Source organism: Poeciliopsis prolifica, unplaced genomic scaffold (genome assembly GCF_027474105.1).
Source record: "Poeciliopsis prolifica strain line A6 unplaced genomic scaffold, Auburn_PproV2 SCAFFOLD002, whole genome shotgun sequence".
Lineage (NCBI taxonomy): Eukaryota > Metazoa > Chordata > Actinopteri > Cyprinodontiformes > Poeciliidae > Poeciliopsis > Poeciliopsis prolifica.
This window is the reverse complement of record NW_026562377.1, coordinates 2,735,786-2,787,352: the sequence shown is the minus strand read 5'-3', so window position 1 is coordinate 2,787,352 and position 51,567 is coordinate 2,735,786. Positions and strand designations below refer to the sequence as shown.

Sequence of the window (51,567 nt, the reverse complement as noted above, 5' to 3'; positions counted from 1 at the left end):
ATCTCCTTTCCAGATTGATCTCAAAATTTGAGTTAATTGCTAGGTAACAGGGCTGGGCTCTGCCGGGGTTGCTAGGTAACAGGGCTGGGCTCTGCCGGGGTTGCTAGGTAACGGAATGTGTTTTTGAAACATCCCATTTACCAAAAAACATTAACTTATTGCCAAAAACTAAAATTGTCTAGCTATTAGTAGTATTATTATAATAACTATTATTATTATTACTACTGTTTTAAGTTCTTCAGCTATTTTTAGAAGCAGTTAAAACCCAAATCAAAGTACAAAAAAATGCAAAATGTTAACTTTGCATAACAGTCCCCTTATAATTGTTTCTCCTTTTTGCAGAGTTGGAGATAAACTTTAGATAATTATTCCTATTTTACGTTTCTGTTGGTTTAAGATGTGTAAATGGAACTTGCATAACTAACATTTTGAAATAAATTCTCAGCTGAAGAGAAACTTCAGGAGAAGTCATTTTCACGGTTGCCTCTCTTCTAACAGCTCCACCTTATTATTGCACCGCCTGATGTGAACATGATAAATACTCTTTTAAGCCACATTAACTGCAAGATTTCATGTGGGTTGACTCAAAGTTGCATATATCTTATGTTAATGGGCTCATAAGCTCTCATACAATATTCATAAGGTCGTCTCACATCCAAGCAGCATTGTCAAAATACTCTGAGCAACGTTTTACATCTAGTGTTTTTTCTTTGTTGAAGTTTTCTTTTCTGGGCGGTTAAAATTTAAGGCTGTTTCTCCTCCTGATAGTCTAGTAAACTCAGTTCGATTGGAGACCAAGATTGCAACATTTGCTACATTTTTAGCTGCTGTGGTTTTCTTTCACTCTGCAGTGAGTCAAACTAACCTGTTCCCCTCCTCACCTGTGGAGGCGACGCACCGAGAATCACTGGAGAAACGACACAAAATCCTCTGCAGACCCTGAGCGCAACTTCACAAAATCTAAACAAAAATAGTCAATAATTCCATCCATCCATCCATTTTCTGAGCACCTTTCTCCCTAACGGGGTCGGGAGGTGCTGGTGCCTATCTCCAGCTGCGTTCCGGGTGAGAGGCGGGGTCACCTGGACAGGTCGCCAGCCTGCATCAGCCAGGTCAATAATTCCTTAATGTTGATTTTAAAAAGTATTAGTTTCTTTGGAAAATTATTTCACTTTGAACAAAACATTTTTGCCATGATGGAAATTATCTGCTATTGGAACTAGTAGATTTTTATTCATTATTGACTTAAAATAGCTTTAAAAGTTACATGTAAGTTGGTTTTGTCTTATTCATGTGTACTAAGATGTTTACACGAGAAACTACTGCAACAAAAATACTTGGTAAGAGTTAATGTTTTTACGGTACGGTAGTTTTTTTTTGTATTTGTGTTTACTTTTAACTTCATGGCATAGAGTCTTATTTCTTCCACATTTTTTTCAAATAAAATATTACAATAATTTTAATATGAAATCATCTGAGTGATGCCATGGTGGATCATGGTGGCCCGGGGCCCCACGCAGGCTGGGACCGCCCCTGTACAGCCACAAATGTAGAGCAGATTACCATAAAACCCTGTGTTTTTCATTTTAAAGACTGTGGATGCTCCTTTCTTTGCTCTCCTAATTAATTTACAGAATGAATGCCACCTCTGCTGAAGGCAGCATAAAGCATTACTGGATCTCACGGTTCGCTGCCTTACAAGACAAGCGGCGCATCGAGGGGAGGCCTGAACATCGTTTACTGTTGAAGCCAATGTTCTAAAAGCAGCACCCTGAAGAACAGACACTGCAGTAAAACAATAATTTACAGTGAAAAAGAATACCCTGTTGGTTAATGTTTTGGAATAAAAGCTTCAAGGCAAAGGTGAGAACCGTTAGGAAATTAATCTGTGGATTTGCAGACAGCTGCTGAAGTTGAAGGCCTTTCCTTTGAGGAATTATTGCATCTGGTGGCCTTAGTGTCGGCCATCTGGAGCTCAATTAATCAACCGCTTGTGTTTCTGGAGACTACAGTGTAGAGGGAGATTTGTTTTAATTTAACTGCATTGTTAAGAGAAAATTTACACTCTGTCTTTCAGGCATGTTTTCTTAATTATGATTATTTCTGGGCCTTATTTTGTTTTTCAGAATTTGAACTATAATAAAAAATATGTAAAGAATCGAATGCAGAGTGAATTGTGTTACTCTGAGTAATTATAGCATTAGTAAGAAAAACCACATAAACCACACACATTTCAGGTTTTGCTTTGGTTTTTAAAACAATATGTAACTTTCTTTTCTTTTCATATGTGATAAATTGTACAGAATATGACGTCCACCAAAAAAAGGAAAGAAAAACTGATGTAACTTCAAACTGAAGATTATAACTTTTTTTCTCAAAATTATGACTTTTGTTCTCAAAACATCAAAGGCAGAATCTGTAGATCAGTGTCAAAATGCTGAGATTAAAGTCAAAATTCAGAAAAAAAGTGGAATTCTGAGGAAAAAGTAAAAATCTTGAGAAAAAATGTTTGAATTCTGAGATTAAAGCTTTACTTTTGAGTGAAAATATATCTGAAGTCAGAGGAAAAAAAGAATTCTGAAATTGAAGTCAGATTTCTGAGAAAAAATCAAATTTCTGATAAAAAATTTCAGATTTCTGAGAAAAAAAATCCAGATTTCTGAGAAGTATTCTGGGGGGGAAAGTTTGAATGTTGAGATAAGTCAAAATTCTGAAATTGAAGTTTCACTTCTGAGGGGGAAAACGTCATAATTTTTAGATTACAGTCAGAATTCTGAGAGAAAAAAAAGCCAGATTTTTTTTCTTTGGCCCTAATCCTCTTCCATATTGTGATTGTCCTTCTCATAAATTCCCTTGCAGCAAAGTTTAAAATGTAGAAACCCCCTTAATTCCTGAGAAAAGCTCCCAGAAAGTCCCACTTATTTATAATTCAACTTGAACATCACTATTCAATTTAACCAGATAAGTTGGTTTATGCATTTGAGTCTCATGTTTAAAAGCTCAAACATGACATGTATGTCATAAAAAAAGAGATAACATGGCTTCCTGTAAAAGAGGCCAAAATGTCCTAGAAACTAAATAAATATATTACTGGGACAAGGGAATCACATGGGAACAGAGGGACTGTCTTTGTATTGGCTTCATGTTTTTAAATTTCGTGGAGGTTTGCATAATTTAAAGTAAGAACACTGTGCTCAATTAAAAAATTTGTCAGGCATGTGCAATTATCTCCATTGTGTTGCAAGAAAGGCGCAGAGTGTATTTGGAGACACTTCTGCAATAATGTCATGATTATCTCAAAGGACAGAGGTAATGAGCAGAACTTTCTTTATTATAAAGATATTTCAGAGCTGCTGTCTCACAAACAACAGCTGAAAACACTGGATTCAATTGAATCCAGTGATATTTTCTTGACCTTTAATATTTGTTTTTAATTAAATCAAACACCACCCAACTTTAAATGTCATTCCAATTTCCCCCGAAAGTGGAGCTGCTCATGTGTTTGTTATGTATTTTAGGAAAATATTTATGGTGTTAAACATATTTAAATTTTAACTTATGATATTTATGATGCTTGAGGAGTCATAATTTTGCTCTATTGACTAATAAAAACCAATAAAACCAAACCAAAATGTTTTAAACTTGACCTTCCATGCTTCCTTGTTCAGGTTAGGACAGGTCTATGGTCTACACAAAACATTTTCACTACATTTTTTGCACACAATCATTTTTACATAATAAGGTTTTTTTTAACTCTTTGCAAAATGAGATAATTGAGGGGCATTCTGTCACTTTAAATCCAAATAACCCACTGCAGGCTATGCCCCCTAACTCAATGTTTATACTGAAAAAGCCTCAAACAGATGCAGTTATGCAACCAAACATGTTTGAAAAGCAGAAGTAGAGCCTCCTGCCCAACCGACAAGAATGCAGCAAGTGGTTTCTGAATTCTAAGTCATAAGAAATGTAAATTTTGCATATAACCACTTTAAATTTAAATATCTTCTACATATACATGGTGATGTTTGTAGACACAAAAATTAAAAATCTCTTAAAATTGATTTTAAAAAAACCTTTATATAGAGACAATGAATGAAACATTGGTCAGTATCAAACCCACGAGTACAGCTATTTTTCTGACTGGAGCTTCATCAATACACAACTTATCACTTTGTCCACCAGTCCTCTGTATAACCTTGCACATCAGAGCACTATCCTACAAGATAAGGAACAACCCCAAAGCAGAGATAAACATGCTGTAAGTTGGCAGATTAATTATTGACTTCTGCTGGACGCTCTGATAAGCAACAAACAGAGGAGTTTGGGGACTGCAGAGTAACTGGGAAACTCACTGGATAGACAAAGGAGAATTACTCTTAATTTGGTTTCGTTCAGGAATGACAAACGCATTTTCATTTTCATTTTGGGCCTTATCAAGATCAAGCATGTTCCTAAAGAGTCGGTTGTGTCTGAGTGCATTGGTAAAATCCATCAATTAAAAATTTCTAACAATGTTTTGAAACTGATCAGTCTGATCAGAATTTGAAAGTTTGCTACAAAATAACAGAATTTTTTTGATGAATCTCATAAATTTTCTAGGAAAAACTAGAAAATAAACTTTGATTTTTTTTGTTGAAACATTAAAAAATCTGCACAAAAAGATTAATCCCAAAACATTTTATGAAAAAGTTTGGAAATTTTGGAACTCAGATATTTACTAGTTTATTCTAGAAATTCTTTCTGAGTTTTTTTCCCCCAAACTTCTCAACTTTTGGAATTCTAAAATTTCCTTATTTTTTCTAGAAAATTTCTGAGATTATCCTCAGAATTTCCACGTTTTTTGGCAGAATTTTTCTTTTTTGTCAGTCTACAAAATGATACGTCAAAATGACAATATTATTGTTTATTATAATAATTTCTGAGACAATTTGCTAAATTTGTTAATGTGACAGGCCTAATAATGAGCAAACCAAGTTTTTGGGGTCAATACTTATGTCACACTGCTCAAGTCTGATGACGAACTTTTTTTTTCCTTTCTCAAATTAAAGTGGCAAAGAATTAAAATAATGTAACTTTTTAGCCCATTTTAGCATGTTTTCTTGTGCATCTGTAGGAGCAGGAGTGCTGAACAATTACCACCATATAACCAGTGAAACCTGCTGTGTAGCACAATATACTCCATCATTTTTATCTTGCTGTTTAGCCACAGTCTGAGAAATACCCACTTATGGTGAGGATGTCAGAAAAATTTGGAAAGTTAGCGAATTTTAGCGTTCAGGGAAAAAGACATGTGGCTTCCTTCTTCACATGCTCTTATTTGATCTGGCACACACAAAGTTTGGTTTTACTCTCTCAGGGTGTAATTAGAGGTTGGCCTGGTGCACCTTGGAGCTATCGCTACTCTTCATCACACAGCTAGCGCTACCCTGTAGCAGCAGATTGCACTTTCTGGTTGCTGCTGACTAACACGCTGAAATGTTTTCAGACAAAACCTTAAAGCACAAAAACTCTTCCTGAAGCAGATTCCCAGTTTACCCAGCGGATGGGAATGGAACCAGTTCTAATAAGCTGATTCCTGATTGATCCAGTTTATGCAGTACACCCATCATGTAGCAGTTAACATATAGTTTTCATTTTATATATCCCTTTATGTGTATCTCTCATCATTCTGAAGGTATTTTGTACCAATTTCTCTTTACAGAGTTGCTTGGCATAATGCAGTTATTCCCTGTTCCACTGATATTGATGATAAATCATTTGTTAATATTGATGAAAACGTACCAGTTCGTTATATTTCACTTATAACAGCACATTTTCCCAGTGTTGTAATGACATAACCTGCCAGTGGAACTGGAACTTTTTTCATTAATATTAGGGAATTATTTACCTACAACAATCACCTGCAGTTTGCACCAATCTGATGGTTGAATAACAAATTAATCACAGTACATATTCGTCATTTAGCTCATATATCGATTTATTCAATCGTTTAACAGCAAAAAGGTGTTTTGAATTGAAAATGTTGCTTATTTTGTTAATATGTGGTTTTTAATTAAAATGTGAAACATTAACTTAAAGTAATGAACGAAATTTGAATTGAGTCCCACCACTAGTTTTTATAAATTTAAATAAATAGAACATCGTCCCTCGGATGTTGCCATGTTGTTTATGGTGCAATGCATTCTGGGCAGCTTCCTGATGCAGACTGAAGTATCTGAAGCTGTTGACACTCCTCATTCTTTCCTTAAAAGCTGTGAATAAATATATTATATTTGAAAAAATATACTTTTTTTGCTACTCCTCATTTAAAAGTAATTTTATTATGAAGTATTTTTGCTCTTACTTGAATAAAATTTCTGGATTTTCTGCCAACTGAATGAAAAACAAACATGTTTTAACCGGAAATTCACCAGACACACACCTGCAGTTTTTGTTAAACTTTTATAAGTTTTTCATTTAAATAAACTGATTTGGAAACATTTTATTTTTCCTGATTTTGTTGTTTTTTGTTATTGATATGAATTATTGTCATTTTGGTCCTTAAAATACCAAAACTACTACTTAACTTCATATTTTGTTCCAACTGACTGTGATTAATAATTTGAATCTTACTTGAGTCACTTCTTGGACAGCTGATAAAAATATTTTGAAGTAGTTCTACTTTTACTTGAGTACAGGTTTTCGGGTAGTTTGCCCACCTCTGCAGGCAGCATGACTCCGAGTTACATTTAAAGTTTGGGGTTTGCAAGGTGAACAGAAACAGAGCCGGGTTCTTCGGTGTCAGACGGGATCCTCCCTGGTGATGAAGCTGGTCTGACAGGTAATCAGCAACCCAGGAGACACCGGGAGCACAGACACCCATCCGGAGCGGTTTGTCTCCCAGGTAAGAAATCAAATCAAGAAACAAGGCTGACAGCATCAGCCACTAACAACCTATAGAGAGAGAATACAAGGAGAACTGAAGACGTCACCAGTGGGCCAAGTCGACTCGGAACCAAAACCAATCTGTGTGGCATCAGGGCAAAAGGTCTGAAGTGAAGGAGGCCAAAATGTGGTACACTGCAAAAAAGCAAAACTGACCAAGTTGTTTTAAGTCTAGTTTCTAGTGTAAATATCTTAGTAAACTTCAGGTAATTTTTCAGCAAAATGTAAGATCTTGTTTTAATTAAATAACTACCTAATGTTGATAACCAAGATACTAGATCCACTTATTGATCCCTAAAATTTTCACAATGCATTTTAAGAGCCATGCTAAGAAACAAGTATTGCTAGTATTACATTACAATAATAAAATAATATTACATTTACAAGAATAAAACTGCACAAGAATGAAGTTAAAATTGGAGAATAGTGGGGTGCTGTGGTGGCTCAGGGGCAAAGCACGACCCACGTGACGGTGGTCACAGGTTCGATTCCTGGCCTGGCGACATTTGCCACATGTCTCTCATTACCCAGTTTCCTGCCAAACTTCTTTCAAATAAAGGCCACTAGAACCAACACAGCCTTTAAAAAAATAGGAGAATAGTCAGATTATGAAAATAAAGTTGTATTTCAAGAATAAAATTAGAATATTATGAGATTAAAGTCACTATTACAAGAGTGAATTTCAAATAAGGCAAGAATAAAGTCATAATAATATGAGATTAAACTCATCATGAGAATAGTATTATGAGTATTATGAGAGAAAGCCAAACTATCATGTAAAATCATATTAGAAGCATAAAGTCATATTGAGGAAAAAGTCATTTTATTACTAGAATATAGTCGTAAAAGTATGACTTTGTTCTTGTATTTTTTTTTTACTACTCTGCTGTATATTTCCATAATGTGGAAAATGCAGATAAATCACAGAATTTAATTTATAAGGTTTTTGTAAAACTAATGTTCTGTTGGACAACAGAAGAACAACAGAAATTTCTGACATCTAGCTAAATTGACTTTTAACATGAAAAAATGTCTTCTTGTTGTAATGCTGAAAAGTTAGTTGCAGATTATTTTGTATTATTATTTTATTTGAAGTGTACTAAGACATTAGACCAAAACTACTTGGTAAGACCTTTTTTCCATGTTCACAACCATTTCCTTGCTCAGTTTTAGGTCATCAAGCCACAAACTGAGTCACACTCAGCAATTATGATGCCCTAAAAATGCTGTAGGGAACAGAACTTTAATTTAGGTTAAATAAGTCAGAGGAAATGTGCTGGACATAAAGGATAGCCAGTCGAGTTAGTTAAAAAAAAAAATCTGTATTCCAGCAGGTAACTGTATGTCTGACTCTCCACCTTCCTGAAACAAAGAGTTTGAGCAAAATCAAGCCAAGGTTTGCCTTTCTATGAATCTCAATGAGAAAGTCTTGAGAAGTGAGAAGCGGTGGCCAACATGTTGCCTGAGGCGGTAAAGGACAGCAGCCTGCTGCAGCAGCTGCAGCAGCAGCATTTAGCAGCTGCTAAATGGTAAAATTTATGTATCCGCACTGTGCAGAATATTAAACTCTAAAGCGGTGTTCCTTCCTCCACCTGTGGTCCGCGGCCGCCCCCTGGTGGTCCGCCTGGTACTGCATGGAAACGGCCGTTTATTTACCGTGACGTCAGCTCAAATTGCGACGCTGCAGCTTAAGCCCAGTTCACACTACCACAGGCGCTACCACACCTGAATTTAGAGTAAACAAACAAACATAGACAACAACATTGAAGTGGTAACTTTAGTTTGCGGACGTATGTTAACTCAAAAAAGACGTAACCAAAAATCAAAGCTTTGGATTAAGAACTGGAGACATCGTAAGCAAGGATTATATTTGTTGCATCGCAACATGGAGGTAGGGTTTTAACGTGGAGTTTTATTACAGTACGCAGAGAACTAGTGCACCATTAGAGAAGCTCATTGTGCTGATTTATATTAACCACTCATTACAGAAAATTCAACCAACTGGCCCTGGGACGGTCAGGGGGGAAGCTGTTACATTATGACTGCAGAATTAAATCAAATGCGCCATTTCAACCAAAGATTGGAATGCGTTTCTCAACCACATGTACTCTGTGAAATAATTTTATAATTATCTTTCATGTTAAAAAAAAAATAAACGATCCAATAGCGCTTTCTGATTGGCTACTTGTCACATTCAACAGACTTCCTTCTCGCTCCCAGTCGGGGGAACACCACAGACTTTGCAATGAATGAGCCAAGATGATTAAACAATTCAATATCCCCGATTTTAGATCAAAGCGGTCCCAACGTTCCACCGACTGGACCAGATCAGTCGTAACACACCACACACGACAGGATGATCAGTTAAGATGGTCGCTTCCGACAATCTTAACTTCCTGCCATTGCCGATCAACATTCTAAGATTGTCTTAGGGGCAAAATCGGGGCAAAAAATCGTGTAGTGTGAACTGGCATTACTTATAAAGTGCATGGCGGAGTGAGCGGAGTTCTGGAGAGTGTGACGTCATGTGCAAAAGGTCAGTAGTTTGATTGGCAGAACTGATCTGATCGTTTCCATAGCAATGACCAGAAACAAGATCTTGCCTCAGAACTTCAGTGAGGTCACTGATGAGGTCACATACATCAAAGATCAAAGAGGTTCTGAGGTTCTGCTTGTCTCTCAGAACTTCAGTCAGAATTGAATCGTTCAAGTTAGCAGACCACAATGACGAATATGAGAAACGTTCCAGTGAGTGTGATTTTTTCATTAGGGTTTGGTGTTGGATTTTTGGTGGCTATGGCACTGAAAAAATATTTTGACAATGACATAGCCACAGATGCTCGTCCTGCCCTGCCTGCCACTGATGATCAACCTGCCCCTCTTGCCACTGATGCTCATCCTGCCCTGCCTGCCACTGATGATCAACCTGCCCCTCTTGCCACTGATGCTCATCCTGCCCTGCCTGCCACTGATGATCAACCTGCCCCTCTTGCCACTGATGCTCGTCCTGCCCTGCCTGCCACTGATGATCAACCTGCCCCTCTTGCCACTGATGCTCGTCCTGCCCTGCCTGCCACTGATACTCATCCTGCCAAACAGAAAGCAAGATGTGTTTTTTATGATTTATTTTTCTTGGCCATATTATTTTTGATGTCATGGAAAATTGAAATTCTTTATTTTTATTTAGGTAATTTTAGCACAGTTATATTGACCGTGATTTATATAATTTTTTGTTTTATTGACCTAGGGGCAGGTGAGCCGTTCAACCAATATGACATTGATGACATTCTGGCCACTGATGCTTTTCCTGCCCTTCCTACTACTGATGCCCTTCCTACCACTGATGCCCCTCCTGCTACTGCTTTTAGTCCTGCCACTGCCGATCATCCTGCCCCTCTAGCCACTGATGCTCATCCTGACCCTTTTGCCATTAATGCTCATACTGCCTCTCTTGCAGGACGAGCAAGAAAGAGAGAAAGGGCTGCTCTTTGTCCTGCCCTTCCAGCCACAGCTTTTTCTCCTGCCCTTCCTGCCTCTGATGCTCGCCCTGCCCTTCATAAAACCTTTAAGCTCTCCCCCGTGATGCAGGCAATCTGGGAAGCATCCCTTGAGCAACGCTCTAAAAAGCGTTTTTTTCACTTTTAAATTTGAATTCTGCCCCTCTTGCCACTGATGCTCATCCAGCCCCTCTTGCCACTGATGCTCATCCAGCCCCTCTTGCCACTGATGCTCATCCTGCCCCTCTTGCCACTGATGCTCATCCTGCCCCTCTTGCCACTGATGCTCATCCTGCCCCTTTTGCCACTGATGCTCATCCAGCCCCTCTTGCCACTGATGCTCATCCAGCCCCTCTTGCCACTGATGCTCATCCAGCCCCTCTTGCCACTGATGCTCATCCTGCCCCTCTTGCCACTGATGCTCATCCAGCCCCTCTTGCCACTGATGCTCATCCTGCCCCTCTTGCCACTGATGCTCATCCTGCCCCTCTTGCCACTGATGCTCATCCAGCCCCTCTTGCCACTGATGCTCACCCTGTTCCTCTTGCCACTGATGCTCATCCAGCCCCTCTTGCCACTGATGCTCATCCTGCCCCTCTTGCCACTGATGCTCATCCTGCCCCTCTTGCCACTGATGCTCATCCTGCCCCTTTTGCCACTGATGCTCATCCAGCCCCTCTTGCCACTGATGCTCATCCAGCCCCTCTTGCCACTGATGCTCATCCAGCCCCTCTTGCCACTGATGCTCATCCTGCCCCTCTTGCCACTGATGCTCATCCAGCCCATCTTGCCATTGATGCTCATCCTGCCCTCTTGCCACTGATGCTCATCCTGCCCCTCTTGCCACTGATGCTCATCCAGCCCCTCTTGCCACTGATGCTCACCCTGTTCCTCTTGCCACTGATGCTCATCCTGCCCCTTTTGCCACTGATGCTTATCCAGCCCCTCTTGCCACTGATGCTCATCCAGCCCCTCTTGCCACTGATGCTCACCCAGCCCCTCTTGCCACTGATGCTCATCCAGCCCCTCTTGCCACTGATGCTCATTCTGCCCCTCTTGCCACTGATGCTCATCCTGCCCCTCTTGCCACTGATGCTCATCCTGCCCCTCTTGCCACTGATGCTCATCCTGCCCCTCTTGCCACTGGTGCTCATCCAGCCCCTCTTGCCACTGATGCTCATCCAGCCCCTCTTGCCACTGATGCTCATCTTGCCCCTCTTGCCACTGATGCTCACCCTGCCCTCTTGCAACTGATTCTCATCCTGCCCCTCTTGCCACTGATGCTCATCCTGCCCCTCTTTCCACTGATGCTCATCCTGCCCCTCCTGCCACTGATGCTCATCCTGCCCTGCCGGCCACTGATGCTCATCCTGCCCTCTTGCCACTGATGCTCATCCTGCCCCTCTTGCCACTGATGCTCATCCTGCCCTGCCGGCCACTGATGCTCAACCTGCCCCTCTTGCCACTGATGCTCATCCTGCCCCTCTTGCCACTGATGCTCATCTTGCCCCTCTTGCCACTGATGCTCATCCTGCCCCTCTTGCCACTGATGCTCATCCTGCCCCTCTTGCCACTGATGCTCTTCTTGCCCCTCTTGCCACTGATGCTCATCCTGCCCCTCTTGCCACTGATGCTCAACCTGCCCCTCTTGCCACTGATGCTCATCCTGCCCCTCTTGCCACTGATGCTCATCTTGCCCCTCTTGCCACTGATGCTCATCCTGCCCCTCTTGCCACTGATGCTCATCTTGCCCCTCTTGCCACTGATGCTCATCCTGCCCCTCTTGCCACTGATGCTCATCTTGCCCCTCTTGCCACTGATGCTCATCCTGCCCCTCTTGCCACTGATGCTCAACCTGCCCCTCTTGCCACTGATGCTCATCCTGCCCCTCTTGCCACTGATGCTCATCTTGCCCCTCTTGCCACTGATGCTCATCCTGCCCCTCTTGCCACTGATGCTCATCCTGCCCCTCTTGCCACTGATGCTCATCCTGCCCCTCTTGCCACTGATGCTCATCCTGCCCCTCTTGCCACTGATGCTCATCCTGCCCCTCTTGCCATTGATGCTCATCCTGCCCCTCTTGCCACTGATGCTCAACCTGCCCTCTTGCCACTGATGCTCATCCTGCCCCTCTTGCCACCTGTGCTCATCCTGCCCCTCTTGCCACTGATGATCATCCTGCCCCTCTTGCAACTGATGCTCAACCTGCCCCTCTTGCCACCTGTGCTCATCCTGCCCCTCTTGCCACTGATGCTCATCCTGCCCCTCTTGCCACTGGTGCTCATCCTGCCCCTCTTGCCACTGATGCTCATCCTGCCCCTCTTGCCACTGATGCTCATCCTGCCCCTCTTGCCACTGATGCTCATCCTGCCCCTCTTGCCACTGATGATCATCCTGCCCCTCTTGCAACTGATGCTCAACCTGCCCCTCTTGCCACCTGTGCTCATCCTGCCCCTCTTGCCACTGATGCTCATCCTGCCCCTCTTGCCACTGATGCTCATCCTGCCCCTCTTGCCATTGATGCTCATCCTGCCCCTCTTGCCACTGATGCTCTTCCTGCCCCTCTTGCCACTGATGCTCATCCTGCCCCTCTTGCCACTGATGCTCATCCTGCCCCTCTTGCCACTGATGCTCATCCTGCCCCTCTTGCAACTGATGCTCAACCTGCCCCTCTTGCCACTGATGCTCATCCTGCCCCTCTTGCCACCTGTGCTCATCCTGCCCCTCTTGCCACTGATGATCATCCTGCCCCTCTTGCAACTGATGCTCAACCTGCCCCTCTTGCCACCTGTGCTCATCCTGCCCCTCTTGCCACTGATGCTCATCCTGCCCCTCTTGCCACTGGTGCTCATCCTGCCCCTCTTGCCACTGATGCTCATCCTGCCCCTCTTGCCACTGATGCTCATCCTGCCCCTCTTGCCACTGATGCTCATCCTGCCCCTCTTGCCACTGATGATCATCCTGCCCCTCTTGCAACTGATGCTCAACCTGCCCCTCTTGCCACCTGTGCTCATCCTGCCCCTCTTGCCACTGATGCTCATCCTGCCCCTCTTGCCACTGATGCTCATCCTGCCCCTCTTGCCACTGATGCTCATCCTGCCCCTCTTGCCACTGATGCTCTTCCTGCCCCTTTTGCCACTGATGCTCTTCCTGCCCCTCTTGCCACTGATGCTCATCCTGCCCCTCTTGCCACTGATGCTCATCCTGCCCCTTTTGCCACTGATGCTCATCCAGCCCCTCTTGCCACTGATGCTCATCCAGCCCCTCTTGCCACTGATGCTCATCCAGCCCCTCTTGCCACTGATGCTCATCCAGCCCCTCTTGCCACTGATGCTCATCCTGCCCCTCTTGCCACTGATGCTCATCCTGCCCCTCTTGCCACTGATGCTCATCCAGCCCCTCTTGCCACTGATGCTCACCCTGTTCCTCTTGCCACTGATGCTCATCCAGCCCCTCTTGCCACTGATGCTCATCCTGCCCCTCTTGCCACTGATGCTCATCCTGCCCCTCTTGCCACTGATGCTCACCCTGTTCCTCTTGCCACTGATGCTCATCCTGCCCCTTTTGCCACTGATGCTTATCCAGCCCCTCTTGCCACTGATGCTCATCCAGCCCCTCTTGCCACTGATGCTCACCCAGCCCCTCTTGCCACTGATGCTCATCCAGCCCCTCTTGCCACTGATGCTCATTCTGCCCCTCTTGCCACTGATGCTCATCCAGCCCCTCTTGCCACTGATGCTCATCCAGCCCCTCTTGCCACTGATGCTCATCCAGCCCCTCTTGCCACTGATGCTCATCTTGCCCCTCTTGCCACTGATGCTCACCCTGCCCCTCTTGCAACTGATTCTCATCCTGCCCCTCTTGCCACTGATGCTCATCCTGCCCCTCTTTCCACTGATGCTCATCCTGCCCCTCCTGCCACTGATGCTCATCCTGCCCTGCCGGCCACTGATGCTCATCCTGCCCCTCTTGCCACTGATGCTCATCCTGCCCCTCTTGCCACTGATGCTCATCCTGCCCTGCCGGCCACTGATGCTCAACCTGCCCCTCTTGCCACTGATGCTCATCCTGCCCCTCTTGCCACTGATGCTCATCCTGCCCCTCTTGCCACTGATGCTCATCCTGCCCTGCCAGCCACTGATGCTCATCCTGCCCCTCTTGCCACTGATGCTCATCCTGCCCCTCTTGCCACTGATGCTCAACCTGCCCCTCTTGCCACTGATGCTCATCCTGCCCCTCTTGCCACTGATGCTCATCCTGCCCTGCCGGCCACTGATGCTCATCCTGCCCCTCTTGCCACTGATGCTCATCCTGCCCCTCTTGCCACTGATGCTCATCCTGCCCTGCCGGCCACTGATGCTCATCCTGCCCCTCTTGCCACTGATGCTCATCCTGCCCCTCTTGCCACTGATGCTCATCCTGCCCCTCTTGCCACTGATGCTCAACCTGCCCCTCTTGCCACTGATGCTCATCCTGCCCCTCTTGCCACTGATGCTCATCTTGCCTCTCTTGCCACTGATGCTCATCCTGCCCCTCTTGCCACTGATGCTCATCCTGCCCCTCTTGCCACTGATGCTCATCTTGCCCCTCTTGCCACTGATGCTCATCCTGCCCCTCTTGCCACTGATGCTCAACCTGCCCCTCTTGCCACTGATGCTCATCCTGCCCCTCTTGCCACTGATGCTCATCTTGCCCCTCTTGCCACTGATGCTCATCCTGCCCCTCTTGCCACTGATGCTCATCTTGCCCCTCTTGCCACTGATGCTCATCCTGCCCCTCTTGCCACTGATGCTCATCTTGCCCCTCTTGCCACTGATGCTCATCCTGCCCCTCTTGCCACTGATGCTCATCTTGCCCCTCTTGCCACTGATGATCATCCTGCCCCTCTTGCAACTGATGCTCAACCTGCCCCTCTTGCCACCTGTGCTCATCCTGCCCCTCTTGCCACTGATGCTCATCCTGCCCCTCTTGCCACTGATGCTCATCCTGCCCCTCTTGCCACTGGTGCTCATCCTGCCCCTCTTGCCACTGATGCTCATCCTGCCCCTCTTGCCACTGATGCTCATCCTGCCCCTCTTGCCACTGATGCTCATCCTGCCCCTCTTGCCACTGATGCTCATCCTGCCCCTCTTGCCACTGATGCTCATCCTGCCCCTCTTGCAACTGATGCTCAACCTGCCCCTCTTGCCACCTGTGCTCATCCTGCCCCTCTTGCCACTGATGCTCTTCCTGCCCCTCTTGCCACTGATGCTCATCCTGCCCCTCTTGCCATTGATGCTCATCCTAAAAAGCAATAAATTATAATTGCAGTTTACTAATTTGTATTTGTGAACAAACGGAGCTCAAACTCAAAGATTACACCCATAGCATCAGATTGTCGCTATGGTAACAAAACAAAATGAATATTGTTCTTTGAACTTTTACAAAATTAAGTTGCCAGATCCTGAAAAACTTGTATAGAAATGTAAAGCAATTTAAAAAAATGTTAATTATTTATGTTAAAACCATTAAATCAAATTTAGAAGCATTGATAAACTCTATAACCAAATGTTACATTTATGTATCTGTGGTCTGTGTTGAAATATTAGCATTTATGGGGCCTCTGAACCCCTGGGGACCTTATGGAGGAAGGGAAACAAGCATGAGAGAAATGACAGTTTTCTTTGGATTGTTTGGTCAGTGGGTGTGTAATTAATCCACACTGACCTGCTAACCACCTGCAAGACGATGATACATGAACAGAATACGCAGCACGCAGTTCTTGGACGCGCAAAGCTGGAGCGCGAATTTAGAGAATGAAGTAACACTTGTGATTAAATATTTGCTGCTTTTAGAAATGGACTTCAAAATTGCTCCAGCTCTGACAGTTCTCTGGAGATGGAAGTTCAGACCTTTGGCTTTTTTATGTAATAATCCCCCTTTGGAAAAGAAAAGGAGGGATGTGGAATAAATACCTGGTGAGAAGCAGAGTTCAATGTTTGATTAAAACCTTAAACATCAGTTTTTGAAAACTAAAAAAAAAAAAAATGATGGTCCAATTATATTGAATTGTGATTGATGGCAACTGTTAAAACTTAGAGGAATAACTTCACTTGGCTCGCTAATTTTCCTCTAAGTTTCCCAGATCCAGGGGCTCTGCATGTGCAGGGAAAATGATAAAGAATCAACCATTCGACATCAGACTTCAGATATATCTAGAGCTTTATCCAGAGAATTCAATGCGTACAGAATGTTACATTAGGATTACACCCAGATCATCAAGAAGTCCAACACGACAAAACATAGAATTACCTGCAACGAGTTGGAAAGGAAAGACAAAAATGCATTTTTGGGAACTGCTCACTCGGGCGCGAAGCAATTCGATCTTCTGCTGTAAAACAGAACTTTTTATGAGGATGTGTATTCCCTTAATTTAAATATATGCATTAGAAGGTGTGTCCTCCCTTTGTAGGGCTGTTTAATGCTAATTTTATTACCCTGTCTGAGACCTGTTAAAATCCAAAGGCAAATATATGGAGAGAGCAAAGGTCATCCTCAACTAGAGCTTTAATGTTGATTTCATTGTCATTTCCCACTAATAACTTTACAGATCTGATGTAGGACTCGTTCTTATCCATCGTTTTTGCCTCAGTATTGGTTTATAAGGCAAAAATGACTCAAAACAAGTCATTTTATGCATGAAGTTCCACTACCTGTTTGTTTGTTGGAGGTTTGCTCTGCTTCCATCAGAAGTCGAGCAAACTGGTCTCTTATGTCAAATGAGAAACCAGTGACAAACTTCACATTTTCAAAATTAAACATGGTCAATGTTCCATTTTTTATGGATCAAAAGCAGCTCTCTACCGGAGGGTTTCTTGGTGAAGTGAACTCATGGATTTAAAGTCATGAATACGACATCCTTAATAAATACAAACTGATTTCTGTTCAAGGTCAACACTCATCCCATCTTTTGGTGGAAGGTATTAGAGTCACAAAACACTGGCGGAGAAAAGTCCTTGAGTGCAAAAAAAATCTAATAAAATAAGATTAGCAGAACAAAGTCTTGTCATTGTGCTGTAATACTCAAAGGTCAACCTAATTTCTGACTTTGATCCCATGGCCCGGTTCCCCAGAATCTCCTTATCTTAATCAACAAGAAGAAATCGTGGAGAGCAGCTTTTATCTGTGGAGCCTTTTGTTGCTTTCAACTTGTTCATTTGTTGCCAATCAAAGCCTTATGCAAGGTGGAGATGTTGCCTTGACGGACTGCAGCTGATACTATTGATGCGAAGGTCTGGCAGTGTGCATGTCAGGATCTTTGCTGACCCGTTTCAAGGGACCGCAGTCGATAGGGAGTCTGATTCTTCGGGAAAAAAAGTGAAACTGATGCTCAGGAATCCACTGAAGCAGCCAAAAAGAGTTTTAAAAAACCCCAGCACTATACGTTTGCATCCTTTCAAGCTTGTAAACAGAAACCTAAAAGAAACAATGCAAGCACTCTGTCAAATTGGCTCATTTATCAAGAAGACAGTGAAATGCAGACAGTCTTCTTCCCTTTCTGGATGATGCTGACAGTTTTCTGCTCCCTGTGTACGTTTGTGCTGAAGGTGGTAACACATTTTGATGAAGTATCTGTCTGTAGAAAGACAAATTTCAAAAGTTTCCAAAAAAACAAACTGAGCGTTAAAGTAAAGTTATTATAAAATAAGAATATGTCATACAATGCAGAGAAAAAAGTAAATATTATGAGAATAAAGTCGTAATATTATAGGAATAAAGTCGTAATGATACGAGAAAAATAATGCATCACTTACACTGGGAAATGTTTCCAAGAATTATTATGCAATGACCTTTTTATAACAGATGCTGAACAAACAAGTCACCAAGAGTTGGAAAGCTTCCTGAAATATTTAACTCTGTTGTGCTCAGAAAACATAAATCTAAAATTTCACAAAAAGAAAACGACAAATTTATGCATGAGGCGTTATGAGCTGTTTTTCATTTTACTGCTCAGGTGAAGTGATGCAATAGCAGAGCGAAGGTGTAACTGTGAGATCTGTGAGGTTTCCATAAAAACAAAGCTGAAAAAATAGACCAACAACATTTTGCATAAGATTAGGAGGAAAATAACTTTTGTTTTGGTCATTCCTCATTCTGTGATTGGACAGATTACAGCTTTATAGCTTAGTGAGATGAAAATCCCAAAAGTCTCAATATATTGAGGGAAACTGCGATTTGCATCTCAATATTGATACCCTAAAGAAACTTTTGAATGCTTATGATTTAAAAGTTTTAATAGCAGGTCATTTATAGCAACGTATTATCAACAATGTAGATGGAAAAAAGGAATGAAATTAGGCCAAAAATATCAGAATTTTCCCAAAAAACCCCAAAACATTTCAGTAACATTTGAAATTTTAGAGCTCCATAAGTTGGACATTTATGAGGAAAAAAAAACTCCATCCTTTTTTAGATTAATCTCATGAAAGTTGGAAATTTTTCTTAGTTTGAAAACTTGAAAATTTGCCAGAAAAAAAATCTGAAATTTTGAGACAAATTTAAGAAATTTTGTAGAAAAGTATTTGCAAATTTCTGAGTTTCAAAAGCTGAATATTTTCAACTGTTGGGAAATTTTCGGAAATTTTTTTTTGGGAAAGTTTCCAAAACCAGAAATGTTTTGCTACCAGAACGTAGAAATTTCCAAGTATTTTCTAGGGAATTTCAACAATTAATTCTCAAATTTTCTGAGTTTCTCGTTGCAATTTTTCAGCTTTTCAAACTCAGAAATTTCCAAGTTTCATAACGAAAGTTTTTGAGATGAAACTAAACATTTCTGACATTTTTTTGCAGAAATGTACTCCTCTTTTCTTCTGTTTGTTTTGGCCTTGACACACCTCTATAGTTATTCGTCTCTTTCCAGGTGCAGCAACTCAAGATCTCAGGATTCAGAGACGCATGAGTTACAGTTACAGTTACGTGATTCCAGTTACCATGAACATAAAAGGAAACAAGAAAGCTTGGAAAAAAATTATCACTTTATGTTGCAGCTAATATTTTTGTAAGTAGGTTTGTCCTAATTTATTTAATTTATTCTTGAATTGTGGTTGGGATGGGGGCCACATAAAATCAGTCCAGAGGCCATAAATGGCCCGCAGTCCCCACTTTGAGCACCCTTTATTTAAACAAGCAAAAGTGAATTCAAAATATCTTTTCTGTGTAAAATAAACACTGTAGAAAAATGGCGATGGAAATTTCACAACTTCTGACAAATTGTTCAGCTTAAACTGATTTAATAATGAAAATGTTTCTGTTGTAATGAATCATAAATGTAATGTGACCGATGGAAACCGGCTACAGTAGCTGATGCTTCTACTGCTGCTGCAAACTGTACGTTAAAATAGAAACGATCCCGCTCACTGACGTCAAAGCCAAGGCTTTGCACTTTAACATCATCATCTTATTTCATATTGAATGTTCTGAAGTATATACTGAAGAAAGAAAATATGCATAAAAAGGCTCCGTTCTTTTTATTATAATTACCTGCTGGTGTTGCCCATGAGGACTTTTGTTCCAGCTGAATGCTGATTCCCTATAAAATCAATATGAAAGAAACAAACATCTTCTCAGTAGTTTGGTAGAAAAGACTGCAGCTGTTTATCACTGGACTTAGTAATAAACAGCTTTTGTTTTATTCAGTGTAGATTTTGAGTCAATTACTTTAAGTGCTGATTTTGTGGAATTTGTATTTTTGTGCATAAAGAGAGTATTTATTCTTTTTATCTGCATAAAAAAAAATCTTTCCTGCTGATATGTGTGAAGGAAGTTAATTAATCTCGATAATTACTGGCAAATCAACTTATCTCGAAAAAGCCATTAGGAAAAGTACATGCAGAAAACAAGAAATGAACTCGTTATCTCTTGGAAACCTGCAGGAAATTAATCTACAAAAATAATCAGGAAGTGAACTCGTTGTCTCCACAAAACCAAAGCATATGCAGAAAATCTTCAGGAAATTAATTTGTCTCAAGAAAATCATCTGTAAAAATTTCCCAGAATTCATCTGTAACTTTTTAAGTTCCTGCAACTTAAAAACTTCAAGTCCATTCAACTGAAGTGTGATATTTGGAAATCCAGGGTAAAAGAAAAAAATCAACAAATTTAGGCACATTTTAAAAAAAATGATTTAAACCAGCAAAATATATACTTTTTTTCTTATTTTTGGCATTACCAGAGTCCCATACCATGCTTTTTTGTTTGTTTTTTTAAATGAAGGTTCCTGTTGTGCAGGCTTTGGGCAGGAACTGAGATGCTTTATAGCTGCGTTTAGCTGAGAGTTTGGCGGTTCTGTGGAAACCAGATTTGTTTATGTTTAACTTTGGGGAGGCGCAGCAATGAGTGGGGAGGGGAAAAGTTAAGTTTATTCTCGATGAAGGAGACGCTTACGAGTGTCTGAAATTCTCGATGGGATTCAACTCTTACAGTGACGGGACTTATTTCATTGTTCTGAAATATCTAGTTATAAATCTGGACAGCACGAATTAAAGTCTGATGGGAAAAGTCACTGAGTCAGTCTGTGTTTACTACGAAGATTTAGCCTGGCGGTAATGATCACACACCAGAAAACAACTGTTCCTCTTTTCTCTATCTAAAATTAAATCTTTTAATTGCACCGGTGTGAGCGTGTGTACCTTTACGCTCCAACAGTCACATAACGTCACCAACATTTCATCTGGAGGGAGAATTAGCAAAGTGACAATTTATTTTCATTCTGTCCCAGATGAACAAGCTGTACATGCGCAGTAAAGCCAGTTTTTGCTTCTGGTTAAAAGTAATGTTACCCTGCAACCTTGGTTGGCAGAGTAATGTATTATAAAAGATGTGGTGCTGTGACACAGGAAAGATGAGACACACACGTTGAGTTCTCGTTAACATCCAAAGGAAGATTTATTCCTCTTTTGTGCAAACATACTCCATATTCAGTACTTTATATTTTTTGTCATTTTTAAAAATCAAAACAAAAACACAGGAGTTTGTTTCCAACTATTTTAACAACTTTTCTTTTACACAGATAAGATATATGTAACTATTTAAACATCTTATAACTACTGGAGCCTATAAGAAAGACGAAAGACGTTACAAAATAGCAATATTTTATCCGTTACTAAAAGAAAACATAACTGAAAAAACCGTAATGCTACTAACTGACACATCAACGGTCCTTAGTTACAATGTCTTGGTTCTCAACAAGAAAACACAATTTTACCGAAATAGAAATGAAAATACTGTAACTTATTTGAAAATTGTTTCGATTTATACAAAATTTAACAGTTTAACGGAAACTTAACAGTCTTTTAACGTTTATCCACGCAATAGTCCTCACAAAACGGACAAAATGACTCACTAGTGGACTTCCTATTAAATAATATATTCAATTCTCAAAAGAAATCTATATTCAAGGATCAAGATGCATTTTAAATAACCTGTGACACAGGAAAGATGAGACACACACGTTGAGTTCTCGTTAACATCCAACGGAAGATTTATTCTGTTTTTTGAGCTCATTCTTTTCTATGCCACCAATGCAATGCGCCCCTAGTGGTCATGTGGAGAATTGCGTGGACAAACTGAAACAACGCTTAATAATTTGTTACAAGAAATTAAGATACAAAATGAAAAATTATGTTTGGGGTGTCTATTTTCTCGTAACTTGTTTATCACCCCTCTACAGTAACAAACAAACAAATGTGATAGAAACAAAAGTTATTGCAGAACTTAAGAGTATTTTTCCACATAAACCAATTTGTTTCTTATAAAAATTACTTTGAGGAAAGGGAGAAAGACACAACTTGGTTTTTTTTTTTTTGACCAACTTGTTTGAATCAATCAAAAACATAAATTCCAGTCCAAATTTTTACAAAATGAAGACTTTAAGTTTTATTTTGATACTGACTGGCATCAGCGCCTCTGGTGGGGTGTCCAAAGTACGGTTTTTTTTCTGCCTCTTGTTACCATGACTCATTAATATTCAAAATTTGATTGACGCATAACCTGCAACCGTTAAAAGCTGATGCTAATCCATTTTTGTTTGTGAAGACAAAGGTTGCATTCAGCGTCTTCTTCAGAGGTTTTTGTGTTGTTTTCTTCAGTGAGTATTGGTGCAGCGCCCCCACAGGCGAGGAGGAGGACAGGTTTTTTAAAGAGTTTGGTTTGTTGGACAGTGCATAAACCCCGGCAGCTGAAAATGTGACAAATGTTGCAATTTTGGTTCCGAATCCAAGCGTGTTCTGGCCTGCCAGGTGGGTTGTGCTGTGTTTGGTGTTTTGTGATTTCGGGTGAAATAATAGCTTGTTTTGCTCTAGTATTGATCAGCTGTGATATCGGCGAGCTGGATGCAGACGGATGGTGCTACCTGCAGTCAGATCCCTGCCATCCAAGTCTCTGGGTAAATTCAGCATAAGCTTAATTAGGGATTTGATAACCGCAGAGGGGCTCAGACTTGGGCACTAATTCCAAATTTAAGACGAGCTCACTAGTAAAACCTCATGGAGGCGGTACTAACGACATGTTGCTGCTTTATGCTTTCCTCTGGCATGTGAAGCTTTACAGAAAGGCAGAAGTTTTAGAGCAAAGTGCTGAATAAAGCAGATGTTTATTGGAGGCTTTGCTTCCTCTGAAGTTTCACATTACAAGGAGCAGCTGCTTCTTTAACGACATGGGAGTCTATAAGAAATGCAAATGTGGCTGAATGAAGCTGTGATTATGGATCTCTGTAGTATTCTTAGTCCAAAAACACCACTGAGGGATTTCTAGGGAACCGATCTTTGCGGATCGGTTTTCTAAGGTGACCCTGCAAAAAACATTGAGAACAAACTCAAAATTTCCACAAAAAAATGTAATCAGATGATTTTCTGCCTTTCTTTTTTCTTATGAAATTATGAACTAGAGACCGGTCTTGGACTCCATACACTCTGGTCTTGGTCTTGTCTTGGTCTCGGGTTGGGTGGCCTTGACTACAACACTGCTTGTAACTCTTGACATCGATATGTGAAGCAATATTTTGATGAATGGTCGCATTTACCCATGATGCCGTGCATTGTAGTCCATTTCCTGTTTGTGTAGCGCTGTCCATTCTGCTTTGCGTTCACATTCTGCAACAAAACATATTTAACTTCAACCAAACTGAGACAGAGGATCGTAGGTGGAACAAGGTTTTCTTTTTTTGGTTCGATGATGGATTCACACCTCAGTAAGCAAACTGGACTATAAAGGCAAACGGACTGGAGTTGGATTGAACTAAATATGTATGCAGGATTCAGAAAACAGCACATTCAGAGCAATAATTTAGGCAAAACACCTTTGTCTGTAAGTATGTTCCAGCCAAAACTCCTTAAATGGGATCATTTTAACTTCACGCTGCTGAGATTTGCAAAAGAAATGTTACAATTTTTCATTTTAGATTTAGATTTGGTAAAATCTGTATTATTTATGTATTTGCATTTTTTTAATATTTCTATATTGTAGAAAATAAAAGTTATAAGTGGCTAAATAAAAAGTCAGCAGAATGTGGCTGTTTTTTTTAATCAGATTAATCTATTAATTATCACAACTTAGCGCTGTCAATTAACCTCATGAAAGTGCTGCTAAATCTATTAATTGCGGAGAAACAACTTAACGTTGCAGGTAAATCGTTTATCCTCTGCCATCGGTGGCTATGCTAACTCGCCTTAGCATTGCCGAGCTGATTGACAGCGCTTAGACCCGCCTCCTGGCTCTGATTGGTTGATTCTAGTTAACGCTGAGACATAACAAAGGAACTCAATTTTTTCACAGATTATCTGTCGAATATCAATGTGTGTTTTTGCAGTGTATTTGGTGTCCATGAAAATGCCAGACTCATGCTGTTTATTTAAAAACAGCATGTGAGTTTAAAGGCAAAGTCTGACGTCAGTGAACCTACATCAAAAAAATGATGTATGGAGTTCTAGCAGTGCCCAAAAAAAGTACAAATCCAGTCGTTTTTTGTTTGTTTTTTTTTAAGTAAAATGTGTCTACATTGCTGTAAGCACTTTTTTTCTGACTTTAGAGAGGCAAGACTTTGGGTTTTCGCAGTGAAAGAGTAACAAAAACAGAAATAGAAGACTAACACAAAGAGAATAACTTAAATACTCCACAGATAAAACAAAAACACAAACAGTCACACCAAAGAGCAGTTTAATATATACAAATTGAGAATGGTGTAAACTCCTTTCAAAATCTCCATTTCAACAGTTTTTACTGTATTTTTTTCTCTATCTCTATTTTTCCAAGGACAACTGAAGCAAAAAATCAGTAGCTTCATAGAGATTTATCCGATTCTCATGTTTTGCTTGAAAAATCTGTCCTGCAGCGTTAAATGAGCCCCATCGGTCGGACAGCTGTGGCTTGATCGGCTCACGTCAAACACAGCAAGCAGGAACAGATGCGCAACAATTTGCCAGAAAGCCGCCATAAAGTTGAGCGGGACGGAGATGATGGCACATAATTAGGATTCCCGACAGGTTTGGGTCAGAGAGGTTGTTATTTGGCACATTTCATGGTGCAAATCTTCAGATTTTCATTTCCCTGCCAGTTAACTGAGGACTGCAGGTGGCTGTGCGTGTGTGCGTGCGTGCGTGCGTGTGTGTGTGTGTGTGATGCCAATGGGGATTGTTTGAAAAGACAGACTAATAAAACCTTCAGCACATTTATTTTCCAAATGAATTTAAATCTTTACCTTAGCTGAATAATTTCTCTGGTTTTTATTTTATGTGTTGTATTGTTTGCACAAAACTCGTCTCTATTAACAATTCATCCACTGCCGGCTGAGAGTCGACATTAACAATACAAGCAAATAAAATGCCTCTGTTAGCTCTGATTCCTGCAAAAACTCAAAATCTTACCAAGTATTTTTGGTCTTGTTTCAAGTGCAAATATATTATAATAACATTTGAAATAAGACCAAACTTATTTCAACTGACTAGTAACTCTTTAGAAAAATGTATAGAAAATTGGTTTAAGTCAATAATTCATTAATATTGTTTAAAAAGTGCTGGTCCCATTGGCAGATTATTTCACTTACAACGAGATAATTTTTCCATGTCATTAATAAAATAATCTGCAAGAAGAACATGCACTTTATCATCAATATTAAGGAATTAATGACCTAAAACTATTTCCGATATCTTGCTGAAAAGTTACTTAAGAGTTAGTTTTGTTTTATTTCAAGTGTACCAGCATATCTGCAGTAGAAACTAGACTAAAAATAATGGGTAAGTTTGTGGTAAATAATGTTATTTACAGCCTAATTTATGTTTTAATCCCAGTGTGACGTTTCCTTGCAGGTTATATAATCGTGGAGTTCATTGAGTTCCTGTGTGGGTGTCTTCCATGTTTTGTTTGCTATGTGAAAAGCTGGAGGTAGCAGATAAAGTCGCAGGTCTGTGACATGACATGACTTCATTCACATGAAAAGTTTCCATTTTGTCCATGAAAATGCTGCGTCCATCTCAGTTATTCTTTTCTAATCCAAGTTTGTCAGGCTTTGCTAGATTCATCAGCTCAGGGATGAACTTCAACTCTGTGACTGTTACTGTATTTTTCCATTGCAGTAGGGCACATAGTCCGGTAAAAAATAAATCAGCAAAAGTTGATTTAGGTTTTAAATGGGACCTGTTAGGCAAAATTCACATTTTGTATGTTTTTGTTCTTCTGCTTGTGTTTCTACAGCTTCTAAAAGCAACCAGGCATCCTTTAGGCAATAAATTCATGTTTTTTGGTGTTTTAAAAACTTCTGGAATGTAACGTCACTAATTAGCCGCACTGACCTTTCACCTAATAATCCCTTTGCTCGTTACCTAGCAACCCCAGCAGAGTTCCACCAGTCTCCTAGCAACCCCAGCAGAGCTCCAGTAAGTTTGGTCAGCTGGTTTCAACTACTTTATATGCTGGAAAACAGTCTTGTGTGTGTGTGTGTGTGTCTGTGAGTGTGCGTGCGTGCGTGTGATATGTTAATACTGTGCATGTGCAATTTTAGTATTTTGTGAGTGTGTATGAGTGTTTAGTAGTGTGTGACAGACTCAACATAGTTTTTGTCCTAACCGGCTCCTCATACCATACTGTAGTATTTGCATTGGTTTGACTTTACACGAGATAAAAATCTGCCCATTTAATGGTTTATCCAGAATTTAAAAGCAAGTTGGGGGAACTGTGCTGTATGTTTTATTGAAATATGCAGAATATTGCTGTAAATTGTCATTTAACTGATCTGCTTTACACTGTTGGCCAATTAAACCTTCTATTGGCAAATTTATGACAATATTGCCACCTTGTGTTCATTTACCGCAAGTACACATTTAATCCCAAGTCATTGATCTTCAATTGTTTAAAAAAAAGAATATAATCTTATTTGTTTTGCCTCAGTCTTGAAATCTAATGTAATTATATAATTTATTCAATTAAAAACAAACTAGAGTCACTAAAGAAAGATTTCTGTCACAATGTTACTGAAATGACATAAAAGTTAACACTGAAATGTTGATTTTATTAGTAGTAATGTAGCTTTTGTGGCCTTTGCTGCAGTCATTTAAAAATATACATCAAGAGCAATTATTTAAAAATGACTTTTATTTGAACATGATTGCTTGTGTGTCCAGTTCCTACCAGTCACTATTTACATTAAATTTTAATGAAAAAATCAGTGAGTGAGGCAGTTTTGGTTAGTTTCTGTCTGGTTCCTCTGCAGTTCAGCCAAAGATTCCTCTTCTTGCTGTGGAAGAGATGAAGAAAATCACCACAGTTTTAGACATCTGTCCCTGTCTGAAGTTTTCTGTTAATTTGATTTGGTTTATTTAGTTTCCTACGTTTCTCGGTGACGGTGTAAATGGCCTCCATTCCAGCTGAAATGTGGTCGGTGACGTGGCAGTGGAGCAGCCAGGAGCCAGGATGCTCAGGGCGCATCTTCACTGTCTGCACAGGCAAAGAGCAGCTTGCACTTTAGATTTTATTCATTCAAAAAATAATAATTACCTCATTGGATTTACACCAAAATTAAGCAAAAACTTTTGGTATAATGTCGTAATTCAGATTAGTCTTAAAGAAGAACACAAATAAAACAGAACCACATATTTTAAAAATCCATAAAATAAACTACACTTTCATTGGAGCAGCATTATTTATCTATGAATTTTGTTTTCAAAAGCATAATTTGGCAGCCATTATTAAGATGGAAAACAATCCAAGTTTGTAAATAATGCTTACACTGCAAAAACACAAAATATCACCTCATATTTTTGTCTAGTTTTTAGGGCAAACATGTGAGCACACTTAAAATAACAAAACTAACTTACAGGTAACATTTCATCAACACAGAAACGTGTCTTAATGTGTACATTCAGTAGGGTTGGAAATTATAATCATACAACTAAAGTTAAACCAAATATGGAAAAATGATCTAAAATGAGAATTTTTGTAAAAAAGTAAATAATTATTACAAGAAAGGTAAAATATAAAATAAACCTTTCTCAATAATCAGTGAGAAAATCTGAAGAAATTTAACTAGACTGATATGTTTTGGATCAAATTTCAACACGTTTTTACTGATAATAAGAAAAATTTATTAGTTTGGAAGACAGAAAAAGATGAAATAATTTAAACAATTTTGAAATAATGCGAGAAGTTTTAAGACTTTACCTGAAAGATGGCAGGAAACAGCTCATAGGAATCAACGCGGTGAGGTCCTCCATCCAGCTGCAGAATAAAGGTAATCCAGTTATGAATTATTGTCTCTCCATTGTGTGTCAGGCTGTAGCTGCGTACCTTATACTCCACACTGTGACCGTGCCAGTGCACAGTGTGAATATCCACTTCATTTCCCATCCCCATCAGGTACCAGTACACCTTATCTCCCACCTCCATGTTCAGCCCATTCAGGTTGCTGTACACATAACCGTTAATCGCTGAAACCAAGCAGAAGAGAAAAGAAATCATGTATGTTTTTAATCCTGATTTACTTTGGCTGGGACATGAAGGGACGTTTGGTTTGAAACTCCAGACTAAATGTTCTGAGTGATGAACCAAAACCAATAACTGCATCGAGAGCATGAAACAAAATGTCAACAAAATGCAAACAAGGCAAATACCTGAAGCTAATTATTAACCGACTCAACTGACGTCAACCGGACCGAACATCAAAATCCACACAAGTACAAACCGCAAAGTAAAATCCTTAACTGCATGTAGTTCTCTGTGCATCTAGTGGAACTTCTTTAAGGATTTCAACACTGAACTAAGATTAACCAAGTGTTTAGTTTTTAACAACTTTTTAACTTTTAGTTCAAAAGTTTCAGCATTTCTTAGTGTCTGAGCTCACGCTTGTTAATTTTGCTCAAACTAAACTTAAAAGCATTTAGAAATATTTAGTTTTTTGGTTTTTTTAGGGCACCTATAACGTAAAATTCACGTTTTGCTCATTTTTTGTACTTCCATCCTGGTGTTTATTTGGTGTCTGGAAATGAGCCTTTTCAAAATTCTCAACATGCCGTTACCTAGCAACCACAGTGGCATTCCGCCTGTCGCCTAGCAGCCGAAGCTGAGCTCCTGCACATTTGGTCAGCCGGTTTTACCGCTGCATGCGCTGCACAGTGGCTGCTGGAAAAGACAAGTGTTTTGTTGTTGACTTGCTGCATTTTGGTTGGCTGTGCAGGAGGCTCTACTTATGCTTTTCAAAGATGTACAGTTGTATAACTGTGGATCTGTTTGCAGCTACTTTTACATGAGTTTAAACATTGAGTTGGAGGGCGTGACCAGCAGCAGCTTATTTGGATTTAAAGTGACAGAAGACATAAAACAGTTTATCCTGAAAGGAGCTCAAAATGAAAATCAGGTCATGCAGCTACTCTGACTTGTTCAGTGAAGCCACCATGAAGTCCATTCTAGAATAATTTCACTGTTTTCCTTCAGTAATGTCTCGGTTCTGTGAAATCAGGTGAGTTTCCAGTCTTCTCTCTGTTTTTATCTCACCGTGCATTTTGTTGCTCTCGATGAAGGAGTCGTCAGCCTTCAGGTTCGGTCGAGGATTCCTGATGTTCCGTCGAATGTTTTCATCCAAATACCTACCAAATAAAATGCATTACTTTTTGGAGCCGTCAGGAGAAAATGACTGACTATTTAAACCATGAATCACATCAGACATTTATTTTATTGAGATTTTATGTGACAAACACAAAGTAGAGCAACATTTTAATTGGAAAGGGGATTTATTTTTTAAAAATTTTATCAATTATTTTCATTGAACTACTTTGGATTGGTATACCACATTAAATCCAAATTAAATACTTCAAATTTGTGGTTTAAATGTGTCAAAATGAATATTTTCCTAAACTTTGCCAAGAGATGAAACAGGGTGTCGCTGTGTTGCAGCATATTTGAAATGTTCAAATTTTTGGTTACTGAACTCAGCATTTATCGACATAAATTAAAAATGAAAACGGTGAATTTGCTCTTTGAATTTTGACGCCTACCAGCTTTCATTCTCATCAAAGACCAAGAAAAGCAGAGCAAACTCTTCAACCTCCTTCTTTAGTCCAAGAGACCTGGAAGTGACACGATTTTATTACACACAAAGTAAAATATGTTACAAATATACTTTGATTTCTCAGCATAAGCTTCGTTGTGTTGGTTGAGATTTCAACACTGCAAAAACACCAAATCTCATCAAGTATTTTTGGTCTTTGTAAGACTAAAAACACCATAACAAATGTAAATATTTGAGGTTTACTGTTTTTATGTACTTCTATCTTGCTTAAAAGTTACTTAAAAGTTAGATTTGTCTTATTTTAAATGTACTAAGATATGTACATGTGAAATTAGACCAAAAATATTGAGTAACATTTTGTGTTTTTGCAGTGAATTCCGTCTTCACCTGGCCCAGCTGCGACGGCAGATCACTAATGGCCCAATTAATCCGCTGTACAAGTCCTGGCAGGAAGAGAGAGAGCATGTAAGTACACTGCAAAAACACAAAACATTACCAAGTATTTTTAGTCGAGTTTTTCCTGCAAATACTTTGGCAACTAACAAGCATGCAACTTTTCTGCAAGATATAACAACTTGTTTTGAGTAAATATTTCCCTAATATAACAAGATTTTTTTTTTTATATTCTGGCGGTGGAGCTAGTACTTTTTAAAATCAACATTAAGGGATTTTCACTTAAAATGAGCTGAAAAGTTACTTCTAAGTTAGTTTTGTCTTATTTCAAGTGCAGTAAGACATTTTCACTTAATCAAGACTAAAAATACTTGGTAATATTTTTGTTTTTTCAGTGTGCTTTATCAACACACCTTGATGACATCAGCAGTAGAGTAATACGCTGACACAGAGCACTCCTCCTGCTCCGTGGTTGGTCCTGTGTTCTTGTTGACTAACCAGGTGTACGTGTGAGTTTCACCTGGACAAATACATTAGAAAGTCTTTCTGAGCCCATTTAGTAAGTATAAATGAATAATCAATCCATTTCCCTGTGTGCTTTAACCATGTTGCTGATAGAAAGTGAGATGCTTCATCTGCTGTACCTGGTTTGGTTTGGTAAACGTCGGGAGATTCTGTCTTCACTCCATGTGCGTGGATAGAATAAGGTCTGGATGCCATGTTTTTAAAAACAATCTTGACTTTGTCGCCCACAGACGCATGAATCATTGGTCCTGAATGAAACAGAGACATTTACAGCACATGCTGTGTCAGATGAATCCAGAAAATAAAGCACTTCTAAATAGAAATACACTAAAACAAGCAGAAAATGACACTAAAAGGAAATGGAAACACAATTTTCATTAATTACTGCTAATGACAAATATGTGTGAACAGACTTCAAACAATTTTAGTATGTTTTTTAAATATATCTTTAGTGCTGCTGTAATCAGACATGAACAAAATTTTCACTGGCATCACAAAAAATATTTAATTTACTTATAAAATCGACTCACTTCTGCCTGACTAGATGACGCCTCATTGTCTTTATCATTTTTAAAAGTCACCAACTACTAAAACACAACAATTATCAATGATTCGTTTTGATCAGTCATACTGAAGGTCGTCGTTGGACTTGTTATTTTATAATCCAGAAATAATCAATTCAAAACAAAGGTACCCATAATTCCAAGGTGATCCGTGTCAGGCGTTCGTTCCACTTTCTGGGTGAACTTGTCGTTGGTAAACTGCTGGTAAACAACCTTCTTGTAAACAGAGCCGATGTATCCGTCGGTTTTATCCAGGAAGACAGAGGCGGGACTGGAGCATGAGAGAAAATGAGTTATGAGGAAATATCTGCTCACAGGAGAAAAAGGTTTATTTATTATGCAATTATAGGCTTAACGATTAAATAATGATTAATAGATTATCTTATTGGTTATCATGATGGATTACAAAAAAATTGGCTCATTCTGCAGATTTTTCACTTAACCATTTAACCTTACTTTCCACAATATTGGAAATGCATACAATATGCAAAAGAAAAAAAACTTGCAATCAGAGCTGAAATTTCCTTGAAATTTGTTTGAAATAAAAACAAGTTCAAGTTCACAAATACATTTTGTATTCCTTTTTTTTAATCTGCTCTATAATAAACTATTAATGTGAATAAACTCTAAACAATCTGCACCTTCAGGCCAGATTTGATTGGTTCTAGAGTTTTTATCAGGGGCCACACAAAATTCTTCAGAGGGTCACAGGCGGCCCTCAGACCGCACTTTAGACACCCCTGGCATAAAGTATCATTGTTATGATAAAAAAAATATGTTTATATTTTGGTCTTTTGTAATATTCATATACAGTATGTATTCTGAATGTTCCTACTGTGGAAAAATAAACATTTCTTTTAATTATATTTCTATGAAAAACTAAAATGTATTATCTTATATTAATTTATTAAATATATTAGCTGAATGATTTAAATTACTTCAACCGTTTTCCTAGAAATTCAAATGCATGTACTCATAGCATAACCTTTCTCATCAGTTTTGATTGTAAAATAATAGTCTATAAGTAAAAATATGCTTCAAAAGAATTAAAAAGCAAATGAAATGTTCATGAAGATAAAAAGTTTTGAGTCGTACTTTTCATGTCCTTTGAACATCTCGGCCTCCCAGGTGCGGTTGGGCGAGTAGTCCCAGTCGATTTCCACGGCGGCGATGTAGAAGGTCTTTGAATGGAGCATCACCTCAGACTGCCTCTGAAACAGGCCGCACTTCTGCACCGTGTAGTTGGCTCGCATCCCACCCCGATAATGGTCCACCGTCGCAGAAACCACTTCAAACTGACCTGAAACACAAAGCACTTACGTTTTACTTCACTTTAGAATGTAATGGAATAATTGTTGCTTTTGTAAGTTTGATTCTCTGCTGAGGAGAGATTCGCTACTTCATTCATGCGAAATTCATATCTTTCTACTTCTGTTTGGGTTCCTAAAGCTTCTAAAATTGAAACAAAATGCTCAAAAAAAAAAACAACCAGACGATTTTTGGCAATACGTTAATGTTTTTTGATGTCTGGAAATCAGCCGTTTCAAAAACCTCCAGATTCTCAGGACGCCGCGCCGTTACCTAGCAACACCAGGGCGTAGCGTCCATCGCCTAGCAACCTCAGGAGAGTTCCAGCACGTTTGGTCAGTTGGTTTTACATACAGTAGTATGTGGAATACAATGGCTGCTGGCTGCTAAAAGTGGGTTCTCAGTTTTAAACATCAGAGTGAGTGATAGTTTTAATGAGAGGAACGTCCTAGTCAAAGTCCAGACCTAAACCTGACATGAAATTATTCAAGCTGGCTCACATGAAGAAGTTTGTAGACAGGAGACGTTCTTACAATGAGAGATTTGGAGAACTTTTCCAGGACAAAGTGGGGAGAAACTGCAGTCATGAATACAGAATTATAAACAAAGCTGGGCTAATGTAGATTATTTAGATTTTTAACAATTCCCTCAGATTTATATGCTATTTAGCAGAATTACAGCTTAAACGTAACATTAACAGGTGGAAGTAGTTGTAAAAAAACAGTTTTGTAATTGATTTACCATCCAGAAAGCACTTCAGGTAGGAGGTAGTTGAGGTAGGAACAACCAATCAGAGCGAGAAGGTGGGTCTTAATGCTGTCAATCACAATATGGCGTGTTCTCTCTTTTAACGTTGCTTTCTGCTATGCTGCACCAAGCATAGTCTGTTGTGAATGCTAAGGCTAGTTAGCATAGCCACCAATAAATGGTCTTCCTATAACAGTAAGTTGTTTCTCCACCATTAGCACATTTAGCAGCGAGTACATAAGAATGATTGACAGCGCTGAGACCCTCCTCCTGGCTCCGATTGGTTGTTTTTAGCATTTCTTCAGTGTAATGGTAAAAGTGATTATTTTTTATTATAAAAGACTATTTAAAAACATCTACAGTGGTAGTCTTTCTCTATCATCTTTTGATTATTTTTTCAAACTCGATAATGTTTTCTTATATATTTTGTGTTTTTTTCATACTTTTTTAAAGTTGCAAACCTACCCATGCTGTCCGGCTCCATAGTTACTGTGTGCGAGATGTGAGGGAAAACACTGATGGTGTCTTTCCTGTTCTGGCGGTAGAGGAATCGGTTTCCCTGGAAGTAAAGGCTGATGATGTCCGTCTCCGTGCCCAAACCCGAGAGGTGCCACGTCGTTTTGTCCCCCTTACACATGCTGAGGCCCGGAAGGTTCCTGTACACAAACCCGTTGATCGCTAAAGGACAAGCAGAGATATGGAGATTATTTCAACATCATGAATCAGACCTGATAAAGAAAACTGATGAAGCAAAAGAAGACTGAAAAAATCTTCAAATCTCAACTCACCATGCATTTTATTGCTCTCAATGAAGTCCTCGTTCTCCTTGGTAACAGAGTTAGGAGCTGTGGTGAAAGTCCGGATGTTTTCATCCAGGTACCAGCTGAGGTTCTCATCAAACACTGTGGCCAGAAGATGAAACTCCTTGTTATAGTTCTTCTGCAAAAACAAAACAAGAGACAACATGTTAGATGCAAACAATTCACTGACTTACGATTAATTGCCAATTAATGGTTTACAGAGGTGGCTAATGCACCCAAAAGTAAAAGTAAGTTTTTTTAAGCATATTTTTACTCAAGGGAAATTAAAAAGTAAAAAATTACTCAAGAGTAAAAAAAGTATTTTTTTACTCAAGTACTGAGTAACTGATCAAATTATCAATTCTTTAATATTTAAAAATTACATAATTAAACGGACCAAAATATATAATTAAGTAGAAATTCTGGTATTTTAAGATTCAAAATGACAATTTATATAAGTAACAAAAAACAATATTAAACTTATGAAAGTTTAACACAAACCCCAGATTATCTGTCAGGTGAATTTTTGGTTTAAACGTGTTCATTTTTCATTCAGTGTGTAAAACATGCAGAAATTTTACTGAAGAGCAGTGATACTAAATAAATAAAAAGTAAAAAAAATAAATAAAATTACTCAGGTAAAAGCAAAGAGTACAGAGTGAAAAGAAAGGTTACTCATGTAAATGTAACTAGTTACTAACTATGATGGTTAATTAGATTAAAAGTAGGGCCAATCTGTACAGTGCTGTAGTTTGGTTATCGGTCCAGCAGAGGGCGCCGCTGGTCATCTTTACACGGAGCCATTGATGCAGAAATTAAAAATGGCGGCGGTCCCATTCCAGACGGAGAAGGAGAAACGATCCAAACAGAGTCCAGTGGGATGAAAAAGACACTTCATGCGGTTCTGTTTTTAATCATCGATGCTACGAAGGTGAGGAGAACTGAAAAACTGTGACATGATGTAAAAAACATCAGATTTTGAGCCTCTTGTGAGTTTTAACGGGCTTCCTGGATCGAAGCGTTAGCATCTCTGGAAGGCGGAACTGTTTATTAATATCTGATATTTAATTCCTGGTTTCCAGAATTCTGGAACGAAAAATGTTTACTTTTTGGAACAGAGTGTCTAAATGTTTTAAATTCTGGTAAAATAAAAATTAAATATGTCCGGTGGGAGAAACAAGCTGCAGGTAATAATAAATATCTGAATCAGAATTTGATAGTTTTGGGTTTTTCATTGTAATTTAGTTTTACTTCGTTGTGACTTTTTGTTTGTCTATTTTAATTAGCTTTTAGAAGATTAATTATAAAGTGTTTGTTGTTTAGATTTTTTTAATTATAGTTTTTTTATATTTGGGGGATTTTTAAATCCAGAATTCAAAAAGTATTGAGTTGTGACATGGACTGGGTAATCAATAACAGAAGATAACATTTCCAAAAAATTATTGTTTATCAGCCAGTTCACTGGTGTTTTCTGCAAACCTTTGCTGCTGTGTTTTGGGACTAGTGTAAGGATTACAGAGTAAACTGAACAATTTCACATCAGTTCAAAAGAAAAATAAGTAGATTTATAAAAACAAAGCATATTATATCTATAATTTCACTATGTTTTAGTGAGTGATATAGTTCCAGCTATTTATAGTTTCTTCCCCATTAATTATCGTTTTCTCAAAAATATTTTCTCACATTCAGTTTTAGTTATGTTTTGAAATAGAAATACTTTGTGATTTTACAAGCTAGCGGTCATAATAAAAGTCCTTCACCTGTGCTCCTTTCTTTAGCGACCCGGGTCGGCAGACGAGAAGCGGCCCCACCAACCCAGAACTCGTGTCTCTGACGGGATCCACTGCAGAGTAGTACAGGTAGCTCAGGCAGTCGGGCTCCCCCGAAACCGGACCGGCACCCACAGGTACGGTCCACTCATACGTGTACATCGTCCCAGGTCTGACCAGGGCGGCTGGAGGCGGAGTCACCACCCCTAAAATCATAATTACATAATGTCAGAATATTATCATTATTATTAGTATTATCCATTAAACCAGAGATGAAATCATGAGGAAACCATGAAACTCACTTGGCTCTCGTTTCAGCTCCCGAAGTTTCTTTGCTGTGTGTGACTCTGAGAAGAAGAAATGTTGAAAGCTCAGACGAGTGAGGAATATTCCATACGAGACAGGAGGTTATTATTTTTGTTGTTTACCTTCGAGCTCGTTGTAGTAAAGCGTCCCGTCCTGTTCGATGTTGTACTGAACTCCATGCGGCTGAATCGTGTACGGCCGGCTGGCTTTGTTCTTAAAAATCACCTTGATCGTGTCTTTCTCTTCGGCTCGCAGGACGGGACCTGCGGCCAGTTAACAGAACAATTACATAAATAATCACAAAACTATAAATCTGGTCAAAATATTCATCAAAATATTGCTATAATTGGAGACTGTTTTGAACGTTTCCTCGAATATTTTAGTATTACGACTAAAATTAGTTTTATGGAAAAGTTAAAACAAGAGTTTTCAAATCTCTGTCGTGCTTGGATTACCCAGAATCCCCAGGTGTTGCTCCTCCGGGCTGCGTACCATCTTCGTTGTGAAAGTGTTGTCGAGATATTCCACGTATCGAACTTTCTTATACCTGCTGCCGATGCGGGTCGGACCTCTAGTCACAAACGTTTCTGCCTCGCTGTGCGCAGAAAAGCACAGGATGTGGTTGGAGCAATTCTCGAAACACCAACATGTCTGCTAGCATGTGGATTAACCAACCTTTCACTGGGTGCCGTGGGTGCATAATCCCAGACCTCTTCCTCAGCAGCGATGAAGAACTGCCTGAGCTCGCCGTGAGGTCGGGGCTTGTGCACGTTAGGGAAGCACTTCTTGATTTCAAACATTGCCTGCATTCCGGCTGGATGAAAAACATAAAGCAGAAACACAAAAGTCTTAAACGTGAGTGAAGTATTGTAAAAGAAAAAGAGATGCAATGTTTTGCTACTAATTGTCAATACTATGACAAGATAACAAGGAAAAACTTTTCATAAAAAAAATAGCAGGAGAGGGAAGAATGTCAGCTACGCTAGCTTGACTATGATAACCATAACATTTAGTTATGCTGTGGAATTTCAGTTCAGTTAAGAAAGAAAAAATAAGATCATCAATAGATCAGGTGTTTAAGTTAGCTAATCAGCTAACCACTGCTGTGTTAGCTTAACTAAAAGCAGCGGTAGCTAATCTACCTCAGCAATCACTTACTAATATCTGCAAAATAAAAATCAAGCCAGAAACCATAAAACTGTGACGATCTTAATGTTCTGTCGTTTTGTTGGTGTCGAATCCTAAAACATGAAGTACGGTTTCTGTTGGTGGCAACGGGCCTGCATGCAGCGCAGCCGTGACGGAGAGCAAGAAACCAGAGGTTTCGAGTTAACCGCTGGCCCGATCCAGAGCCCAGAAGACGTTTCCTCACCCATCAGATGGTCGTTGACGGTGCAGGTCAGCAGCCAGTGTCCGGGGTTGTCGGCCACCATTTCAGCAGTGGTGCTGGAGGCTGGGAAAAGGCTGACCATGTCTGTGTGGTGGTTCAGGTTGGTCAAGATCTGGCCATGGAAATGAATTGAGTGCATGTCCACCTGTGAGAGAGACAAAAGAACAACTTCATGCAGGATTGTTTAGACTCAATGAAACCAGACACATAGACAACTCAAATTAAATGAAACTAAAACTAAAGTCAACAAACAGCATTCGTTTTATTTAATGCCAGAATTAGGAGGCAAAGTGCTTAAAGTTCTTATTTTGCACATTTTTGTTCTTCCATGTGGGTTTCTACTGCTTCTACAAACATTAGAAAAATCACCCAGCCATTTTCCCACAATACGTTAAAGTCTTATAACATGGAACATGTTTTAAGTAAAATAATCTGCCAGTGGAACTAGTGCTATTAACTCAATATTAAGGAATTATTTACTCAACACAAGCGCCTATATCTTGCTCAAAAATGACTGTTTTTGCTCTATTTCAAGTGCACTGAGTAATTTGCACATGAAACTTGACCAAAAACACTTGGTCAAATTTTGTGTTACAAGAAAAAATTATTCACAAATAAATCTGGATTCAACTTACATCACCACAACAGTACAGTTCACATATATTGTTTCATAAACCATTAAAGAAAACTTTTCCCATTGTATTATTTGAAATCCCATTTAATTAAGTCTACTGTACTTTAAATAAACTTGTGATAATGGCAATTAAAGCTGTTACCTCATTGCCGAGGCCAATCAGGTGCCAGTGGATCTTGTTGCCTTGACACACGCTCAGTCCAGGCAGGTTACCGTAAAGAAAACCATTTATCCCTGTGACATAAGCAAAGTATTAAACGTTTCAGTTTGCATGCAGATATTAAAGCATCAGCAGCTCTCACCGTGCATCTTGTTGCTCTCTATAAAGTCTTCGTCCTCCTTCAGGTCTCTGATGGGATTTGTGATGTGAGTCCTGATATTGTCGTCCAGGTACCAGCTCAGGTTCTCATCCGACACCATGAACAGCAGAGCGTAGGTGTAGTCGGCTGCCCTGTCACCATGGATGTCCAGAGTTCCTACACAACAGATAAAATCAGATTTTCAAATAAGTAGTCCCTTTTATATTAGTAAAAGATTTACAATTTATCTCAAAGTCAGTAGAAGATGCAATATTAGGCTAATTTCCGAAATGTCCTTGGTTTTCTAGAACATTTCTTAAACGAGTAGAAAAAATTCTGAGATTTTTTTTTTGTTGAGGTTTTTAAATTTTCTTGTTTTCTCATAATGTTTGAGTTTTTCGTCTGAAATTTATCTCCTTTTTTCTATCAATAATGGCCCTAAAAGCAGCCAGGCGGACTACAGCTCAGAAAATCAACATCAGGATTTCAATTTCTTGTTTGCTGATTGGCCCAGTTGAAATTCTAATCCAAGTCAATGGGAGAAATCTCAGACTGAGCTTCGAAGCAAGGTTTGAATCGAGTGGATTACGTATGAAGGCATCGGCCAGGCTGCAGTTGTTACAGTTTTATTGAAAAAGTACCTCGCTTGCAGATGAGCAGAGGTCCTATAAGTCCAGAGGCGATGTCTTTTGGGGGGCGGACATGAGAGTGGTAGAACCTGGTCATGCAGTTACTGTCTTCAGCTGTAGGGCTGTGGGATTCTGGGAGAGTCCACTCATACGTCTGAGTGGCACCAGGAGCCACTGCGTCGTCCCTCTTCTGCAGTGGACTTGTGCCGTCTGGGTACAAGGCTCCTGGAAGCACAAACAAACTGTTCATGTAAATCTAAAAATTTGAATGTACGTAGAAATACAGAAGAGGGGAAAAAACATTTTCCTCAGAATTATGACTTTAATCTAAGAATTCTGACTTTTACTTAAAAAAAAAACAAAAAAAACTATTTCTATAATTTCATACTTTTTTTAAAAAAATCTAAAAATTATAACTTTTTCTAAAAATTCAGATTTTTTTCTAAAAATTCAGATTTCTTTAAAAATCTGACTTTTTTTATAATAAGAATTATTTTTTCTTCACCACTTTTGGCATGTTTGGCACAAAAAAAAAAAAAATCACCGAAAAGGATGCTATTAAGTCACAATATAGGATGTACATATTGTAATAATGAATTATTTGTGTTTTTGCAGTTCACTGCAAAAACACAAAATCTTACCAAAGTATTTCACCTGAAATGAAACAAAACTTATTTATAAGCAAAATTTCAGCAAGAAATAGAAACTGTCAGCAATTTCTAATATTGATGAAAAAGTTCCACTTCCTCTGGCAGATTACTTCACTTATAACTCAACATTTTTTCTTGTTGTTGCTACAACTGGAATAATCTGCCTGTGGAACTGGGTTGCTAGGTGACGGGTTGGGGTTGGCTGGGGTTGCTAAGTAACAGCACAAGCGGAACCAGAACTTTTCCATAAAGGAGACAGAATGAGGTTTCTGTCCTCCTGTGTTTTTTGGTTTTCGTACCTTCATTCCCTTTGCTGTAGTTGAGTCCGTGGGCGTGGACGCTGTACGGTCTGGAGGCTGAGTTTCTCAGGTGGACGATGACGGTGTCGCCGTCCTCCGCCATCATCAAGGGGCCCAGATATCCCAGCCATTCTGGCTTCTGCAGTTCCGTCCTGTAGGTGGCGTCGCTGTACTGTTTGTAAACTGCCTTTTTGTAGACTGGGCCAATGCGCTGTGGACGTTTTACTAAAAACACTGAAGCTTCTCTGCAAAGAGAGAAAACTATTAACGTTGTTTTCATGTCATGGAAATCAAACGTTGTGATCGGCTGTTTTAACCATAACGGGCGAGATGATCAGTTAATACCTTGACTCTGTTTTCAGTTTAACATAAAGCATCATTCTGCCTGGGACGCGTTAAAAGATTTAAACTTTAAACCTTCACTTCCCCTCAGCTAAACATAAATATCTTTGGTACCTATGGAAACATATCAGACTTTTCACTGTAAAATCTGAAATCTTACTCATTGGAAAATGAGTCGTTTCAAACAGGCGCTGCCCCTTTCCTAGCAACCACAGCCTGTTACCTAGCAACCACAGCCTGTTACCTAGCAACCACAGCCCATTACCTAGCAACCACAGCATGTTACCTAGCAACCTCTGCAAAGCCCAGGCTATTGCCTAGCAACCAGCATGTTTGCTAGCTGGTTTTATCGCTGTCAGTGCAGTGTAATGTCTGAAAAATATATTATCAACTGACAATTTCTTATTGTTTTATTACAATTGGATGAAAAAATAAATGTGTGTGTTTTAAAAATCAAACAATTTTAGACATGTATAAATAAGTTCAAGTAAAACACAGAATCTGCCCAGTTTTGTAGATGTAGCCAAACCCTATTGGGGCAAAAAGTTTATTTTTTCAAATTATTATTATGCTTTGCTTTACCTCACCTGCATAAATCATTGACAAGCAATGTGGATCTATGATTTCCAAAAGTTTGTAGCCTTATTTATGATATTTCTAAAAGGTTCTGAAAGTTTTATATAATGTATAATACAAAAAAATAAAACTCTAGACCAAAAATACGTGGTAAGACTTTGTTTTTGCAGTTTAGATTTCTTTGCATGTTAAAATTAACAGGAAACATTTCATATGTAAATTCTGCCAAAGTTTTGTGTGGAGTTTTTTTACATGCTACACATTTAGTCACAATCACTTTTACATGCATTTTGTATTTCCAATATGATTACCATACTTTAGAAAAGTAAAATTTTGCCTATTAAAATGTCAATTTAAAAATAAAATCATTCTGTCTTTATAAAATAGTAAAAAGAGCAGTTATTTCACGGGCGTACGTACTCATCCTCCTGCAGTGTTCGATTCTGGATGACGTTCTTCCCAGTCGGAGCATAATTCCAAGAAACCTCCTCTATCTTTAGAAAATACTCTCTTGTCATTCCTGCAGCACATATTGCAGCACAACACAACAACAACACAACTCCGAATTTCTTCATTTTCACCAATTAAAACATCAGAGAAACATTAACAAGTGAAATTGATGCACAGACAGCTGCTCTGTGTGCTTTCCCTGTCTTTTTATACAGCTTCCACAGCCAGGCTGCTGAGATCAGGCAAAAAGCCAAAGGGGTCACTGACCATCAGACAATGCAAGACAACCATTTGATCAGCGGGTCGCACTTACATAACGTCAAGAAACATCCAAACTTTAACCAGAAAACAGCTTCATCAAACGTGATTCAAAACGTTCAAACGATTTCTGAAAATCTGCAGCAGTTTGTCGTTTCCTGGACCAGTTTGGATTAGTTTCAAACTGGACCGGTTTAGATTAGTTGCAGACGTCTTGTGAGGACGGACTGTGTGAAAAGTCAGAGGAGACGTTGAAGAGTGGATTGTAAATCCTCAAAAAACAAAAACTAAACAGAATGAACTTCTTCTGTTTTTACATTTTGTTTGTTCTCACGGTTAAACATCAGTGACACCAAAGTTCAAAAGTCTAACCAATGAGGAAAAAACTTTGACTTTTGATCCAATCAATACTGTTTTTTTCCTCCAATGTCACAGAGAAATAGGTTAACTACCTATTTCATTTCCTAATAATTATTCAGTAAGAAAAAAACATAATCATATAATCCCCAAATGGATTTATCTGTATTAAAAAGTTTGAAATAATGAATGATTTAGTTATTTCCTAATGAGGTAAGTCCTATCTTGTCTGACAAAGTGTAAAGGTAACATTTACTCAATTTGGGGCAACACCAATCAATAATGGGTACCTGTGGAAAGTCCAGAATGAAAACATGAAGGAATGGATTTCGAATATACGCGTTTGCCTTTTCTGACACATTTAATCCCTTTTGTTTTACATGTAATTTCTTCAGAAATTATTAAAATAATGTTATTTCTAAAACCCAGAAAAAATGTCAATGAAAGCAGTCATGGTAAATAAACGGGTGGATGTAAAACCTTGTCGAAAGACAAAGAACCACACAATCAAATACTGTTTTTGTATTATGAAGTGCTCTCATTGATGTCTGATGTTTTTTGCTTTTTATCTCTAGTAAATAAAGTGGGTTTAATATCAGGCAACAAAAACAAAATACTTTTTTAATTATTTAATAAAAGGTACCAACAAAAATCTGAACTCTAACTGGAGAAAATCCAGGACACCCCAGAGCTAAAACCAGCTGACCAAATGTTCTGGGTTGCCAGGAAACCGGGTTTGTCTTAGCGGGGGTTGCTAGTGACTTTGTGACTTTGCATTCGGGAGATTTTTGAAACAGATCATTTTCAAGTTGCCAAAAAACAAACAATTGGTTAAAAAAAAAAAAATAGAATTTTTTTTTTTTATTTGATTTTTTTTTTGTCAAACATTTGCAAGGAAAACCGTGGCGCTACGTAATGGTTTTGAATGGAAGTGAAACTTTCCAAAAATCACACCAACTGTATAAATGACGTTGAAATGATTTATTTACTCAATGCAGCACAAATAAACAGCACATTATAAAAAAGAACTAAAACAAATATAAAATGTCATTTAATGATGAACCACCAACTGACAGATATCAAGGTATCAATTTACAGCAACAGGTAAAAAACACAAGACACCTAAAAATGTGATAAAAGGACACTTGAAGGTTGAAGGTACTTTGATTCACACACTGCATAAAGAAGACATCCGACTTTATTTTGTGAGACAGAGGCGAGTAATTTAAAAGACAACCAATCAACAACAACAAAGTCACTCCACATTTCTTACTTCTATTTCATTGCTGCCTCAACGTTATTTTAGTCCTGATCGAAGAGACAAGTACAAAAAGTCACATTTGCTGTTTTACATACATCATTTATAAATATCACAACATTTTTTGCATGTATTTCTAAGTTAGCTCTGCACAATCACTTATGTTGATTGCAACAACAAAAAAATCACAAAATTGTAAAATCCTGCAGCGGCTCCAACAACCCACTGTGGATACAAAACACTGGAGAAAATGTCTGGCAAAAAAAATCCTTTTGAGAGTAACCTCAGAAATTCCCTAGAAAATACTTGGAATTTCTAAGTTTTAAAAGAAAAAAAATCAGAAATTTTGAGCTTAATCTCAGAAATGTTTGTGTGAAAACTTGAAAATTTCTGGTCTTGAAAAGTTGAACATTTGCTAGAAAAAAACTCAGAACTATTGAGGTGGATCTCAGAAATTTCCAAAAAAAAAAAAGCTTGAAAATTTCTGAGTTTCAAAAGCGGAAAATCTTCGACTTTTGACACTCAAAACCTATATCCAATTCTAGAAAAGTTTCATCTCAAAATTTCAGATTTTTGTACTTAAATTACAAATTTTTCAAGTTCAGGAATTTCAAAGATTTTCTCAAAAGTTTTTGAGCTTAAACTCTAATTTATGAGTCTTTGGGTGGAAATTGACACTTTTTTTCTCTACTTACAATGTTGCAATGTTGTTCTTTATTATTTAATTTTAAGAAGCACATATTGAGACACAGCAATTTATTAAAATTTGAACATTTTGTTATTTGTTTTATGAATGCATTCTGGTACAGCCGGCCCTTTGAGAACACTGATGGTCTTGATAAGGCCCAAAATGAAAATGAGTTTGACGTCCCTGTTGTAGCTCATCAGCATGAAACAGCTGATAGGCTCAGCGTCTGTGCAGATGTGCCTCTCTAAGCGTTGAGACTGTACTCCTGCTTGTAGCAGCAGGGCCGGCAGATGGCGTTCACTAAACCGTTTCCAAGCTGTAAAAGGCAGATAATGAACTCCAGCACTGCGAGGCCCAGTAACACGCACAGCAGAGTGACGTTCCATTCTACGATGTTGATGGGCTGGAGGCACCGCGACCAAATTTCAGGCTGCAACAGATACCTGGGAAAGTGACAATCAAAGAAAAAAAGATTGGTTCTAAGAGCTGGTTATAAGTGAAATAATCTGCCAGTAGAACTTGTACTTTTTCACAAATATTAAGGAATTATTGACTTCAAACAATCAGCTATATCTTTCTGAAAAGTTACTCGTAAGTTCGTTTTGTGCTAAGATATTTGCACTACAAGCTAGAGCAAAATGTTTTGTATAATTTTATATTTTTATGCTGTAGATATCTAAGAATGATTGAAAATACCAGATCAGCTACAGATGAGCATTAGGCCAAAGATGAAACAGATGGAAAAACTTTTCTTCTTGTATTGTTTATGAATAAATAAAAACGTATTTGCACAGTGCAAAAACACAAAGTCTAGTTTCTAGTGAAAGTAAGGGAAAACTGATTTACAAATAATTTTTCAGCAAGATATAGGAGCTAGCTTAAAGTAAATAATTTCTTAAAATTGGTGAAAAAGTACTAGTTACACTGCACCGTTACCTAGCAACACCTGCCAAGCCCGGCCTGTCACCTAGCAACCTGGTTGTAGTTACAATGTAAGATTATTTCACCTGTAGGTGGGAAAATGTCTTCATGTGAAACAATCTGCCAGTAGAACTAGTACATTTTTTTCATCAAAAGTACTAATTGTGTGGAAAATATGCAAAACTTTTTTTGGTTTAATTACAGTTTTGAATATGTTGTTCTTTCAGCAAATTTCTTTTTTTTAGTTTGTTTACTCCAGTTAACAATTACTAAGTTAGTTGGCAATTACTTGAATACTAAATTAGATTAATTGTTTCAGCCCTGATCTAGAACTTTGTAGAAGTGCTGATGGCGTGCGTCCTGTTTCATCCGACATAAAACTACAGCAGCATTTTAAAAAAGAAAAGTCTTAAGATATGAAAATCCTGCAACAACGATAATCTTCTTGATGTAAAATGTTTTGGGTTTTTTTTTTTTGTAATTGTTATTATTGGGTGTCCTCACCTGCCGCGCTGGTCTGCGAAGGGGTACGACCACCCATAGGAGGTGAAGCAGTTGGGGCCCTGAACCAAAGCCAGGCCTGAAATGACGAAGCAGTAACCAGAGCCCAGGAGGCCGACGATGGCCGCCAGAACCGAGCCGCACATCTGTGAAGGCACAGCGGCACACAAGCAGCATTTTAAAAACAAATGAATGTTTACACTGCAAAAACACAAAATCCTACCAAGTATTTTGGTCTAGTTTTCACTGTGAATATGTCAGTTCACACATTTACAGTAGATTTTTTCACTAGTTTCTTGTGAAAAAATATTTTCACTAGAAACGACTAAAAAATACCTTTGTGTTTTGCAGTGTGGATTTGGTTAGGAGTGTATGCTGCAATGAATAAATGTTGACCGTTTCGCTTCATCCCTGCCGCGTTTGAAAATCAGGCACAGCTGCTACACACACACGTATAGACGCAGCTGTGAATGTGCCTTCAATGGTATTCAAGCTCACTTTGGTGTGTGTTTCTTAACAATGGGAGCCTTGTTCAGTAATCATGGGAGACTCAGCATTAGCACTTCAGCTCTATCTGATAGAAGTCTAGTTTTAGCATGGTTATTACTAACGGTCCTGGAGGGCTGGTATCCTACATGTTTTAGTTTTCTCAAAGGTTTAACGCACCTGAATCAAATGATGGCCCAAGAAGAACATTGACATGCTGAAAAGGTTGTTAGCGCCACCAGGGAGAGAATAAAACATGGAGGACGCCGGCCCTCGTCTGTGGACACCTCTGACCGAATGCATTACTCTCAAAGCAGTGACAACAAAATAATAATAAAATTGCAAATATGCCGTTGTATACTAAATTAAACAGAAACGGATACAAATGTCAAAATGTTTCACTCAGAAACAGAATGAAGTGCTAGCTCACATTAGCACTTAAGCTCTATCCAATAGAAATAAAGTTTTATCTTTGTTATTGACTACTTATTAAACTGAAATACTCCAATAATTACACACTGATTGAGAAAACTCTGAAAGCAATAGCAATGTTGAAATGTGTCATTCAAACACAGAGCAAAATGTCAGCTAAAGAGTTAGCATTAGCATTTCGCCAGATAGGATAGGAATCTAGTTTTATCTTGGTTATTGACTTCTTTAATGCGTTACTCTGAAAGGCGTGAAAACAAAATTATAATAATAGAACCTCAAAAAAGTCGAACTGGAAAAAAAGACATGTTGAAAAGTTAGCTTGTCAGATAAACTGAATGCTCCAGATGTTTATCAGATCCCATAAACAGTTGCTGGTGCAGAATGTTCCCCTGCTGTATATTTTGAGCACTGGTCCCAGCGTAAAAAGTCTCCTACCATTAAGCTTTCATTCCAGCAGCAGCTGCATTTCCCTAGAGTGATAAAGGCCACAGCTGGAATCAGCATCTGGAAAGACAGAATGGATTCTTCAGTTACACTGTCTGAACAATTACATTTTTCCCCTTTATCTAATTTATTATTCTGTTCCCAGACAATTTAATAATAAAAAATAACATTATGAAGTTTCTGCATGTAACTGTAGATTTAAGTTTTCAATGCAAAACAGGTTTAATTAATTAAAACAGCTATACACCATTACAAAAATTAATTTTAAAAGAAATAACTATTTATTTATTAAACACAAAATTTTACCAAGTATTTTTGGTCAGATTTCTAGTGCAAATATAAGATTTGCACTAGATTTCTAGTGGAAATATCTTAGTGCACTTCAGTTAACTAACTTAACTAACTTAAGCCCAGCTCGTTACCTAGCAACTCCAGTGAAGCCTGACCTGTTACCTAGCAACCTGGACACCTAATTTGCTAAATAAAAACACAAATTGTTAAAAAACGTTTTTTGCCACAAACTTTTGGAGCTAGTTCTGGTGGTTTTTGTGGCCATATAGTTATAAAAGTCACACGATCAACAACAGGATGTTACTGCTGGTGGAAACAAAAAAGAAGATGACAGGAAGTGGTTGAATGATGATGTTTTTTTAACAACTTATCAAGTGAACAAACTTATTTACTTATGAATTTTAACTACATTTCTTATTCAATGGAAAAACCGCAATTGAAAAATTGCGATTTTTCAACCCCTGGATAATATAGTCAAAGTTTTGCACGCATTTGTAACGGAAACACAGTTTGTTCTTTTCTCCCCTGTCTGGGAGGAAGAGAGGGACTCTGATCCTCTTTCCTGTGTGGCCGTCCGTCTCCCAGAGACATTAAATCACATTCTAACAAAAGGAAAGGATGGTCCAAAGTGTTTTCCACACCCGCAAATTGCTCAACCATCAGAATTTAGTTAGATACACATCCTGCATGTCAACAGAAGAGATTAAAAGGGAGTCTGACGACCCGGAGGGAAGTGTGCGGCCTGTGAAGAGGAGAGAAGGAAAAACGGAGGGAGGATGCATGTGGGAGAGGAAGTTGGGGGAGCTGCAGATGTTCTCAGAGGGATTCAGTTTGTTCTTTGACCTACTAACGTTATGTGATTTCCATCCATCTACTTAGAAATAAGCAGCCAAAAATATGAAACTACTCAGATCTCACAGTTTTCAGATTCTGGAAAGAATGACCTAATTGATAATTGAAATTTTTTAAATGTCCTCAAGGATTTTTGACATGGAGAAGCTTGAAATCTAAAACAAAGTTACATGATTACCACTAGATATACCTCGAAATGTATGTTTCCAATTTTTATTCAACTTAAAACACATAAAAACACGAATAACTTAGTGAAAATATCTTAGCACACTTGAAACAAAACTTTATACATATCAATTTAAAGGAATTTTTGACTTCAATCAAGCACTTAAATCTCACTGAAAAGTTGCTTATAAATTAGTTTATTCTTATTTCAAGTGTACCAAGATATCTTTACTAAAACCTAGAACAAAAAGTACAATTTTGTACATACTTAGTAAAACGTTGTACAGCGCAAACCGCGGCAAAACAACCAGCTGACCAAATGTGTTGGTTGCAAGGTAACAAGCTAGGCTTTTGCTCGGGTTGCTAGGTAACAGACTGAGCTTTTGCTAAAGTTAATTTACTATTGATAGTTTCTCTAGAAACTAGATCAAAATACTTGGTAACATTTTGTGTTTTCGTTTGTGTACTTCTTTCTGTTTATGGTTCTGTGTTTATGGTATTTATAGACCAAAACTGATTTGAGTTTCCAGCATTGAATAGAAAATCAGAGTAATTACTATTTAACTTTAAAATCATCAATCAGAGAAGATCAATGGGAAATTGGATGATTTCTATTCTTGATCCTTGATCGATTGATTGTTATATTTCTTTGATTTTTAGCACAAATAGAAAAGGATTATTTGTAAACCTCTCCTGTGTAAATCAAATTGCTCTTGTGGTCCTCCGTCCAGCAGGGGACGCTAAGCAGTTTAATTATACCTCAGTTCTGACCAGTTTCAGTTCTTTAACTGATCATCACGCTTCATTCACATATTATTTAAATTATCTTGTTTTATGTCCTTTTACTCTACCTGCATCTGGCTTAATTAGCACAGAGCGTCATAATTTACACTTTGTGGACTGCAATTTAGGTTTACAGAAGAATAGTTGAAAAACAAAGTTCATTTTAGTTGTGAGGCACAATCTTTCTGTTGTTGCTGGGTGAAAAAGAGCAGCTACTTTCTGCTCAATTAGAGCAAAACCCCATCAGCTCAGCGGCGCAAAGCAGACAGATTAACTGTAGCTGTACAAAACGCTTCTTTGTTCCCACTGAACAACTGCAAACTCTCTCAGACTGAATGGTGTCAAAGGGGAACAATTTATACTCTGTAATTTTTCAGGGCTAAATCCACTTTAATTTACTAAAAAAAAATACATTAAAAGACACGAAATAGCTCTGCCAACAATACACTGCAAAAACAACAAATATTGTTGTTTTTATAATTTCTAGTGAAAACATCTCAGTAAAATAAGACAAAACTAACTTACAAGTGACTTTTCAGCAACAAAAAAAGGGGCTTGTTTTAAGTAAAAAATTCCTTCATATTGATGAGAAATGCCAGGTAAAAGTGAAATAATCTACCATTTGAACTAAATTAAGAAATTATTTCTTTAAAACAAGATTCTATAACTTGGCAAAAAGTTAACTGTAAGTTTGTTTTGTCTCATTTCAAATCTACTAAGATATTTGAACTTAAAAATTAAAGAAAATAGTCGGTAAGATTTTGAGTTTTTGCAGTGTATTCTCTGATGAATGAGACAGGAAGGGAGGAAACGCTTCAGTTCACAAGCCATGCATATCAAAAACTATTCCTAAAGTTCTGTACTTTAGGTTTTTAAATATGACTATAAATATGTATTTTGAGTAAGTATGGAAGATTATTGGTGTATATTGCTTTAGGCTTCCCCATTAATAGATTTATAACATTAATAATATTTTATGTGTAGAGCAATTTTTTACACAATTAAACATGAAACAGCATCTTACAAGACACAAGGTACAAGTAAAAACAATTTAAATCAATTTGAAATGATTTAAATTTCAAATTGATTTAAATAAACTTGATTTACTTAACTGCAATAATAATAATAATACAAAAGAAATCTTTTTTTGTTTTGTTTTGTTTTAAATAGACAAAAAGTAAAAGCAAGAAAAAATACAAATTTCAAAATGATCATCCTATTGACATCTAATTTTACATTATTTGTTTGGAAAAAAAGAAGGTAGAAGATACAAGATTTTATCATTTTCATACTAAAACCTACAAATATTTACATTTTTTCATTACAGATACATTCTTAAATTATTTGCTTTGAATGACAGCTAAATCTCACATTCTCATCCTTAAATGTACAATTATTTAACATCAACATCTAACATAACAACATCAACATTTAACATAACATCAATATCATTTTTAAACACTTGCTTTTTAGTCCATTAGTTTTAACTAATGATTTAAAAGTATAAAAATTTCTGATCATAAAACCTAACTAAAGTTTCTCTATGATAAATGTTTGTACTCACCAGCAGCCCTCCGCCTCCCAGTCCACCAAAGTACCAGATGTATCCGGCGAGTCGGTCCTGCTGGATGTAGGAGATTTCTCCCATTGGAAACAGCAGCAGCAGGTTGGCCAAAATGCTGCAAAGTGCCAGCGGCAGCAGAGCCAGGCCCAAAGACCGGGCAAAACCCACCGAGCAGCACATCGAAAAACAAAAACACCAAAATCACAACGAGCAGAAGGAGACGGCGGAGCGGCTGGAGCGGCTCTGGAGAGGCTCTGGAGAGGCTCTGGAGAGGCTCTGGGAAGGAGAGGAGGGGAACAGCTGAAGGGACAGGAAGCCGGTTGTGTCGGAGTTAAAGGGTGGAGGGGGTTCTGGCATGACAAAGAAGGAAACACGTTCATGCTGACGAGACCCGAACGAACGGAAAAACAAAAATCCAACGAGGATGACGGAGTTTCCCTCAGGCCGTTAGTCAGCAGAGACAAAATCAGGATGGAAAAAAATAACTTCAGTCAGAAGAAACAGCTGACATGTTTAATGACGTAAATACAAGAAAAAACTTGAAATAAGAATAGAATAGTCGAAATAATAGAAAATAAAGTTAAAATATTTGAAGAATAAAGTCGTATAATTACAAGAAGAAAGTCAATATTTTGAGAATAAAGTTGTAGCACTACTATTTTATTCTTGTAATATTATGAGTATTATCTTTTTTTCTGGTGCGGCAGTTTGCAAAATGTTCTAATACTTAAATTATTCACAGAAAACAAGATTTATGATGGAGTGTTTGGGCAATACGAAGGAAAAACAGTTAAAATAACATGAGGAGAACCAGGTTTTTATATCCTTGATCATTTCTGTATACATTGTGGGGACCAAATGTCCCAATGGACAAGTTTCTGGATCCTCATGAGGGCAAATGCTGCCTTGGGGTTTGAGGCTAAGTATGTGATGGTTAG

The 51,567-nt window shown here is 38.6% G+C and overlaps 2 protein-coding genes and 1 long non-coding RNA gene across 3 annotated transcripts; 1 reads left to right on the top strand and 2 right to left on the bottom strand.

The window, feature by feature from the left end:
• The first annotated feature begins 22,483 nt into the window (after positions 1-22,483).
• On the top strand, positions 22,484-25,919 carry LOC129369919 (uncharacterized). Its single transcript, XR_008607002.1, has 3 exons — positions 22,484-22,696; positions 22,760-22,842; positions 25,760-25,919. It is a non-coding gene; the product is annotated as an uncharacterized LOC129369919 (long non-coding RNA).
• Positions 25,920-27,023: 1,104 nt separating this feature from the next.
• cp (ceruloplasmin) lies at positions 27,024-41,868 on the bottom strand. The gene is made up of 24 exons (XM_055045526.1): positions 41,600-41,868; positions 40,262-40,506; positions 39,325-39,537; positions 38,687-38,860; positions 38,527-38,618; positions 37,733-37,895; positions 37,036-37,174; positions 36,816-36,955; positions 36,483-36,623; positions 36,357-36,401; positions 36,046-36,260; positions 34,274-34,424; positions 33,951-34,163; positions 32,526-32,730; positions 31,562-31,701; positions 30,987-31,115; positions 30,756-30,862; positions 30,337-30,392; positions 29,936-30,007; positions 29,436-29,527; positions 28,233-28,372; positions 28,107-28,163; positions 27,278-27,383; positions 27,024-27,183 (listed from the first exon to the last, which is right to left on the bottom strand). The coding sequence occupies exons 1-24, from the start codon at positions 41,752-41,754 to the stop codon at positions 27,161-27,163; spliced, it is 3,213 nt and encodes a 1,070-aa protein (XP_054901501.1). The 5' UTR covers positions 41,755-41,868; the 3' UTR covers positions 27,024-27,160.
• Positions 41,869-43,206: 1,338 nt separating this feature from the next.
• tm4sf18 (transmembrane 4 L six family member 18) lies at positions 43,207-51,150 on the bottom strand. Its single transcript, XM_055045579.1, has 4 exons — positions 50,630-51,150; positions 46,966-47,034; positions 45,616-45,758; positions 43,207-44,633 (listed from the first exon to the last, which is right to left on the bottom strand). Exons 1-4 carry the CDS (start codon positions 50,807-50,809, stop codon positions 44,435-44,437), a joined length of 591 nt encoding a protein of 196 aa, XP_054901554.1. The 5' UTR covers positions 50,810-51,150; the 3' UTR covers positions 43,207-44,434.
• Between the last annotated feature and the right edge of the window lie 417 nt (positions 51,151-51,567).

Bases quoted from the DNA above. Each gene is read 5' to 3' on its own strand.
- cp (XM_055045526.1), bottom strand. From the start codon at position 41,754: ATGAAGAAATTCGGAGTTGTGTTGTTGTTGTGTTGTGCTGCAATATGT. The intron at 38,861-39,324 runs GTACTTTTTCAA...TCTGTTGTGTAG, and splicing joins TCTGCTCATCTGCAAGCGAG to GAACTCTGGACATCCATGGT. The intron at 37,896-38,526 runs GTAACAGCTTTA...TCTCTCTCACAG, and splicing joins TGATTGGCCTCGGCAATGAG to GTGGACATGCACTCAATTCA.
- tm4sf18 (XM_055045579.1), bottom strand. From the start codon at position 50,809: ATGTGCTGCTCGGTGGGTTTTGCCCGGTCTTTGGGCCTGGCTCTGCTG. The intron at 47,035-50,629 runs GTGAGTACAAAC...CTGTCTTTCCAG, and splicing joins TGGGAGGCGGAGGGCTGCTG to ATGCTGATTCCAGCTGTGGC. The intron at 44,634-45,615 runs GTGAGGACACCC...TCACTTTCCCAG, and splicing joins TTCGCAGACCAGCGCGGCAG to GTATCTGTTGCAGCCTGAAA.